Source organism: Tauraco erythrolophus, chromosome 24 (genome assembly GCF_009769465.1).
Source record: "Tauraco erythrolophus isolate bTauEry1 chromosome 24, bTauEry1.pri, whole genome shotgun sequence".
NCBI classification, from domain to species: Eukaryota; Metazoa; Chordata; class Aves; order Musophagiformes; family Musophagidae; genus Tauraco; species Tauraco erythrolophus.
The window spans coordinates 2,365,591-2,426,538 of record NC_141488.1 but is presented as its reverse complement, the minus strand read 5'-3'; the positions used below and the strand labels follow the sequence as shown (position 1 = coordinate 2,426,538).

Genomic DNA, 60,948 nt, shown 5'->3' with positions numbered 1-60,948 from the left:
GGTCCACAGCTGTAGGGTAAGATCTGGCAGAAGCTGAGGCAGGTCCCAGCAGTCAGCCACAGGTACGTGCAGTACGGATCTAACCTGCTCGAGGACCTGCCACCACCTCGGACCACGCTCCTGCCAGCGTTCAGGGAGAGGGGACACGCCGCCAGTCTGGTTCCTCTATGCTGAGCACTGAACACACTGTGCCTGTCACAGAAAACTCACTCCCTTCACATTTATTTATAGCAGGAGGTTGGATTTTACTCAAAACATGAAAATAGGATTCAGCAGTAACCCAATAATTATTTCAAGTGTGGTCATTTTTATTGCCATGAATAAAAAATAAAGCTGCTTTTCTGAAGCCAACATCTATGGTTTCCCCGGGTTATATATGAGTGAGGGCCTTGATTTAGCATTGTACGATAAAAAAGTAAAACAGAACAATAAATTCCATCCACACAGTTCTTGTAAAAAGCTATCTATTTCAGTTTTGACCGTATAAAAACAACAACAAGAGAAACTCGACAGGGAATATACAAGCCACATATGGAATTTAAACAAATGTTACCAATTTCAAGTGATCTGGGTAAGGGTTTAATAGTCGGTGGTACAGCCAAAATGAAAATCTTGTTCAATCCCAAATTTTCCTTCCTCCCCAAAGAAGAGGGAGTGGAAAAAAAAGCTGTACAGCGAGACCACGCAGACGTCACGGGCTGTGAGGGGGTGGCTTGTCTCAGCGAGCTGCTTCGACGTTTTTCCCACTGTCACAAGCGTGAGAGGGGCTGGCACCGGCGAGAAGGAAGCCAGTCCGACTCTGTAAACCAAGGAGCACGAGGGCACAAATCCCACCATTGCCTCGCTGGCTTCACTGGATCTCCCCCATATACAGTCTTTTGTCGCTGGACGCGGAGAGTACTGCGGGGCAGAGAGAGGAGGAGGAATATAAAAATCAACCACAACAGTTTGAGACTCGCACTAACGACACACCGTCTGAATCGAACTACTCGTTTCGCTTGCTGTAAGTGAGCTAAAAAGCCAAATTTCATTTGCTCCCCAAAAACACTTCATGGAATTACCACTCCGACACCTAATCGCCCGCTGTGCGCCGCGGCTGCCATTCCCCTGTCCCAAGGCAGCCGTGACGGCGTGCTGCCTGTAATTTCTAGGCATTAAAATGGTAAAGAGAGGGTATAAACACGCTGTGAACGCTCTGGAGCATCTTGACACGTTACTTTCATGGCAAGGAGCGTGCAGATTGCACTGCCATCAGGACTGCGTGCCACTAGAGGGCACAGGCTGGCCAGGAAAGCCTCGCCGAGGCTTGATTATTTTATCAGAACAGGCACAATGCAGCTGGCACCCAACTGCACCGTGTGCCACCAAACTGCCCGAACTCAGAAAAGGCTCTTCGGGGGATTCAAGACACAAGCGTCCAAAGAATGACCCAGCAGCACTGCTCTTGACGCTGACAAGAGTTTTCCTGGAGTTCAAGGGAGTTTTGGGGGATTTCTCCATGGACTCGCAGGCTGGTGTCTGTCATCTTGCCGTGCTCGGGGTCCCCGTGCCAACGAGTATCGCGGAGCGGGAGCAGCCATTCACAGGATTAACGCTCCCAGATGTGAACAGAAATCAATTGTGCTACTCACGTGCAACGCCCCGATTTTGATTTTGATTTTAAGCTGAGTGGCTGATTCACAAAGAGGAGCTCAGCAGAACACAACTGCCAACAACCCGCTCCAGATCAGGGAGGAGAGATCCTTCCGCTCTCCCAGCGCAGCCTCCCATCCGAAGGCAGGGCCATGAATAACCAGGGAACAAACCCATAACTCACTGCCCTGCTGCAGGGACTGCCATCCTCGGCACAACCCAGCTCTTGGCTTCACTTCGGGGTTGACTCTCGTCAGTTTTTGGCTGGAGCAACACGGTGACCTGGCCGATGGTGCCAGTGTTTCCATAGAAACAAAGAGCTCCCTGCTGTCCTGCCCAGGCCGCACGCTGTGCCAAGAAACTGACACGAAACTGGTCTCAGCCAATGCACGGTGGTTAAAATGGTTCTGCAAGAGCCACCAGGAGCATTGTCTCACCCAGCGCTGGTTTGTGGTGCCACGTGCTGGGCACCTCTAGAAAAGGGCCAAAACCCACTGCAGAAAGAGCCACCTTTGTGTCCTACAACTTTTGGGTGAGTGAAGAGACTCCAGGCTGGAGACACACTTTCAGGTGATCACTGTCCTCATGTGACCATCAAATGCGTGGTTAGATCCCTGATGTCCAAACTGAGGTACCCCAAAACCTTCTTGCACAGCCCTTGGGAAGTCTGGACAAGCCCTTGGCAGCAGCAGCCAAGCCACCACAGCTCATGGGCACCCACAGGTGACCACCAGCCCGGACCCCTAGCCACCCTGCTGCTGTATGGGTGCCCCCACCCAGGTGTCCACTTCAGCAGGACACAGAAGCAGAGTCTCCACGCGCAGCCCAGGACCCCTGGGCACACCCAGCTCACCTCCTATCTACAGGAGAGGAGCAAGGAGTAAGGTGCTACCCCTAAATCTCTCTGATACTTGGGACTCTGGGCCACGGGCAATTTTGAGGCTGTTTTCCAGATCAGCAGTTGGGCCAACCCTGAAACTATTTCCCCAGCTGACCTGAAGTGGGGAGGACTTACTTATGGGTTCCTCTGGATGGAAAGCCAGCTCGTTCACAGACCCGGCGTGGCCTGGCAGCTTGTACAAAATCCTCCTGGATGTGGTGTCCCACACGTAGACAAACCTACAAAAGAGTCATTATGAGCACTGGCATTTGAGAAGGGAAAGCAGCTGCCCCCCACCCCAACGGCTTCTTCCCGCAGCAGCTCCCCACCCGGCTGAAACAGATGCAGCTCTTAGTGAGGATCAACAAGGAGCTTCTCAGCAGCAAAACGCTGCGCTGCCAAATCCAGAAGGGCAGAGGCATGAGCAGGTAGGAGCTAACACGTCAGTTTGGTGCCAAAAGCCTCGCCGCTGTCACAGCACAGCAGCCCCGTTTCACCCCTCCTGGCACGGAGATGGATTTGAAAGGTGAGGCCGTGGAGACCCTCAGTACAGCGGCACCCCAGTGGGCTAAAGGAGCAAACCAGTGTTGGGAGTGGGGAGGAGGGTTCTCCCACTCGCAAATACCTGCCTGCAAGCCCGGCGGTCACCCTTGGACTGGGCTGGCTGGCAAGCAGTGAGGAGGAGCCCAAGTGCTCCCCCAGCCCCTGACAGTGTAACTCCCCCCAGCCAACATTGTACACGGATTTCTTCCTGCTGTGCCGCTAAAGTCATGATCCACTTCCCAGCATTTATCAGGGGGCCGATGGGATTGCGTCAAGCCCTTTGAGGAAGCTCCTGCAGGCCTTGCTGTGGGCTCCCACCATGGGCTGGGTCCTGCCTGAGCACCGAATCTTGGCTGAAGGGGCGTGCAGAAGCCGCCAGCATCCTTCAGGCAGGAGGTCAGAAAGAGACTGGTGGCACCAGGCACAGAGCAGCTTTCAGATTACTCTTATAAACGGCCTCAGAGTGGGGGAAACGGTGCCTTGCTGTAAGTCACACTGTACCCGAGGTCACTGCTTGTCGCCCGTGGGTGCCCGCTCCTGCCTGCACGGTGGGGTGGCCGCACACAGGCTCCACCAGGAAGCAGAGTGATGCTTTGGCTCTGGTTATGGCGACCACCCGGTGGGGTGAGTGAGGTTTTTTTAATCCATCAAAACAAGAAGAGCCCTGAGCAGCATCCTACAACCCGGGCAAGGCGCTGCTGCACTGCACCGGCACAGGAATGCTGCACCCCTCCTTCCCAAACACAACAGCCTCGCCACTTGAAATGGCATTTGTTACAAGGTTCACAGCTCGGAAAAAAAAAAATTGGTGGCTCAGGAAAGCTGCCAGTTCTGGATTACACTCGCCCTGCCTTCTTGTTTTCTCTCTAGGGAAGCGACTGGCAGCTCAAACGCAATCTGTCAGGGCAGGAAAGGGAAGTGGCAGGGCAGCAATGGGCCGGGTCTGGCATGAAGGGCAGCTCTGGGGCCCACCCGCCCCAGAGGCTTCACTGCGGTTATTTACGGGGCGCTGCAGAGGGTGAGGGCAGGGGGCACAGCCTGTAAAACACGTGTAGAAGCGATCTCCTGCGTTACGATCCTCCCAAGGAAGGTCGCTGCAAACGCCACTGCGCATCCCCATGTCGTGCTGCACAAATTCATAGAATCATGGAATCACCTGGTCAGAAGAGACCCTCGAGATCACCGAGTCCAACCGTTCACCCTGCACTGTCAGGGTCCCTAAATCATGCTCCTCAACACCAAATCCACACGGTTTTAAACACCTCCAGGGACGGGGACTCTACCACCTCCCTGGGCAGCCTGTTCCAACACTTCACAACCCTCTCCGTAAAGAAATTCTTCCTGATATCTGACCTAAATTCCCCCTGGTGTAACTTGAGGCCACTCCCTCTTGTCCTGTCATTCCTAACGTGGGAGAAGAGAGGGACCCCCATCTCGCTACAACTTCCTTTCAGCTAATTGTAGAGAGTGATAAAGTCCCCCCTGAGCCTCCTCTTCTCCAGACTGACCAGTCCCAGCTCCCTCAGCCACTCCTCATAGGACAAGTTCTCTAAACCCTTCACTAGTTTCGTTGTTCTTATTCAAATTCAATTTCGTTGCTCTTATTCTCAATTCCAAACGTGCTGGGCACCAACAGCCCTTCCATCAGCCCCACACGCAGCCCAAGCTCTGAACACCACGGCCAGACTCATGCAGTGCTACCAACAACAGGCTCCTCAGCTGCACTTGCTCCTTTCCATTTTTCAGGGCTTCGCAGACCGGATGAATAACAAGATTTGTTTTTACAACCAGCCTGCCTGTTAGTTGAATCAGAAGTGAACTTCTTTTCCCTCCAAAAAAGCACGGAATCATTTATAACATCCACTGGCGAGATAGAGAGGACACTGGATACCAATCCAGGGCAGACCTGCCTTGTTAGGAGCGTTCCTTTTCAGGCTGCTGCTATTCTTTGACTTACTTTCACTGAACACATAAAAGGGAAAAATTCAAGCCTGCAACTGAAGTCATGAATGTTACTTAAAGCAGTGTTTCTTCAAGCACAACTATTTTATCTAGCAGGCAAGAATTGTACTGAATGCTTTCTCAAAGCACTCTGCTGCTGTGGTTTTAATTTGGTTATTGCAAAGCAGGCAAGTACTTGGACTATTTGATTTTACTGTAACCCTTCTGAAGGGCTCAACGGCAAAAGAAATATTCAGGGAATTGTCCCTCCGACATACACGCACACATTCCCCATGATGCAGAAGGACAGAGTAATCATTGGGGAACCGTTTTGTACTCAAAAAAATTAAATGTTTGTTTAATCTTGCTTTGCTTTCCCAGCAGATACCCCTTCTCAAAAAAACCCCAAACATATTTAAAAGCTCAGAGATAGCAGAAAGATTTGAGCAGCTTTGCCTAACCTGCCCTGGCACCTGGCTGCTGCTCTTCCCCATGAGTATCCCAGCAAAGATGCTGTCAGACCAGAGCTTCCTCAGCACCTGCAGAACTAACCTAATGGCTCAAGACTCCCAACCCCCCTTTGGAGCAGCCCCAGCCACACACAGGCGTTCCTCCACCACGTGCAACCACCATTACTGCCCAGCAGGACTGGAGAGGAGAGTCACATCCCAGGCACTTGCTGTGACAGCTGGCCCTGCTATATCTGGGCAGTAAGAGCTAGCGTTCTCTCTATCCCCTATCAGAAACTCATTAATCTGCTGATTAGCACTGCTCCATGCCCTGGACTCTGGCCTGCAGCAATTCCTGTCTCCATGTCACTGAGAGTGTGTCTGGATTTGCTCCAGTGGAGGTTGGTATCCTTCACGGTGACCTTCAGTGTCTGGCGTGGACTCTCTGCTGGCTTCCTCCCTCTACCCATTTTACTCCTCAGTGGCCTTAGTTTATAGAATATCTCATTTAAAAGTCCAAATGGTGCTAATTCAGTCAGATTTTTATTTCTTCTTACTCATTAATTAAAGCAAGGATCAAGAATGATCCTTGAAACACCACTGGTGCCTCCTGGAAGCCACCACACAGCAATTTAACTGGTATTTGTGGTCCTCATCAGCATAACCCCTCACTACACATACCTCCCCAGGCTCCCTGCTTCTCAAAGACTCTCATAAGCACCTGCTGATATGACTGCACGGACTTAGTCCACCAACAACCATGGCCCTGTCATCTGCTGGTCCTAGTGTTGGATCCTGTGGTTGAACACCAGCACTGACGCAGACCTCTAGTCAGATTTGGCAATACTACTACTCTTTTACAACTACACGGTGCTTCTCCACTGACACAAACGCAATATAAAGACATGGCCATTGTAGTCAGGGCAGACAGTGCTCACAGAAGGGGGCTGTTCAGGTCTTCACACCTCCACGCACAACTTAGTCTTCAGATCCATTTCAGACACGATCCAGCTTGTTCCAGGAGGACTCGCAAAACTGTCTGGGAGCGACAGTAACAGGGAAAGGCAGTGGGAACTCACCTGTCAGCCGATCCTCCTGCGATTTTACTCCCATCCGGGGACCAAGAGCACCTCAGAAGATTCTAAAAAAAAAAAAAAACAAACTTGCACAGATCTACTTCTGAAGAAAGATTTAGCTTTCCCCTTCTACTTGAATTAAAATCACCATGAGACTTTAAATATCATGAGCACCACTTTAATGGTCTCCCTTTAGAAGACGAGATGGTAATTACAGATTTTATTTTATTGCTGGAAACATCCAGTGCCTTGTTATTTTACACAAAGTAGAGAGTAAATGTAGAAAATGCTTAATTTACAGCTAATTATAGCTGAACCGAGCAAAGAATCTTGTTACTGCGGCTTTAATTGGAATCCCACTTTGTGCATTCATCTTTCTTTGAGTTCTTATTACAGGCTTTCTGGTTTAAACTTGAATTTAAAAAACAATTTACAGAGAAGTTAATAGCAGCAGCATTTTACAAGCAATCACGTTTCGGTCTGCAGTACACCCACCTTTTCAAAATTATGCACATTCCCCTGGAAGATCTTCACACATCTCTCTTTAGGGGCAAATGGCCGCACGTCCCAGATGCGAACTGCAACAGAGAACTGGCAGTAAGGAGCTGAAGAGACAGGTTGCCCAGAGAAGTTGTGGCTGCCCCATCCCTGGAAGTGTTCAAGGCCAGGTTGGATGGGGCTTTGGGCGACCTGGTGTAGTGGAAGGTGTCCCTGCCCATGGCAGGGGGATTGGGACTGAATGAAGGTCCCTTCCAACCCAAACCATTCCATGATTCTATGATTCTAAGATGGCAGAGGCTCTTGGGCAAGGTCAGCTTCTGGAAACCTTCCTTCTCCTCAGACATGCTGCAAATAAGCAAGGACCTGGTCACACTCCTTGTTCTCTTCATGCCTAAGTTTCCTCAGATGGAAAAGGAAAGCAGCTTTCCCTTGCGGAAAGCTTTGACGTGAAAGGTCAAACGCAGAAATTTGTAATTACACCAAGACCGCTGCCAACAGGAGGGGAAAAACCCAAAACAACTCTTACACAACCGAGCCACCATTTCGTCACACAAGCATTTGCTTTACTCTAACACACTCCATGATCACGCTTCTCATCAGACCAGCTTCGCTGAGCACCCCCGCGCAGGAGACAGGCAGTTTGGGAGCTGGGCTGTCATTCCCTGCCGCAGGGACACAGCCAGAGCACCCTGGCGAGAGCCAGACTGTCTGTTCAACCAACGTGTGCCACAGCCCGTGCCCTCGCTGCCCCTCGGGAGATGTGACAAACCCTTCTGATGCAGCTGCTCCCTCCCTGCAAAGGACGCGACTGTCACTGGTGTAACAACGAGAATTCCAGCTTTATCTCTGGAGCCAAACCCCCGTCAGCCCATCCCCACATCTGGCTCTTGGGTTTCTGTTTCTTGTGTGCCGTGAGGCCACGCAAAGCTGGCGCTAAGAGAGCAGTGCCCACAGCCATGCCCTCCCATCAGGCAGGACGTACCTGTGTTGTCCATGGCGTTGGAGAGCAGGTAGGAGCCCTCGGAACTCAGGCTGAGGCCTGTCACCGAGTCTGCGTGTCCCCTCATGGTGTAAGTGAGCTTGTTCTGGCGAAGGTCCCACACCTGTCAGACACAACATTGTGGGTTAAGGAAAAAGACAGCCAAGACTGTTGGAACTGCTGCTTCCAAAGTGTTTCCCAGAGGTACTGATCAGTCAGCTGATGACATCGGCTTCCATTTCAGCTGATGTGGTCTGAATGGCTAAAATAAGATGTTAGAATTTTATGTGTGTTGTAGGAATCTGCCCCTTAGAAGACTTAGAATCATAGAATCACAGACTGGTTTGGGTTGGAAGGGAACTCAAAGATCATCCAGTTCCAACCCCCCTGCTATGGGCAGGGACACCCTCCACTACGCCAGGTTGCTCAAAGCCTCATCCAACCTGGCCTTGAACACTTCCAGGGATGGGGCAGCTACAGCTTCTCTGGGCAACCTGTTCCAGTGCCTCACCACCCTCATGGTGAAGAATTTCTTCCTTAGATCTCATCGAAATCTCCCCTCTTTCAGTTTAAAGCCATTGCCCCTTGTCCTGTCACTCCACGCCCTTGTGAAAAGTCTCTCTCCAGCTTTCCTGTAGGTCCCCTTCAAGTACTGGAAGGCTGCTACTTCTTACCCAACATGTTCATCCACGAAGGAGTCAAACATCAGCAGCCCCATGCATGCAGGAATCCCTCTCTATCTGGCTATAGCTCCCAAATTCCACCAACTAATAGCACAGAGCATCAATCGTCCGATCCCCAAAATTTCATGCTGCTCTTTTCCAAAGAGTTATTGCCTTTCACAGAACAGTGGGAACAGCGTTACCCACACCTAGGTAACGCTGGAGCCCGCGGCTAAAATGACAGTGGGACAGACTGAGCTGCAGAGGTGTCAGGAGAATCTGTTACCAGCTGAATGAAACATTGAGCTCCCTCTTAAAGAACTTTCCACATTAGCAGGTGACAAAGAAAGTCACAAACTAGAGCAGAGGGCAGAGAGCGCGGATGCGTCACCACATGTTCTTAGGTTTACCACATATAGAGCCCGTGGGACGGGCACAGGCTGCCAGAACAGCCAGCATGCCGTGTCGGCTCCAGCGGGTGACAGCAGTGCTGGGACACCTGGCCAGGAATGCCAGGGCTGCCCAGGCTGTCACATGGCAAACAGCCCCGGAGCAACTCCCTCCGAGTTACTGGCTCTATGTCAACAGTGAGGTCAGACACGGCAGCCCGCGTGGTTCTTGCAGCTGCAAAACCCACCAGCAGGCTCCCACACTTCTCTCTGGTCAACGGGAGGTGTGGCGGGATGGGAAAAGTGTGCGTGGTCGGAAATGCACGCGAGGATGCAGGCGTCCTACCTTAATATCGTTGTCGATGCCTCCGGAAATGATCTGATCGCTGGTGTCATTGAACGTCACCGCCAACACCTGGTACGTGTTCTGAAACGTCTGCACAGCAGCTTTCTTCCTGATATCCCACAGCTGAAAAGACAGGGAAGCTGTGAAAGTTGCACATAGATATTGAACGACTAAATTACAGGAAGTTGCACAGATACTTGGCAGAGACTCCTGAAATTCCCTCTCCGAGATCTCTCTAAAAAATACAGCAAATTCTGGTATGATCAGAGCGCAGGAATGCGGGCAGAGAAGGGACTCAGTGGGCGAGATTCGTTAACAGCTTGCCTTTCTCAGGCTTTGTTCATGCAGTTCAGTAGGAAAAGTACAACTGAGCAGATGAATCTTCTTAATCCCTCCCCCCTGCCAAAGAACTACAGGAAAAAAAGAGCAGTCAGATTTTATTTTGAATTTTGTATTTCTGAAATCAAAGTTATTCGATAATGAAATCGTTAAGAGTAACGAAAGGCTGACTTTAGCCTGCTTAAATGGGAAGACCCCCCACTATTCCTTCAAAGATCCAACCTTGCTTCCATCCCAGACTCTCCTTCCACAGCACACTGACCTTCACCGTCCCATCGTCGCTGCCCGTGCAGACGAGCTGGGGGCCTCGCCTCGCTGGGTAGCAGGAGTTCACAAACGATGTGTGGCCCTTCAGCCTCTTCACCCTCTCTCCAGTCTCACTGTCCCACACAGCCACGGTTTTGTCGGTGGACGCCGAGAAGAGCATGCTGCGGAGAGGGATCACTGTGAGGCTCTCCATTCCACAAACATTTCTCCCATCCCACCTTTTCTACTCCCAAGTCCTGCAATCAAAGCTTGAAATATTCAGTGGGAATGTGTCACGGAGCAGAATCTCCTCCGTATGGCAAGGCAAAGGTGGAACTTCAGAGGAGGCTGACTGACAGTGGGGCTGCACTGGAGGCATTCCTATTAAACCCCATTTCTAGATACATATAGATTGGTTTTCCACCTCCTCAAACACTATCTGGGAAGAACACAGGAGAAAAAACTCAGTGGCAATAGCTCGGAACAGCCTTTTAAATTAACAAATATCTCCTTTGCTTTCTTTCCTTTCCCAGTCTGTCCCAGATAGAATCACCGAATGGTTTGGGTTGGAAGGGACCTCAAAGATCATCCCGTTCCAACCCCCTGCCATGGGCAGGGACGCCTTCCACTACACCAGGTTGCTCAAAGCCTCATCCAACCTGGCCTTGAACACTTCCAGGGATGGGGCAGCCACAACTTCTCTGGGCAACCTGCTCCAGTGCCTCGCCACCCTCAGATGGAAGAATTTCTACCTCAGATCCCATCGAAATCTCCCCTCTTTCAGTTTAAAGCCATTGCCTCTTGTCCTGTCACTACACGCCCTTGTCCAAAACCCCTCTCCAGCTTTCCTGTAGGCCCCCTTTAAGTACTGGAAGGTCTCCCCGGAGCCTTCTCTTCTCCAGGCTCAACAACCCCAACTCCCTCAGCCTGTTTTCAGCCTGATTGCCCCGACCCACGTGCAGGACCTTGCACTGGTTGAACTTCATGATGACCGACACCAACTCTCCTCTGTTCCTCAAGACCGAAATCAAAGGCACTGGCGGGTCACAGGTGATTCCAGAAGCTTTGTTCAACCTCAAGAAGGCACCGCTCCTTACCTGGGAAAGCCACGCTACAAGTGATCGCTGTGTGGGGACTAAGCAGGGGCAACAAGAAGGCTCTCCGAGGGACTGTGGAAAACACCTTCCTTCAGGAAGAGCCGGGCCCATCCGCACATCACTCACCTGCCGTCTGTGTTGTAGTGCAGCTCCATGACCGCCCCGCTGTGCCCCTTCAGCGTGGCGTAGTTGTCACAGTCCCCGTAGACGTTCCACAGCACTGGGGGAAAGGACGAGAGGTAAGTGCAGGAAATACCTCCCTGCTGCACACGGAGCTGCTCTGCAGGAGCTCAGCAGAACGAACGAGGCGCCATCGCTGCTACCATTGCCAAGCCGGGATGATGTGCAGCAATGAAAGCATCGTGTGAGCCCCGGCAGGACAGACAGCCGATTGGAGCTGCTGTACGGTTTCAGATCAAGCTGAACTGATCAAGAAAAGTAAGGATCTTCACCTCAGGAAGTGAAAGAATTAAAAACTGTGTTTCTGCAGACTGCTGCAGTCAAAGACGGACCAACAGTAACCTGCATGAGGGACCTGGGAACACAGGGCTGTGACCAGCGAGGTGTGATACCAGCCCCATCTAAGGAAGGGCCTACACCAGCAGGACAGTGACCTGCCAGAGAACTGGCAAGAAGATTCTTGCTCCCCTCCTAGTGAAGCACTTCACGCTCAGGACACAGCAAGGTGAAGGCTGAGATGCTGGAGGGAAGGGATGCCATCCAGAGGGACCTGGACAGGCTAGAGAGGTGGGCCTGTGAGAACCTCATCAAGTTCAACAAGGCCAAGTGCAAGGTCCTGCATGTGGGTCAGGGCAATCCCAAGCACACGCACAGGCTGGGCAGAGAATGGATGGAGAGCAGCCCTGAGGAGAAGGACTTGGGGGTGTTGGGTGATGAGAAGCTCAACATGAGCCGGCACCGTGCGCTGGCAGCCCAGAAAGCCAACCATGTCCTGGGCTGCATCCAAAGCAGCGTGGGCAGCAGGCCGAGGGAGGGGATTCTGCCCCTCTGCTCTGCTCTCCTGAGACCCCCCCTGCAGTGCTGCGTTCAGCTCTGGAGTCCCCAACACAAGAAGGACATGGAGCTGTTGGAGCGGGTTCAGAGGAGGCCACGGAGATGATGCGAGGGCTGGAGCACCTCTGCTCTGGAGACAGGCTGAGAGAGTTGGGGCTGTTCAGCCTGGAGAAGAGAAGGTTCCAGGGAGACCTTCCAGCAGCCTTCCAGTATCTAAAGGGGCTACAGGAAAGCTGGAGAGGGGCTTTGGACAAGGGCATGGAGTGACAGGACACGGGGCAATGGCTTTAAACTGAAAGAGGGGAGATTTCGATGAGATCTAAGGAAGAAATTCTTCCCTCTGAGGGTGGTGAGGCACAGGACCAGGTTGCCCAGAGAGGCTGTGGCTGCCCCATCCCTGGAAGTGTTCCAGGCCAAGTTGGATGAGGCTTTGAGCAACCTGGTGTAGTGGAAGCTGTCCCTGCCCATGGCAGGGGGGTTGGAACTGGATGATCTCTGAGGTCCCTTCCAACCCAAACCAGTTTGTGATTCTATAAAACCCGTCACAACACAACGGCCTGAAATCCCGTGAACCCCAGCCCCGTGCAGCGCTGGCTGGGCCAGCAGTGCCCGGTACTCACGGATGAGCCTGTCGAAGCCGGCCGAGGCGAGGGTGTTGCCGTTGGGGTGGAATTTGCAGCAGTACACCTCTCCTTCGTGCCCCGAGAGCAGCATGATGGGGGCCTGCAGCGAGGAGCAGCGCGGCGGGCCCTGCGGGGGAGAAGCAGGGTGAGGGCTGAGGGGCCGCCATGGCGGGAACACGGCGCGCCCCGACCCGCACTCCTCCTCTCCTCACGGGCCGCCTTCTCCCTACCAACCCCCTCACGGGCCCCCCCCGGCCCCGCCACCCCCTCACGGCGCTCCGCTCCCCGCGTACCGCCTGCAGCAGCGCCCCGGGGGGCGGCTGCCCGCCCGCGCCCGCGCCCGCCGCGCCCGGCGCCTCATGGCGGGGCCGCTTGGCCGCCACGGGCACGAGCGGGAGATCGGGACCGGGCGCGGCGGCGCCGGGCGCGGCCGCGGGGCCGGTGCCGGGAGCGGGAGCGGGGCCGGGGCCGCCGCCGCCGCCACCCGGGACCTTCCGCTTCTGCTGCTCGATCATGGCCGCCAGCCGCGCGCGCGCGCGCGCGCCCCCCACCGCCCTCCTGCTCCCCCATTGGTCGGCCGAGCCGCGTCCTTCCGCGCCGATTGGCGGAGAGCGGCCGGATGACCCGCCCACGCCGCTCTACTTCCGGCGCGCGGAGGACGAAAGCGAGACGCCGCGTTCCGACAGGCGCTCTCCGCGCCGATTGGCTGCCGGGAGAGTGGGGGCCCAACACGGGTAACGCTGATTGGCTACCGGCTGGTACCCGCCATCATTGCGCGCGGCGATTGGCGGAGTGAAGCTGTGCTTCACGCTGAGTGAGGGAAGAGGAAACCGGCGGGGAGCTATGGCGGCGCTGGGGCGGTGCAGCGCCGGGCGCTGACGGGCCCCGGCTCCTCGCGGCCGCCGGGCGGGGCCCGTCCTGCCTCATCGCGCCGCTCCGGGCCGCGCCTGCCCCGCGGCGTCAGCCCGGCGGGCGCTGTGAGGGGTTAATGCCCGTTCGCTTCGAGGCGGCTGCCTGAACTCCGCGGAGCTCGGCCGGAGGCGGCCGCGCTGCTGGGGCGCCTTTCGCCGCGGGCCCGTGGGGATGGAGGCGCTGCCGGAGCTCTACGCCATCTTCCAGGGGGAGGTGTGAGCGCTGCGGCCCTGCCAGGCGCTGTGGCCTAAAACATAAGCTTTGCTTGTTTTTTGTTTTTTTTATTTTGTTTGTTTTAGGCACTGCTTAGTTCAGTGGCGGTTTGAGTAACTGGCGGTTCTGCTCTGCAATGTGCACCTCTGTGTGTCTGTGCGTTTATGCGCGGGCATAATGGTGTGTGCCCCATCCCTGGGAGTGTTCAAGGCCAGGCTGGATGAGGCTTTGGGCAACCTGGTGTAGTGGAGGGTGTCCCTGCCCATGGCAGGGGGGTTGGAACTGGATGATCTTTGAGGTCCCTTCCAACCCAAACCATTCCATGATTCCATATAAAACGTTTCCATGAAGGGTGCAGGGTGGCTACCTGCCCACACCTGCTCCAGGTATCTGGCATTGCAGTGTCTAACCTGCCCCAGAACGTAAAGGTGAAGGAAAGCAGGAGAACCATGTGGGCTTTTTTTTTGGTGCATGTTCTACCCTGTGGCTTGAAAACAATTTATGGTTGGTGAAGGATTTTCCTTCAGGTGTTGTGTTGGTTTTCTTCGCAGGTTGCTACCGTGACAGAATATGGGGCGTTTATAAAAATCCCAGGCTGCAGGAAACAAGGTTTGTTGCTCTCTTTCTGTTCAGACGTGGTTTCACAGTGGTGTGCTCGAGCCAAGCAGTCATCTTCAGAATTAAAGCCTTGCTAGCTTTTCAACAAAGCTCAGAAAAGATTTTTTTTTTTTTCAAATTCAAGAAGAAATTGGGGTTCTCAGGAATTATTTAGATTATGATGGTGTGTTTGCACAAATTACAAAACGGCTCAGAGGGCTCTTTGGTAACTTGAGGATATTTTGGTGTGGCTTTTTGGTACCTTCAGGATGGTTTAGCGAATCATTTGAAGGTATTGCCCAAACTATAGAAGCTTTCTGCAATTAGAGAGTTTGCCCAACTTATTTCTTTTACAGCCAGTATAAATCAGTTAAATAAAAGACAGAAACGAAGCTCAAATAAAAAATAAATTGCAAAAGCTGACTTAAAGCTCCAGCAGCAAGGTGTGTTTCCCTCTTTATCCTTCCTTGGACAAGCCTGTAGCCCACATGGCATTCCTGCAAATTGAACCTACAGTTCTGGGGCTGTGACCTGGCAGGGACAGGAGGTCAGGGCAGCCCTGGTGCTTCATGCTTTTGACTTGCCAGCACAGTGTTGTGTTGCTGGTGTGTGAAATGGGCTCTCTGGTGCTCGGGGTGGCCTCAGAGAAGAGGCAGGAAGGGAGAGGTGTCAGTGCCTGCCACAGTTTTCTGTGTGGACACCTGGTCTCTTGAACACAAAGCCATTGCTTTGGCTGCCTGCTTCTTGGAGTTGGTTTGGGGCAGATCTCCATGAGCTGTTAGGTGTCCGATTGATGCAGCTGGTTGATTCTCACCTGCACAACGCACTGGAGGAAATAAATGGTTAGTTTTTCTTAGGGGAGCTGCTGAATATGTGCCCTGTCTCCCAGAGCAGTGGTCTCCAAATGGCTTTGATGGTGCAGCCTCAGAGTAAAATCAGTTAAATTCAGTTAAACTCAGGAGCATGCACCTCCAATATGTGTGTGTGTTTGTAAATTGTGTACATGTACTACTGTCCTGATGTTATAAATCATACTGAAAGGTAAAAAGGATGAGCTAAAAATGAAATAAGCACTATTGTTTAAAAAAAATAATTATTTGTTAGTGGTACAAAAATATTTTCTTCCCATACCCCAAAGGATTGTCTTGCATACGCCAGGCTTTGGAGACCACTGTCCCAGAGGACAAAACTGTAATTAACTTTTCTTTGTTTTTTCCCTTTTTCTCCTCCAAAACCCTGATCAGGTCTCGTTCATAAGACTCACATGTCCTCCTGCCGCGTGGATAAGCCCTCCGAGTTGGTGGATGTTGGAGATAAAGTGTGGGTGAAGCTGATTGGAAAGGAGGTAATGTGAATTGTTGTTTCTTCAGTGCTGTTTAGAGAAAACGTGCTGCAAAACCAGTGAGCTGGGGACACCTGTGCACGGGGGCTGTGTGTTCCTGATGGGCTCTGTTGTGTAAACTGGTGAATTCTCTTCACCTCCATGGGTGGCTTTGGGCACTAACCTTGTGGGACTCGCCATGGCACAGCTCAGAAAAAAAGCATTTGAGAAAAGCCTGTGGCTTAAAGGCAGCTTCCCTTGCCCTGTGTGCGCCTTCACAGCCTGCCGTGTCCGGGATGGGCACTTTGGTGGCTCAGTGGGCAATTTGGGAGCATCCCAGGTAAGAGCTGGTATAAACACAGTTCAGGAAATGTTTTCAGACAGGCACGTTCTCAGAAGCAGCTGAGATTTTTTGTTTGTTCATTTTCCAGGAAGATGGCAGTGGCACTGAGTTATATTCAAGATAAAACATGGGGGCTTTTTGTTTGCCTGTTTTTTTTTCCTACAGTCTACGTTGTTTTTTTTCCGCAGAAGGTACGACAACAGTGTATCTTATAGAATCACAGAATGGTTTGGATTGGAAGAGACCTTCAAGATCACCCACTTCCAACCCCCCTGCCATGAGCAGGGACACCCTCCACTACACCAGGTTGCTCAAAACCTCATCCAACCTGGCCTTGAACACTTCCAGGGATGGGGCAGCCACAACTTCTCTGGGCAACCTGGTCCAGTGCCTCACCACCCTCAGAGGGAAAATTTTTTTTCTTAGATCCAATCTAAATCTCCCCTCTTTCAGTTCAAAGCCATTGCCCCATGTCCTGTCACTCCACGCCCTTGTCCAAAGTTCCTCTTCAGCTTTCTTGTAGCCCCTTTAGGTACTGGGAGGTGCTGGAAGGTCTCCCCGGAGCCTTCTCTTCTCCAGGCTGAACAGCCCCAACTCTCTCAGCCTGTCTCCTGTATTTAAAGATTAGTTGGAAGAAAACCGAAAGACTCTTGCTTTAGGGAGCCATGGAACAAAGCAAGCTGACTGTATTTTGTCGAGATCAAGGTGGAAACTTCCAGTGCAAAGTTGCACAGGGTTTGGCCTTAAACGCTTTTTTTTTTTAAAGAAGGGTAATCGGGTTGATGTACAAAACAAAGACCTGGTTTTGTGTGAGATAAGGGAGATGGGTTGAGAAACTTGGTCTTACATGGTGTAGGAAATCTATGTGAAAGACTCTACAGGTTCTTTTTAGCCATCTGTGATGTGTGTGGGTTTTTTTTAAATTATACTAACAAAATTTGAATTAAGCCACTGTTTTCTTTATCTGGAGCACAGTTGGGTTTCTGGGCTCTTTACTGTAGAGGAAAGGGGCAGAAGCGTGTCGGAGAGTGGACAGCAGAGGAGTTCATTGTCAGATTGCCTTCAGATAACTGCAGGGATGTCAGAAACAGGCAAACCAGGAACACTTTCAACAGCAGCATTGGGGAAAATGCACAAGGTTGCAAGAAAGGCTCAAAAAACCCCCAGACATAGAACTCTTGCTTCTGAAGTGGTGATGTGGCAGTCATGGACTTACTAGGATTCAGAGAAGAGTACACCCCTGACAGATACTGACAACGTTTTCAGTCCCATCAGAAGGCTGAAATGGGAAAAAGGAGATCAAGTTTGATTTTTCAGAAAGCAAGTCGGCCAAAGTGCTGGACTAGGGGAACTGCCTTGCAGGTGGATAATTTGGGAATTACAGCAAAGCTTCCAAACGTGCCCTTGGGTTTGGTCATGGCAAAAGCAGAACATTGACCTGAGCAGACCTGTGGTTTGATCTTGTCGTTATCTGAGGTAGCTCTTAACAGAAGCTGGTTTGTGAGCTGGAGTACTCTAAATTTAGTGTAAACGCAGTTGTGAAACAATCCAGCAAAAGCACTGTCATGTAGTGGTGCTGCCCTTTGCCATCTGACAGTTTCCTGCTTTCTCTGCAGGCCTCCAGACCCAGTGCAGTGATTAACATCATTTATCATTCCATGTCTTCCTCTTTCAGATGAAGGATGACAAACTGAAACTCTCCCTCTCCATGAAGGTCGTTAACCAAGGCACGGGAAAAGACCTCGACCCGAACAATGTTTCCCTTGAGTAGGTAAATCTGCTGAGCAGAACGTAACAAATTAGGTTGCTGCCTACCTTTCCCTGCCTTGCATTCCTGGCTTTCCTGCCATCCTTATTCTCTAGGTCTGCCTCCTTTTGGAGGGTGGGGGGCTCTTCCTGGGACCCCGGCGACGTGCTGGCTGCAGGGCTGACTGCAGGCACCCCTGGGGTGTTGCCTGGAGGGCTGCAGGGAGTCCCAGCCCTTCACACCGCAGCAGGATTTCCATTCCTGCCTTGTGATGGCTGAGTGCTGGAAGTTCTGCTCATTCCAACTGGGCGTTTTTCTCACTTTCACACCCTAGAAAATCAAATCTTAACTGCTTGGATGTTTCAGAGCTTCTTTGTCTACATCTTTTTTTTTTTGTGTGTGTGACATCTCTTGCAGGTGAAATAAAATTGCTTTAGTTTTATACTGGGCAGGTACATCTGTGTGTGTTTATTCACACACAAAACACAGATGCTGGTATAAAGGATGTAGCTGCAGCTCCTCGTGGCTGTCTGCTCCGTGTCGAGATGGCTGAGGTGATCTCAAACATGGGTGGTGACCTGTAACGTGCTGTTAAATGTGGTTTATTCCAACGAGCAGTCAGTCAGCTCCCTCCTCTGGTTTATCTGATCAAGTGATGTTTTCAGAGCAACACTTGGAAACACTTGTGTATAGATGGTGTCCACAGAAACATACAGGTTTGAAAATGAGAGTGGATTGTAAGTGGAACTGTGCTTCCCGTTCCAGTCAGGATGAGAGGAAGAAACGCACGTTCAGAGACTACACGAGTCAGAAGATCACGCTGGAAGCTGTCCTGAACACCGTGTGCAAGAAGTGTGGTTGCAAAGGTACGTCCGTGCAGGGCTGTCTTGTTCTTTTGCTGAACACTTGGTCTAAAGTGACCTGTAGACAGGATTGTATCCATGGCTGTCTCATGGGGTGTGTATAGGGACTGAATTTTGCTTCCACATGTCTCTCTTAGAGGAGAACGACGTTTTCTATCGTGTGTTGCATAAAGAAAAGACTTAGCTGAACTCCTTTTGTAAAGGTTTGTTTCTTAAATCGTATCCCTTTGAGCTTCCCATAAAGAATCTTCCTACTCCATACAGGACCAGTACAGATTCTTCTTGCAGCATTTGTGTTACTGTATCTTGTAGTTGAGGTCTCATTCCAGTTCCATGTTCTAAGGAATAAACATCTGCCTTCACCAGGTCATTACACCTCTGCTCTGGAGACAGGCTGAGAGAGTTGGGACTGTTCAGCCTGGAGAAGAGAAGGCTCCAGGGAGACCTTCCAGCAGCCTGCCAGTACCTAAAGGGGCTACAGGAAAGCTGGAGAGGGACTTTGTCCAAGGGTGTGGAGAGACAGGACACAGGGCAATGGCTTTGAACTGAAAGAGGGGAGATTTTGATGAGATCTAAGGAAGAAATTCTTCCTTCTGAGGGTGGTGAGGCATTGGAGCAGGTTGCCCAGAGAAGTTGTGGCTGCCTCGTTCCTGGAAGTGTTCAAGGCCAGGTTGGATGAGGCTTTGGGCAACCTGGTGTAGTGGAAGGTGTCCCTGCCCATGGCAGGGGGGTTGGAACTGGGTGATCTTTAATTATGAAGAATGATCAGCAGAAATTACTGATCAGTTTTTGGGAACACAGTGTTGGCTTGTGAGAGCAGTCTCTGAGCTGAAAACAAATGTTTGGTTTTTTAATCTGGTGAAATTTTTACCTTTTGCCTAGTTCAGCAATAGGAAGTTGGCTTATGTGATGCCTTTTCAGTAGCTTTTGGCAGGTTGCTGAGGTGTAAAGTGGTTGTTTGTACGCGGAGTTTTTGCTGTGCCCTGCTTGGCTTGCATTGTTCAGCCGTAGGAGAAATAGCTCAGCGGAGTCAGTGCTGTTCTGGAGAAGGTTAGTAACAGCTATGGTTCTCTGCAGTGGTAGATAACTGTCTTTAAAGAACCCCCCAAACCTGAAACTGGGTTCTGTGTATTCTCAGTCTGGTTTTAATGGTGATGTCTGCACAGGCAAGCAGGTGCTGCCTATCTGCAGCTTCCAGTACAACTGTTAGTAGGGCAGCTTTTTTCTCCAGGGCAGGAAGGGTAGAACCAGAATGAGCTGATGTCCTCTGTGTTTGTGGCTTTGATCTCATTTACCAAGTGCCTGTGGCACCGGTTCTCCCTTTCACTTACCCTTTTTCATGCTGTTTAAGCCCTTGCACAGACACGTTTGTGCCAGTTGCCCTGTTCAGACAAGAGTCTCTTAGTTAGTTTTTGCTTGACTGATCTTTCCAGGATGACCTGGGTTGTGTTTGCTCCCCGGCTTATTCAATCAGGACATGCTGAACTAGCTGAAATGCCAGGACAAAAAGTGTACAGTGTAGATTCTTTTATTGTGACTAATAATAAAAAGACCATTGGTGGCACTTCAGGTATCTGAAAAAAGGGGATAAGTTACTACTTCAAACACTATTTTGTAGGTCATTTTGCCAAGGAGTGTTTCATGCAGCCTGGAGGTACCAAATACAGCCTCATTCCAGAAGAGGAGGAAGAAGAGGTGGCAGCAGCAGGATGTGAAAGAGATAAAAAGAGCAACGTGGCTGATGATTCTTCAAAAAAAAGGAAAAAGGTACGAGGTGCCCTACTGCTGGCCTGGAGAAGTGGGCCAGATAACCTGTGCCGTGTAGGCACAGCTGTGTCTTACTACGGCACCTTGGTTACGATTAGCTGGTTCTGGCCTGAGAAGGTGGCTGGGTTTTGGGCAGGTTCTGTAGCAAAGCAGGAATCTGCTCTGCAGACTTGTTAGGAATTTCTTATACTTTCTGCCTTTATTCCTGCTAAACTTTCTTTAAGATGGTTTTGTGCTGTAACACACAGTCCTCAAAAGTCCTTGCATACAGGGCTGAAAGGGTAGTTATTTTTTCTCCTGGTCTTTGTGAGGCTCTCTAGAAATTGTTTCAGTTTCCTGAATTTCTGTGATTCCTGTTTCCCCTCCCTTCTCGCTCCTCTTGGCTTAACACCTTTAACCCGAATGAAACACCCCTGCCTTGCTTCAGCACCTGTCCTGCCCCCACCAGTACCATGTGGACTCATCTGCCCATGCCAGGGGAAAATCGCTGGTGGCATTTGCACAGGGAGCGTGCTCTGTTTCCGGGCACTAAAGTAACTCTTGTCTGTGTGAGAAGGTCAAGAGGTGAGAGACCTTTTATGTCCCGTGTTTGAACTCTGGCTTCGGAGCGTGCTGGAACTAAACGTAGGGGAGACCTGAATCCAAACCAGGAGTGGCTGGTGGTCACTTGGTTTAGACAGCAATGAACGTTCCAGTTCTAGACTTCAACTGGAATCCAACTTTTAGTTGTGCTTCCAAAGCCCTTTGTTTTTTTTCCTTTCTGTTTTTTCTTTTCTCTTTCCAACCCCGTGGCCTGTCCTTACCCCTGGAGAGGGGCAACAGGCAGGAACGGTGGTGGGTTCCTTTTCACAGGAGAGGGACAAGGATGGTGTTAGTAGTTGCATGATGAGAGCTAACTTCTGAGGGCTTAGTTCTCTCAAGCTCACTGTGGAGTTACACAGTAGTAGTGCCAGTAGGAGGGACTGCAGATGGTGGCAACAGGGAAAGGAGGAGTCTGTTTCAATGGCAGCACTTGGACCAGTCTAGGGCCACCCTGGTGGCTGAATTCTCGCTTCCAGTCACATTTTTCATTGGAAATGTGGCTTCTGACACTTTGGTACACTCTTGTTTGAGAGAGGAGTAGCTGGGGCTGTTCGTGGGATTGCAGGTGGTGACTGCACTGGGGTGAAAGAGCCAAGTGTGTTGTGACTTGCCGTGTGCCAGCCCCTGCCCTGTGTGTGCCTGACTGTGCCCTACACTCAGCATAAAACGAAGTTGGTGTTAATTTGATGCCTGATTTGCAGTTCTTGCTTGCCTGGCAGCACTCTGGGTAGCTGATCAGTAATGGGAACGAGATCTCTCTTGACTGTAGATCCTGTTGCCCGGTTCCATCCGAGATGTGCTTTACTTCCCGCTACATCGGCTCTTATTCCAGAATGTCTTGTCTGCAGAGTGTCGTTACGTTGTGCCAGAAAATACACATGCTCTTCCTTCTGTTCCGATCGCAGTGCCGTGTGATTGAGCTGAGTCTCCCAACAGCTCACTGGGACTCTGACCTTTCCAGACTCCAGACGTTGGGATTCTCTTGCCGTGGAGTGGTGTGAGAGCAGGCACCTCAGCTTCTCCTGCCTTGGGTTCCCTTCCCTCTAGCAGTGCCGGGGATTTGTCTGGTAAAGGCTCTGTAACTGTTATTTAAATGCTGGGGGGAAAATTACATCAAGGTGCACAAATAGCTCGTTATCCCATCAGTACCCGTCCACTGGGATGGGGAGTCCCTGTGGAGTCTTGCCCTGCTGAGACTACAAGACTGTCTTGAGTTTGTTACTAATTTTTTGGGAGTCTGTGGATGAAGAGCCTTCCTTTAAATCTCGCTTGTTCCTTTGATCTTCCTTCTCAAGGACATCAAAAGTTTTCAGCTGTTTTCCAGTGCTGGAAAATAAAACTTGGAGCTTTTTGGAGGCAGGATGTGGGCTCCTCGACATGAATAGCTCTCATGTTGCCTCGAGTGCCTGCTGTGATCTTGTCTGGGAGCCACCACGAGCTTCCTTGCTTGCCCAGAGCCCCAGGGGGATTTACACAAAGTAGAAACAGCTCAGTTTACCTCGTAACAATCGCCTTGCTGACCCCGTCCCATCTGATGTTTGTCACATAAACACAGAGGTTACATTTTTAAGAAGTAGATAGGATGGATGTCTACCAAGCATCCATTTTGTGTCATAGTAATAGAGTCATAGAATCATGGAATGGTTTGGGTTGGAAGGGAACTCAAAGATCATCCAGTTCCAACCCCCCTGCCATGGGCAGAGACAGCTTCCATTACACCAGGTTGCTCAAAGCCTCATCCAGCCTGGCCTTGAACACTTCCAGGGATGGGGCAGCCACAACTTCTCTGGGCAACCTGGTCCTGTGCCTCACCACCCTCAGAGGGAAGAATTTCTTCTTAGATCTCGTCAAAATCTCCCCTTTCAGTTTAAATCCATTGCCCCGTGTCCTGTGACTGCATGCCCTTGTCCAAAGCCTCTCTCCAGCTTTCTTGTAGCCCCTTTAGGTACTGGAAGGTCTCCCTGGAGCCTTCTCTTCTCCAGGCTGAACAGCCCCAACTCTCTCAGCCTGTCTCCATAGCAGAGGTGCTCCAGCCCTCACATCACCTCCGTGGCCTCCTCTGGCCCCGCTCCAGCAGCTCCATGTCCTTCTGATGTTGGGGACCCCAGAGCTGAACGCAGCACTGCAGGGGGGGTCTCAGGAGAGCAGAGCAAAGGGGCAGAATCCCCTCCCTCGACCTGCTGCCCACGCTGCTTTGGATGCAGCCCAGGACACGGTTGGCTTTCTGGTGCCAGTGCACGGTTCCGGCTCATGTTGAGCTTCTCATCACCCAACACCCCCAAGTCCTTCTCCTCAGGGCTGCTCTCCATCCATTCTCCACCCAGCCTGTACTTGTGCTTGGAATTGCCCCGATCCACGTGCATTAACATTTTTGTTTTTTCATGATCAACACTTTGTTTCCTTGATCTGATGCTTCCTTGCAGCCTCTGGCTCTCCTTAGAGAGATACTCTGGGGTCCTCACTCCTTTTCTTGGCTTGCCTTCCCAATATTTCCTCAGTTCCTCACTCTTGTGCCTGAGCCCCACAGCATTTATGGAATTAGGAGGCCACTGGACGCTTCAGGTCTCCGCAGTGGCCCAGGCTTCAGTGTGACTGATGGCACAAGTCTCTGTGGTGCCAGTACTCTGCCTGTGAGAGCCCCATCCTGCCTCCCACCATCCCTGAGGATATCAGTGACTTGAGAGAGGGAAGCAGAAACGATGACGACGCGGTGCCGTGCGGAAGTGCCGGAGATGATCCGAGGAGTCGGCGGCAGCTGGGGGGCACGTGGCTGTGTCCCTTTGGCTTCTCCTCCCAGGGTCACGGGGTGGAGGAGCTCCTCTGGGAACGCGGCAGTGTGGGAGGCAGGCGTGCTGGGAACAAAGGGACCCTTCCCATTCTTTCCTGCCTGGCTTTGAAGAAGAGGTCCGCTCTTTGGACACTGGGAGTAACCCTTGAATTTGAATTCTACAAAAGCATCCTGTCTCTGCTTGGATACATTGATTGACTTACCTGTCCCTAGGGGTGGCTTTGCAACAGTCGATGGAATTGCAGAGCAAATGTGACCTGGGATGGCTTCTTGGCAGACTCTGCTGCTTTTTCTCCCACTGGGGAAAAGATTCCCAGGCAATCTGCTTGCAGATGTTGTCTCTTCATGTAAAAACCACACCTTAATTGTTCGTTCGGTGCCCTGTCGTTCTTCAAGCCTTAGTCCATCCTCACTTGTAGCTGGTACTTGTTTTACTGGTTCTTAAATGGCATCAGCTTATGACACAGCTCTTCACACGCTGAGCTGTTCTCACTGATTCACTGTTCACACTCACTGCTCACACCGATTGTCCTGGTCTGTGCTCTCGTGAACATTGCTGTATTTATTTCGTGACCATAGACAGGGTTCTTCTCATCAGATTAATTCTGACTGGTCCTCAAACAAGGGATGCAATAATACCTTTAGATTTACATAAAAAAATCTTGTTTGGAATTAAATTGGGTGATAGAATTTCACTTTTTTTTCCTCCCCCTTTTAAATAATTAAAAAAAAAAACTAGAAGGAATACTGGCATGGCTCTGGAGATGCAGACAGATATCTGGAAATCCGTTCTAATTTTTCACAAGGACAGCAGTAAAGTCTCCAAATGAAACTGTGACACCAGAAAAGAGCCTGGTGAAAATTATTTAAACTTCTTGGAGAGTTCGGGACACTCCCCTCTTATCTCAAAATCAAATACCTTCAGAAGAAATGAACTGTTGTAACATTCCTAAAGCACAGCCCTGAGCAACTTTTCTTGCAAAGGACAGGAGAGAGCCTGGGGAGCTAATGTGGTGCCCCCCGAGTGCCAGCTTTTTAAAAATAACTGGAGCAGGAGCAGAACCAGCACTGTCAGGCTGTAGCCCAGCCTGTTGCTCTTCTGCGTGCCAGCTCCCAACGTGGGTTTTGTAGATGAGAGATTTCGAGGCAAGTTTGTTCTGTTTTGGTACACTTGTTAAATAAATTGGGCAGGATGTGGCAGGAACTGGAACGTGCGGATCTTCACACTTGTCTGCCCTCTGCCTCTTTCCACTGGGAGCCTGCTTGGGCAAAATCCACTTCAAATGTTTACGCAAACACGGTGTTTGCAGTGCTGGGGGAGTGCCTGGGTGTGCCTGAGAGCTGAGCTGAGCTTCAGCTGGGGGTTCTGGAGCCCAGTTTGAAGCTGTGGGTGCGGCAGGGCTTTGCTGGTGTCACCCGAGGCAGAAATCCAGCCCTTGCTTTGGCACTGCCCTCACCAAACGCAAACTGGGAAAACGCTCCCGCTTGCACAACACTGAGTCAACGGGTTGCCAGCGAGCACTTGTCTCCCAGTACCAGGATGCTGGAGTTGAAGGAAAGCTGTGGTTTAATAGAAGACTGCTGTTGTGCAGAACGATTTTGCAGCAGCGCTGCCTCCTGCTACAGAAAACATGGAGCTCTTCTGCCGCCGGCTTGCTCCCTGCAGCATTTGCACTCCGGCCTGTGCTTATGCTGGGGTGCTTGCAGTACTGCACTGGGAACACTTTCTGTGTGTCAGTGGGAGCAGTTGGGCTGTTGGAAACCCCCAAAAAGGGGAGACTGAGGAGTGTGTGGGTTTGTTTTGTTGTTTTTTTTTTCCCAGCCAGCACAATGTCCACGTGTGTGCTTTTATTTCCCCTGCAGTCCTGAAGGGACTGGTGTGACATCCTGTCCTGTCTTCAGCCTTCACGTGCTGAGAAAGTTTCCCAAGCTCTGGAATGGAACTCTGGTAGTTGTTAAGGTCTTGTCAAACTTTCTCACCATGTGCACAGGCTGGAAAAGCTTGAGAAAATTCTCCTTGCTGCATCCCTTTCTCTAGAAGATTTAACTCTTTACCATCCTCTTCTAAAGACTGTTAGGATTTGCCTTCTGGCCTTTGTCGGTGGGTAGGGGACTCTGTAAGGAGTCTGGTATTGTCACACAGAAAAATTTCAACTGTCAAATTTTAGGTGACATCAATGATCATAGTGCTATTACGGAGCTACCAAAAACTGCTACCTGCCAAGGATCTGCTAGGTGTGAACTCAGTCCTCTGCTCGCTTCCCTGGAGTCCCAGAGGGCTCTCTGCTTGATGTTCAGCTCCAAGCCACGCGTCATCTTTGCTCTTCCACCTCCCGAAAAGAGTTGTTCTGCTTCCCATTAAATAAGCTGCTAGCTCCCTTCCTTTGTTGTCCCTAATGGATAGCCTGGATCCGGTGCTGTGACACACAATCCATGCTAAATTGATGTCTTTAGCTGGGCCTGTTGTGTCTCCGTAATGCTTACGGGAGAATATGTTGGGAAGGAAACTTAGGCGGCCTTGGCTTGTCTTCCCGTAAGCCAGGACATTAATCTTCATCTGGAAACTGCACTCGTCTGGAAGCGGCTGGAGCTAATGGAGGAAATGTCTTGTGGGGAGCAGGGGGGAGCCCAGCCTGCTCTGCGCTCTTCGCACTGGGATGTTTCTTTTTCCCCAAGCAATTTTAAGACAATTTGCCCTTCAGGGGGAAGCTGTGGGTGACACTGGAGGGCCACCAGCAACCCTGTGCCCTGGCCGTGACCACGTACCTGAATGTAGCACAGGCTTGGCTTGGTGAGCCCCCCAAGCACCTCCGAGCCTGCAGCAGGCGATGCAGAGTTGGGGCGTAAAAGTTACTGCAGGAGTAACTCGGGCTGAACCCACAAAAGTGGTGGCAGCGCTGGGTTCAGACCTTCAGTTCTCATATCCAGCCCCAGCAGCCTCTGGCTGGGTTGGAGCAGGTGGGAATACTTCCCCACACCAGGGATCTCGTGTCTGTGACTGACTGCCGCCGTTTCTTTCATCTAGTCGTGTTCATTTTCTCTCCCTTGGCTTAGCTTCTCGGGTGGCTGTGGAATTCCGCAGCAGCCGGCCAAGGAGGGCGGGCTCCCCGAGGTCTCGTCCTGCCTGTAGTCGTGTGACTGGCACAACCGTGCCCGTGGGCTTGCTCCTTCCTTCTGCTTCCTTGTGAAATGAGTGCATGGCACTGAGAGCCCTGCCAAGGCAGGAGTGACATACAGCAAACCTCTCCCAGTAAAACTGCCTGCAAGCCCAGGGATGGCCTTGAGGTCATTTGGGATGCTCTTGGCGAGGAAAATGAGTGGATCTATTGACTTGGGGGCTCCAGGCTTCTCCCATTACACTCCCTTCCATGGTGGAATGTAAAACACATTTATGTGTTATGTTTCATAGAATCACAGACTGGTTTGGGTTGGAAGGGACCTCAAAGGTCATTCAGTTCCAACCCCCCTGCCATGGGCAGGGACACCCTCCACTACACCAGGTTACTCAAAGCCTCATCCAGCCTGGCCTTGAACACTTCCAGGGATGGGGCAGCCACAACTTCTCTTTGACCCCAGCTGCGACGCTGCTGTGCCATCTCAGCTGCAAAACATGTTCCTACAAACCCAAGGTGACACCAGTCTGCAGGAGATGCATCCAGTAAAGATAAAGTGTGCGCAGGGGAAAGGAGTTGGGCTGTGATGAGGAGATAAAAGCTCATCTGGTGCAGCACTGGTGCGTGTATCACTGGTACCTGGCTGCACAGTTAAATAATGGAAGAGAACAGGCTGCTGGTTTGCAGCAAGTTTAAGTGTAAGCCCATTGCAGCAGCCGCTCGGGCTCGGGGCGCCTCACTGGCCAGTCTCTGCTTCGTGAAACCCTCGTTTGCTTCTTTCCTTGTGCCCTCGACTAGAGTGGAAGTTCCCGACAGCCATTTCCACAGAAAGGCCTCCCTTTGGTGCGGGGGTGACCGTGGGTGAGACCAGTGGATGCTCCCCGGGGACCGCTGTCACTGGGCTTCCACGGGAACCTGGAGCCCGTACTGGTCTGAGCAATCTCGAAGTGCTTTCTACTCAGCATGTGCAAAATAGTAAAATGAGTTTTTTTTCATGGGCCCACTCACCTGCTTGCTGCTTTCCTTTACTTGCAAGAACCAAGGGCCATTAGGAAAAATCCCTCATTTTTGCAGTACAATAATTTCTTTTTCAAAACATCTTCCTGAAATATACCTGAAAACCTGTATCTTCCTCCTTGTTCTGAGAGCTGATCTACACTGGTTTTGCAGGTATTCAGGGAATTAGAAAGGTGAGTCGTGCTGGGATCGGACTGGGATGTTTCTTTGTGCACCGAAGCTCACCGTGCCAGCTGATGCCTTCTGAGCCATTTGTGTTCCTGGCATCAGCACCGCTTGGCTTGGCGCTGGCTGCCCACCCTGCTGCAGGGCAGCGGTTCGCCGAGGTGCTCGGAGGGCACGGCCAGCTCCCGAGAGCTGCGGTCAGCACTTCTCCTCCCGCTGCGTGCTGGAAGGGGGGTGAAGCAACGGGCAGAGCAGGGCCAGCAGCTGGGCAGTGCAGGCTGCCAGCACGGGCAGGTCAGATCCTCTCCCTCAGTACCGCTTCCTAATTAATTATATGCAAATTGCTGTACTGCAGCATTAGAATCATGGAACAGTTTGGGTTGGAAGGGACCTCAAAGATCGTTCAGTTCCAAACCCCCTGCCATGGGCAGGGACACCCTCCACTACACCAGTTTGCTCCAAGTCTCATCCAGCCTGGCCTTGAACACTTCCAGGGGCGGGGCAGCCACAGCTTCTCTGGGCAACCTGGTCCAGTGCCTCACCACCCTCAGAGGGAAGAATTTCTTCCTTATATCCCATCGAAATCTCCCCTCTTTCAGTTCAAAGCCATTGCCCCTTGTCCTGTCACTCCACACCCTTGTCCAAAGCCCCTCTCCAGCTTTCCTGTAGCCCCTTTAGGTACTGGAAGGTGCTGGAAGGTCTCCCCAGAGCCTTCTCTTCTCCAGGCTGAACAGCCCCAACTCTCTCAGCCTGGTTCCATAGCAGAAGTGCTCCAGCCCTCGCAGCACCTCTGTGGCCTCCTCTGGACCTACCCCAACAGCTCCATGTCCTTCTTGTGTTGGGGACTCCAGAGTCCAGAGCTGAATGCAGTATTCCAGGGGGCGTCTCACGAGAGCAGAGCAGAGGGGTTAAATAGTCTTTATCTGCTTTGGGATGCTCTGCCCGATTCGATTCCAGGGGAAGGTGTGCTGCGGTACTGATCTCAGAGTAATCTCTGATTGGCACCTGTCAGATGCCTTGAAATTGAGGGTTTAGATCCCTTTTAGAGTTCCTCACGGGCTTTATTCCAGCACCAGCTGTTCTAATTCTGCAGCTAAACGTCAGGTCTTGAGCTCTGCATAGCTGTTGCTTCAGGGCTTGGCAGAAACGCAGCCCTGGGGGGCCAAGTGCTGCCCCTGGGCTCTGCCTGGGTGCCAGGGGAGAGGAGGGGACGCTGAGAGAGCAAGAGGGGTGCAGTCGTGTGCTCGGAGGTGGGAGCGGTGCAGTCCCTGCTGGGAGGTGGGAGCAGGGGGGTGCAGTCCCTGCTGGGAGGTGGGAGCAGAAGGGGTGCAGTCTGTGTGCTTGGAGGTGGGAGCAGGAGGGGTGCAGTCCCTGCTGGGAGGTGGGAGCAGGAGGGTGCAGTCCCTGCTGGGAGGTGGGAGCAGGAGGGTGCAGTCCCTGCTGGGAGGTGGGAGCAGGAGGGTGCAGTCCCTGCTGGGAGGTGGGAGCAGGAGGGATGCAGTCCGTGTGCTCGGAGGCAGGAGCAGGAGGGGTGCAGTCTCTCCTGGGAGGTTGCGCAAAGCGCCGGGGCTTGCAAAAGGGCACTTGCCTCATCCTGGCCAAACCCATGGGCATTTCTTGGGCACGCAGAAGGGTGTGTTGTCATCAGTGCTCCAGTGCATCCGTGCTCATTTCCTGGCAGTCTGTGGCTGTGGGTGGTGTGGGGAGGTGGGGATGGCGCTCGCATCCAGCTGGACTATTCTGGCAGCTCGCTTCCTTGGCAAAAAAGCTCCACCCTGCCAACCTTTATTAATAAAGAACAGCCTTAAATAACGGAGTGGGCTCTGACCGGGCAGGGTGGCAAAGACTCTTTTGTGGGTTGGACTGAGCAGTTTTCAGGCCTGGATTTCCATTTTGATCCCTGCCTCGATGGCAGCGGTACCCTGCCCGGCGCAGCAGTGGACTGACAGCGGGGTTAAATCCTGACTCACTGGATGCTGCATGCACCTTCCGTGTGGGAAAAGCCTTGCCCCTGGCACAGCTTGTGAGGCACTCACTACAGAAAGTGCCTTACTGCCCTGGTGAGCACCAGTGACAATTTCCCCACGTGCAAGGGTGTGTGTTTGTTTTCCTTCATCCACTAGGAGAAGAAGAAGAAAAAGAAGCACAGGAATAAGCAATCCTCCGAGTCGGACTCGGACAGCTCCGACTCGGACAGCAACGGGGCTCAGCCAGCCAGCAAGAGGACCAAGCGTTCGGGGAAGCCCAGCAAAGCTAAGAAGAAGAAGAAGAAGAAGCATAAGAAGCAGCCCCGGGATTGAGCTGGCAGGTGGGCAGGGGCACCGGCACTGCGAACCGCGGTGACGTGGAGCTTCCTTCTCCCGCCAGTGATGCCCGGTGTGTGGGGCTACGGGTGTTGATTTTGGTACGAGTTGTCCTTTGTCACTTCAGGTTTCTCCCACCGTTGGGCACTCGTGCCAAAACTGTCGAATTCCACCCCTCGTCAGCACCTCGCCCATCCCGTGGCCCCATGTTTGCCCGGGTGAGCTGCCAGCACGCGGGGGCTCCCCTGGGCAGCACCTGCATGGCATCACCCCCTGTCCAGCTGCCTGCAGAAGGTGGAGCTGCGCAGCCGTGCTCTCCCTGCCCGTCCCCGCAGGTGGGGTGGTTCTTACTGGGCCCTGCCATGGGGCTGCGTCCTCCCAGTTGGGAACGGTGCGGAGCTGCTGGGCTTTGGTCCAAACCCTCCCCCAGCCTCACTCCCTTTGTCTGCAAACGTTGGGAGCGGAAGGATAAGAAGCAAATTGGGGGAGCGGAGATATTTTAAGCAAACATTAACTGTGGTGTGTTTGCCGCCTTGGGAAGTGATGGAAAATAAATCTCTCCCAGCTCCAGTTGTACTTTGTACTGGGTCTTTCCTTTGACACGCTCCCCACTTCATCTTGGGCACTGAAAGAACAGGGCTGGCTGCATGGGAGGGGATGTCACTGGCATTAAAGGGGTTTTTTTGGAAAGTCCTGGCTGCCTTCAGAGGTTCCCTGGGGTGGGAAGGGGGTGTGTGGTGACGTGATCCCTACGAGAAGCCTGATGCCTTCTGGTAACGAGCAACTGGGGCATAAATCTTGTAACTGGAGCTGAAGGTCAGGGGGGAAGGGGTGGCACAGGGCCGGGCTGTGCCACGCGGGGTCTGTGACCACGGAGGAAGTGCTGGCAGCAGCTGGTCCCTGCAGGGCGGATGTGCCGGGCCGGGGGAGCCGAATCGCTCCCGGTGCCTCTGGCTCTGCGGGAAGCGAGAGCGGGGCTGGCGCTTGCCCATTGGCATAGCAGGAGGAGGGCTCAGGGGTTGCTGGAGGCAGCCTGCCCCTTTGCCCTGGGCTTTGCCCTTCCCAGTGCTTCTTGCCCCAGTTCCCCACGTCCGAGTTCCGCCCTTTGGGGCTGGTTCCCCTCCCAAACCCAGTTGCAACGTGCTCGTGACCTTGATTCCCGGCTCGGCCGCGCACCATCAGCTGATGCTTTGGCAGAGAGCACCCGCTGGCACTGGTGGTGGGACAGTGGCTCTCGCTGGCATGCAGCGTGCCTGGACCCCGGATGGTTGATGGTGGAGCTGCAGTGGGAATAAACTCATATTCTCCTGGAAAAGCCCATTTCCAACCATAACGATCTCTCTTATTTCCACAGCTTGGAGAACCGGCTGAGAGGGGCTACTGGGATCGCTGGTGGTTTGACCCCCTCACTGCTGGGGTCTCTGGGCTGGTACCCCCCGTGCTCCTCCCCACAGGCTGGCTGAGACCAGCGTGGCTCAACGCCACGGGTGAGCACGTGCCAAAAAAGCCTTTTTCCGAGTAAACCGATGATCACCGAGCTGTAACAACATGGCTTTTATTATTTTTCCATGTGGGTTTTCCCATTATTAATAAAAAAAAATAAAAACCACAGAACCACCCCCCGAGCCCCGAGCCGCCCCACGAGGCGATGGGGACAGGGGCAGCGGGTGGCCCCAGCGGGCACGGTGGGCTCCGAGGCCCCGGCGAGCCGTGCCCGGCGCGGGGCAAGGACGGAGGCGATGCGGGGGGCGAAGGTGGCACCAAGTGACGCGCAGAGGAGCTGGGGACGGTGTCTATGTCGCCTTCTCGTAGGTGCGGGTGGAGACGACGCTGCCCATGGTGAGAGTCTGGTGGCAGGGAGGGTGGCGGGGAGGTCAGTCGGGCTGAGCCTTGCCCGGTCCCAGGCTGAACCTCCCTGATTTAAAACCGGTGCTATTTCCTTACCAGAATTAATTTCCCGTCCTTCAGCTCCCGGACCAGCGATGTCTCCTTCCCTTCCCACTTCTGCACGTGGATAAGTTTGCCGCCATCCAGCTTGACCACAGACTGCGGGGAGAGAGCAAGACCCACTGTCACCCTCTTCCCTGGAATTTCTCGGCTCCAGGGCTTTGTCCCTCGGAGGGGACGATGTTGGGCATCCTCATGCTCGCCCCGGAGCCCCGCGGGGCTCAGGGCCAGGCTGCTGGTGCCACCGTCGGCCGGCCCGTCTGGCAGCATCCCACCTGACTTTGCCAGCCTGGTTCAGCACAGGTCGGATCCTGCTCTGGCTGCCAGGTGGGTCACGGCCTCGGCTGCCCCCCGATAACCTGCCGTGGGCACTGTCGTGGTGACCCTGCCCTCCCTGACCCAGGGAGCCCTGCCCAGGGCCACATCCTGCTCCAGGGTCACCAGGACCCCATCCCGGCCACTTCCAAGCATGGCTCACTGGCTCTGGTGCCAGGGGGGGATCAAAGAGGTGGTGCACCACCTCTTTGGCATTGGGGGAAGTGTCGGTGCTTTGGACCAAAGCCTTCTCTTTGCCGGCGGGCCCGGCAAGGGCTTCCGGAGAGGCTGATCCGGCAAACGTGCCTCTGCTTGCTGGGGCCACTGTTTGCTCAGCTGCCGCGGTTGACTCGGCCCCGAAAGCCCGGCTGGTGCCAAGGTTAGTGTGACAGTTGCTGGGCACAGCCGCTGGGCACAGCTGCAGGGCTGCGTGGTGTGGGGGTGTGCTGGTACAGGCAGTGGCACCGGCCGCCCGGCTCCATTCTGCCCTGTGCCCCCCCCCCAGCTCAAGAGCCTGGTGCTGCCCCTCGAGTGCCCCTGCAGCTCAGGGGTCCCATGGGTTGCGACCCTGAAGCCCATGGCTTGGGGCCTCATGGATTGGGTCTCCCCACAGCTTAGGTGCTCCCACGGGATGGACGCCCCATGTCTTGGGGGCCCCCATGGGTTGAGACCCTGAAGCCCATGGCTTGGATGCCCCTGTGGCTCAACTCTCCCCATAGCCTGGGACCCCACAAGGCTTAGGTGCCCCCCATGGCTTGGGGTCCCCCCTAGAGCTCAGGTCTCCCCATAGCTGAGTTGTTCCCCACTGCTCAGGTGCCCCAATAGTTTGGGTGCCCCACAGCCAGGCTCTCTGCACACCTTGGGTCTCCCCACGGCTCGACTCCCTTGCACAACTCAGGTGCCCCACAGCCCTGGACCCCATGTGTCCTGGATGTCCCATGGATTGGGTGCCCCACAGATTGGGTGCCCCACAACTCGGCGTACCCCACAGCAGGACAGACCCCACCTGCCCCATCTCGTGCAGCCCCGTGGCTCGGGCAGCCGTCCTGACCCCCACTGCCCCACCACAGTCACCATCCATGGGGCATCTGAAGGGCATGTCCCGGGCTGTGGGCAGGAGCTGGCAGCAGGGCACGTGTCTCCGCTGCTTTGAACGCGGTTCCCACCAGCTCCGGCGGGTCCGAGCGGTGGCAGCGCTGCAGGTGGGAACCTGCTGCCCCGTATCTTCCCACTGCTACCGCCTGGCTCATGCTTGGCCCATTTCAGCCCATCCTCGCGTTGTGCCCAGCCCCTGCGCGTGCTCCTTTGGGGCCAGGAAAGGGATTTTTGTATCCGAAGAGCCCCAAGGCCCTCCCTGGGCTGGGGGGGGGGGCACCACATGGCTGCTCCGTACACGGCACATTTAACGGTGCGTGGGAAAGTAGGAAAACGCAGAGGCTGGATCAGTCCTGCGAGGGGAAGTGTCTCTGCGGGGTGGGGGAGGCCATGAAAAAAGCTCTGACCGCTCTCCAGGTGGTTTTTTTCCTTGCTTTTACGGGGAGAAACACCCAAACTGGGGAGGCATCGGCCTCCCCAGGGACCCCGGGGGAGGCATCAGCCCCTCGGCATCAGCCAAGCAGGATTGCCCGGCCGCTCCGTCCCTGCCTGTGGAGCTGCCTGCTTTGTAGGGTGAGCAATGGGGGGCTCCAAAGTGGGTCTCATGTCCCTTTCCCCCCCCCGAGTGGAGACAACACTTGCCACCACCCCTCCACGTCCCCTCGCCTCCGCTTGAGCAAGTGCCCAGGCTGGGCAGCGTTTGCCAACCCGGCTCTTGCACAACCTTCCCGGCAGCTCCGGGGCTGCAAAATGGGGTGAGGATGAGGGGGAGAGGGGGGGCAGGGGGGTGTTGGCTGGGTGGGACCGGGCTTGAGCACCAGCCCCGGCCAGCAAAGCGGTTACACCCTTCTGACGGCAAAACCGTTGGAGCCCCAGAGCCAAGAGCGGATGGTTGGATCTGGCAAAGCCCAAGAACCCTTTTTGGGGGGGGGGATCTGAGGTGGGGTGGGGGGGCAGGGCTGGGGGCTCACCTTGACGTGCCTGTCATCCGCCGTGGTCTCGTCGAACTCCTCGCCCAGCTTGAAGCTGATCTCGGTGTTCTTGAAGGTGCTTTGGGTCTTCACCGTCACCTTGTCGCCCTCCACCTCGATGATGGTGGTGGGCTTGGTGAGCCCGGCCACCTGCCGTGTGGCGAAGCCCACACCTGGGGGGTGCGAGGGCAGGAGGGGGGGCTGAGGGTGCGTGGAGGGGCAGGATGAGGCCATCAGCCTCCAGTCCCTCCCAGGATCACCCCAGGGCTCTTCCTCCTCATGATGGTGGGGGGTGAACCCCAAAACTGCTCCTCAGCCATGGTCCTGGGGGACCCCGTGTGTGCCCATGTGCTTAGGGGGGGTCCGGGGTGGGAGCGGGGATGGGGGGTGGTGCTGGCACCGCTGTCGTTGCTTGGGGATGGATCCTGTGCCAGCTCCGGGGCTGGGCAGGGTGGAGGGACATCGGTGTCACCCCCCCCACCCGACCACTCTGGGGTGGGGGCCCCCACCCCCGCCAAGGACCTGCACAGGGACCAGGGCTGGGTGATGAGGGCTTTAGGGGGGTGATGAAGGCTGGAGGAGTCCCGGGCGGTTCCCTGCACCCCGGGGGGGAAAATACCCTCTGCCAGGGGCTGCTCCCGGCGGGGGGGCACAGGGGGAGGACGAGACCCCCTTACCCAGCCCAAGCCCCCGGGACACACAGCCCCAGACCCCCCATTAACCCCCCCAGGAAGCAGCGACGCCCCCTCAGGCAGAGCCCCGGGGTGGGCTCAGCCAAGCAAATTGGGGAGGGGGAAAAAAAAACCCGGGGGGTGATGTCCTGACTCCAGCCCCCCCCCCGGGCAGACCCCCCCAGACTCACCCAGCGCCTTCATGTACTCATCGAAATTGGCCGAATCCACCAGCTTCCAGGTGCCCGCGAAGGCGTCGACCATGGCGAGGGGGTGCGGGGGGGGGGACACACGGACACAGACAGACAGAGCCGCACGCGGGTCCGGGGGGGCCCGGGGGTCCGTCCGCCTCTGACCGTGACACTGCAGCGCCTCGCTGCCCGCAGCCTCCTTAAATAATGTCCTCATCACATGATTGGAAAGAGCACAACCACGCTCCAGAAATACTCCTCGGCAGCGCTGCCAGCGGCCACCTTGGCCTGGCCACCCCGGCACCCGCCACCGGCCACCCCGGCACCCGCCACTGGCCACCCCGGCACCCGACCTCTGCCCAGACCCCCCGGTCACGGAGGGTCGAGTTGGAGCCAGTCAAAGATGGGAATTGCTGAGTGGGTCAATTGTGTTGTGAGTTGTGTACGGTCTCTGTGCCAGCCACAGGGGGTGGCGAAGGGGTGTAGGATTTGGGGAAACTGAGGCAGAGAAGAGCTGGGTGCGGCAGGTGTGTGTTCGCCCCATGGAAGACCCAAAGAGGGTGGGGGGTGCTGGGTGCTGCCCGTGGTCTGTGGGTGGTGGGGCACGGTCAGGGCATGGGGACACCAGCAACGTCCTTCAGGATAATGTGTCCTGGGGACAGGGAAGCTGAGCTGGGGAAACTGAGGCACGGGGAGCAGCAAGCACCAGGGTGGGGGGGTCAGGTAATCAGGGGACTGTGGGGACATGCGTGACCCCATCCCTGCTCTGTGTGTGTTTGGGGACACATGTGACCCTGTCCTCGCTCCATGTGTGTGTTCACGGGGACACGTATGACCCTGTCCCTGCCCTGCGTGTGTGTGGAGACACACGAGTGTGGCCCCAGTGATTCTCTGGCTGTTGGGGGGGACGCTGGGGACCGGGACAGCCATGCGGTGGTGGGACCCACAACTTGTCCCCCCCATCTCCCCTGGCTCCAGTGGCAGCGGGGTCAGTGCCAGCGCGTCCCTGGTCCTTTCCCAGTGTGCCAGGGGTCACCTGTGGCCTTGGGATTTGATGTCCCCTGCCCCCCTGGCTCCCTGGGGACCCGAAGCCTCCTGCCCCCGGCCCAGGGCAGCGGAGGGTCCCAGCCAGGGGGCTCGGGTGTCCTTGAGCCCCGTGATCACACCACGTCCCCACGTCTTGGGGACATCGGGGTCAAAGTGACCAGGTCCGGGAGGTACATGGGGACACTTTCTCCCTCTCCCCAGCCCCAAGGTGACATTGCAGACACCCAAAAATAGCCGGGAGCTCGTGTTCAGCCTCCTCCTGCCGGCACTGCCTCTGACTGGGACCCCTCGCCTCGCATCCCCGGGGGGGACCCGCACCCTGTGGGTGCACGACTCCCCAGTGAAAGACGGATGATTTATTCCCTGGGGAGGCAGAGCCCCACTCCCCCCGTCCCCATGGGCTGGGGGACACGAAGGGGGCAGAGGCTGACCCCTGTCCCCTCTCCCTCCTGGGTGTCCATGTCCCAAAACTGCATGGCCCAGGGCCCCTCACGTGCTCCCAGCCTCCCCCCGAGACAGCGGGACCACAAGACGTGGATGGTCACACGTACGACTGCCCACGCATGTGGACACCCACCCGCAGGAGCACCCATGCAGAGGAGAACTCACACGCATGGGCACCCACCTGCACATGGGTGCCCATGCACGTCAGCATCCCTGTACACAAACACCTGCGCACGTGAACACACACGAACATGGGTGCTCATGCACACAGACACTCATCGACATGGGCACCCATTGACATGGGCACCCACGCACACAGACACCCATCCTCAGGAGCAGCCACGCACACAGACACCCACAGGAGCATCCGTGTGCGTGGACACTCATGCTAACAGAGACCCGTCATGCACATGGGTGCCCCATGCACATGAGCACCCATGCACACAGACACCCACACACATGAACAGGCACGCACATGGCTGCCCACGCACATGGACACTCACCCATGGAAGCACCCACGCGCACAGCCACCCCTGCTGACAGTGACTCACCACGCACACGGGTGCCCACGCACACAAGCACCCACACACATGAACACGCACGCAGACGCCTGCCCATGTACATAGACATCCACGCACATAGACACCCACGGGAGCACCCATGCATGTGGACACCCACCTGCACATGGGTGCCCATGCACGTCAGCATCCCTGTACACAAACACCTGTGCATGTGAACACGCACGAACATGGGTGCTCATGCACATAGACACCCATCAACATGGACACCCATTGACATGGACACCCACGCACACAGACACCCACCCTCATGGACACCCATCCACAGAAGCACCCATGCACACAGACACCCACAGGAGCACCCACACACCCCCTGCTGACAGAGACCCACCCCGCACACAGCACCCGTGCACATGCACACAACTGCCTGCTCACAGGAGCACACGCACACAGACACCCACCCACAGGATCACCCGTGCACGCACACACACGTGCATGCTGTCACAGGCACCCACGCACACAGATTCACAAAGGTGCCCACACACGTGGGTGCTCCACGCACAGAGGCACCCACGCACGCAGACACTGTGCACGTGTGCTCGGTGGATGCCCACACACATGGATGCCCACACATGTGGACGCCCACGCACACGGATGCCCACACATGTGGATGCCCACGCACACGGATGCCCATGCACACACATGGATGCCCACACTCGTAGATGCCCACGCACATGGATGCCCATGCACACACAATGTCACCTCCTGGCCAGGGCTGGCCCCACACCAAGGGACAGGAGCAGCCGATGTCCTTGCTCAAGAGCCCAGAAGTGGCCAGGGCCACCCTGGGGTGCTGGGGACGGGTGCTGCTGGCCACGGTGGCCCTGCGTGTGGCCCTGCTCAGCTCTCCCGGCCTCGGTCACCACCGTGGAGGTGGCCAGAGTGGACCTGGGCTTCAGCATTTCTTTGCTGGTCCCATCGCCACAGCTACAGGTGACCATCTGTGGTGGAGATGGGTCCACCACAACGTTCAACCACTCTGCCCAGATCCAGCCTCCGGCCAGCAAAGCCTAGCCTGGGCAACCAGCCCCTGGCCTGGGCAGGATCCAGACACCTCAAATCCTTCCCAGCCCCTCGGTGGCCAGGCAGGAGGGTCCCTGTCCCACCCGCCAGCGGAGGTGGAGGTTTTGAGGAGCACGACCAGAGCCTGGAAAAGCCCAACCCCACTTCGTGCACATCCCCCAGGTGCTGCAGGACCCAGTTGGCCCCTTTTGCTGCTGCTTCCCCCCTCTCGGGGCTCTCCCCAGGGGACATGGTGGGGCAGGGGTGGGGGATCCCAGGCTATGTGGTGCGGGGAGCAAGTGTGGGCATCCATGGGTGGCCCTGGCACAGGGGGCTGGGGATGCCCAAACCAGCATCACTCTCCTCACCCCTCTGAAATTAGGGGCAGAGCCACCTCCCTTTCACAGGGAACCCCATGCCAGCCAGGAGGGTGACACTGGACAAAAGCTGAGACCCTCCCACCCACGGGGCAGGGACCACCCTGGGGTGCCCCAATCCTCGGCAGGACCCCTCAGCAAGGTGCTGGCTGCTGGGGGTGCTTGAGGGCCGAGGGGGCTGTTGGGGTTGTGCAGTGTTCCCCCCTCCACCCCCTCATTCTTGAAAAAGGCTCCTGGGTGCCCCAGGAAGGAAGACCAGGAGACGAGGTGGTACCCAAACCATCACAGTGACACCACACTCAGCCAGAGACACCCGCGGGCCCCCGCTGCGCCCAGATCCCCCCCACCCCACGGCCACCCCCCTGCACTCGGCTCTGCCAAATGCCCCAGAAGAAAAACATTCCTCCCCCCCGGGGAGGCGAAATAAAAATAAATCAGGTCCCCCCCCCCAACCCACCCCCCACCTTGGGGTGCTCGCCCAGGGCGCGGGTGGGAATCGCCCCCTCGTCGCGGCGGGTGCCCACCACGCGCTGCTCCCCCCGTGGCGCCGGGGGGGGACGCCCGACGGTCTCGCCGCCGGAGCACCGAGGCAAACCCAGCGGGCTCCGGCTGTGCCGGGGAAGCCGGGCTGATGCTCCACAGCCGCCTCGTTCCTCCGCTGGTCAGCAATGTCCCCCCTGGGAGCGGGGTTAGGACGTGTCCTTCAGCTCGGGGCTGGGGGGCTGCGGAGGGGGCACCTCCGCCGAGGGCGACTGCATCTCCTGGGCGCTGCCTGCAAGGAGAGATGAGTTATGAGCAACCGTGGTTCCTGCCCACCCCGCGTTGTGCTCCGTCTTCTCCGTCGCCTACCTGCGCTCAGGGACATCTCGGCCAGCTTGAGGGGCAGGTCGGAGGGGCTGACGCCGGCTGGAGAGCCCAGGATGTCGGGCAGGGCATTGCGTCGGCCCGTTCTCCCAGAGGATGCAAAGTCCAGCACGGGTTCCACCTCGGTCATGTTAACCCTGGAGAGACATGGTTCCTTCTCTGTCAACCCCTCTGAGCACAGAGGGCAAAGGGGACTCAGCCCTAGTCCAGGCAGGATGCTCTGTCCCAAGCACAAGAACAGGCTGGGTGAAGAATGGATCAAGAGCAGCCCTGAGGAGAAGGACTTGGAGCTGTTGGGTGATGAGAAGCTGAACATGAGCCGGCACCGTGCGCTGGCAGCCCAGAGAGCCAACCGTGTCCTGGGCTGCATCCAAAGCAGCGTGGGCAGCAGGTTGAGGGAGGGGATTCTGCCCCTCTGCTCTGCTCTCCTGAGACCCTCCTGCAGTGCTGCGTTCAGCTCTGGGGTCCCCAACAGCAGAAGGACATGGAGCTGTTGGAGCGGGTTCAGAGGAGGCCACGGAGATGATGCGAGGGCTGGAGCACCTCTGCTATGGAGACAGGCTGAGAGAGTTGGGGCTGTTCAGCCTGGAGAAGAGAAGGCTCCGGGGAGACCTTCCAGCACCTTCCAGTACCTAAAGGGCTACAGGAAAGCTGGAGAGGGGCTTTGGACATGGGTGTGGAGTGACAGGACACGGGGCAATGGCTTTGAACTGAAAGAGGGGAGATTTCGATGAGATCTAAGGAAGAAATTTTTTGCACTGAGGGTGGTGAGGCACTGGACCAGGTTGCCCAGCGAAGCTGTGGCTGCCCCATCCCTGGAAGTGTTCAAGGCCAGGTTGGATGGGGCTTTGAGCAACCTGGTGTAGTGGAAGGTGTCCCTGCCCATGGCAGGGGGGTTGGAACTGAATGACCTTTGAGGTCCCTTCCAACCCAAACCATTCCATGATTCCAGCTCAGGACAGGCAGCATCCCCTGCCTGGGGAGCTGGGCTAAGCCCTCTACAATCCCCTCTGCCCACCCTCATTGCAGACTCTCCAGGAGTGACAGCAGGGGCCACCCTGCCCATGGGACCTCCTCGTCTCGAGGGTTGGCACCTTTGGGTGCTGTGATCTCTGCCGGTCACAGTGTCGTGGAGGAAGGGGAGTCCTCAGGAGTCCCACCAGCACCCCCTGCACCGAGCAGCCTTACCGGGCACCCTCCAGCCTGGCCTGGCGCTGGGTCTCCCCCGTGCCCAGGGTCCTGTTCCACTCCCTGGCCTGGTGGTTCCCCCTCCCGAAGTCTCCCAGCCAGCGAGGGACCCCACGGGAGATGGGGGCTCTGGCCTGGGTCCCCTCCGGCTCCGACCTGGAGAGAGGAGGCAGAGCAGGGGGTCAGCGATGGCTCCTGGGGCTGGTGCCAATGGGTGGGAATGAGGGAGTGGGGAGGAAGCCTGGGGGTGGGAGAGGCTGTGTCCCCACGTGGAGCACCCAGAGCACCCACCACCCTTCTTCCAGGGTGGCTCCACCAAGCCTGGCTGCAAAGGGCAGGTTGGAGGGGGGGATGTCTGATGTCTGGTGACACCCAGCTGGGAGGTGGGACAGCAAGGGTTGTGGCCAGGGGACCAGGGTGCTGCGGTCCCAACCTGGGGACCCCACCGTGCCCCTTGGCGAGCGGCTCTCACTGAGCCAGGCCAGGCAGCGGTGACACTGGGGTTGGGCGGGGGGCTCTCCCGGGAAGCCCCCGGCACTGTGCTGGTCCCACTGGTGTGGAGCTGCTCCCAGCACATGCCACTGCTGGGACTTTCCCAGGGTGTTTGCTCGGTGCTGGTAAATATTCTGGACTTTAGCAGAAGGGTTTTGCAGCTGCAGGTGGGGTGGGGGGGTGGCACGGGACCTCGCAGGGACAAGGGGTGGCCTCCACCCTCCCCAAACCCCCTCCAGCCGCTTATGGGGCGTGGGGACCCCCACGTCATCACCCAAACGGCCCCAGCCCCTCCAGACCCGACACTGGTGACGGTGCTGGGACTGGTGTCCCCAAGCTGGTGGCGGTGGGAGCTTGTCCTGCTGTTGGGGGGGCGGGCCATGAACTCACCAGTGTCCCCCTGGGAATCGCTCTCCAGCACAGGACGAGCCAAGGTCCCCGTGTCCTTGGGCGCAGGCACTGAGCCGAGCAGGACGAGTGACCCCGGCTGCGTGCGAGGAGGAGAAATGAATGATTAACCCGGGAGGTGATTAGGCAGGGGGAGGCTGCTCCGCGCGGGGCAGGAGCCAGGCCCTTTTCAGGTGGGGAAACTGAGGCACGGTGCGGGGCTCGGGTGCGCGATGAGGAGCTGTGGCTGCGCTGCTGCAGAGACGTGGCAGGGGCTTGATGGTCCCTGCACAGGCGTGCGTGCAGCAGCCGTGGCACGCTGGGAACACATGTGCTTGCGTGTGTGAGAGCACACGTGTGTGCACGTGTTACCTCAGGCTGGGCTGCTGTGTGGGGGTGTATGTACACATGTAGCTAGAGCTGAGCCCCAGGGCGTGCAGGTATGGTGCCCTCCAGTACATGTGTGTGCATGTATGGTGCCCTCTGGCACATGTGTGTGCAGGTATGGTGCCCTCCAGTATACATGTGTGCATATATGACATCCTCCAGCACATGTGTGTGCATGCACGGTGCACTGTGGCACATGCATGTTTATGCATGGCACCCCCTGGTACATGAGTGCCCACGCATGCTGCAAGGTGGCATTTCCTGGCACACGTGTGTGCATGTGTGGTGTCCCATGGCACATTTATGTGTGTTCACAGCATCCTCTGGCACATGTGTGTGCATGCATGGCACCCCCTGTCACATGTATGTGCATGCTGTGTGCCCTGTATGCACACCAGCATACGTGTGCACCCCTACATCTAGGCGAGGGCTGCTGCCAGCTCCCATTAGTGCCAGAGCCGTGTCACCTCCTGGTCACAGAGTTTCTCATCCCACACCACAAGTTCAAGTTCACGTCCCCCATCTGGCACTGAGCACCCCCAGCCCGGCGGGTGCCCTCACCCTGCATCCCCTGCTCTGGGCACCGGGACACGGGCAGGCGTGTGGCATCTGTGTGGGTGCCGGAGCACCCAGCGTGTCACCCCGGCAGCCGTTTGGGAAGAGGGGCTGGGGTGAGCCGGGACGTGCGTGACGGCGTGAGCACGTGAGCGTGCACAAGCACACGCGCGTGTGCACTCATGTTCACGCACACACGAGGTCACACATGCCACCACGCACGTGTGACGTGAACGCACCCGCGCGCTCCCACGCTGCGCACACAGACGGACGGACGGACTCTGCACATCCCAGCGAGACGGGAGCCGAGCAGGGCAGGATCAAAGCTGCCTTCCCAGCAGCTCCGGCTGGCTCAGGCGCTGGAGATCCGGGCCATGAACAGCCCTCGGGACTGGGCCGGATCCTGCCCATCTCCTTCCCGCAGCTCAACCCCTCCAGGGATGGCGGGGATGGAGTGCCCGGGCTGCGGGCAGGGGGGTACACCCCACACACCCAACCAGCGTGCCGAAAAGCCATGTAGGGAGATCAGGACCTTCACGCTGGCACGGGGAGCCCATCGACCTGTCCCCCGTCCCCATGCATCTCTGGGTTCCCCTGGGGACACGGTCCAAGGTGCCAACCCCCACCCCGTGTCAAGCATTGCCGCATCCTCCTGATCCCACCGGCAGCAAATCTCACCCAGCGCCGGGCGAGTAACGTTGCATAAAGCCCCGGCCCCTGCCCTGCGGGCGAGGATTTTGCCCTCTGAGCGCAGACCTTTGCTGGGACCTTAATGTGGTCTCCACTTAAAAAACCTCCTGGAGTCCCACGGAAGGTCCTCGGGGCCGCTGGCTCCTGCTGCAATGCCCCTGATGGGATACAGGAGGGTAGGCAGAAATAAACCTTAATCGGTCCTGGAGATGGGCTGCGGTGGAAGATACTGGGAAGACGTGGAGGGAGGACACGGCGCTGGGATGTGGCGTGTCCCCTTGGTCAAGTCCCTTGGGAACTGAGCCCTTCCCACCATGGCAAAAGCTGCCTCTTGCAGAGAGGCCACCAGGAGACCAGAAAAATGTCCTACGAGGCCATATCCAGGCTGGGATAGCCTCAATCCTTGGGCATGTTCATGCAACGCAATGTCCTCACTGCCCACATCTCCATCCCCACAGTGCTGCTGAGCCCTGACACCCTCGTGCCACGTGGGTGAGAACCGTGGGCACAGGCTGAGCTGCTCGGCTTGGGCTGGGGATGCTCAGTGACGTGGTTTGGCTGTGGCGATGAGCAGCTAAAGCACAAAGAGGGGGAAGCTGATGGTCTGGCTGAAGGCCAGCGAGTGAGATGCAGAGTGATCACGAGATGATGCCGGGATGTGCCACTCTCCATCACGTGCTGCTGGAGATGCCCACCCCATGCTCAGTGTCCAGGCAGCCTGTGCAGGATTAGACCTTGCCTTCAGCATCCGAGCTCCTTGCAGGATGATCTGCTGCAGGAAACAACTCTCGAGCTCTGTTTTGGGAGCTGCCCCACTGCATCTCTTTGGTGTTTGAGTCCTGGAGCAGCCTGAGGAGCTCCTGTACCTGTGGGCAGCAGGAGGAAGGGCTCCTGCCCCAACACCTGCTCCTTGCTTGCCTGGTCTTTGCTGCAAACCTTCTCATCCAAGCCCAAAAAAGGCAAAATCATAAATCACAGAATAGCTTGGGTTTGAAGGGACCTTCAAGACCATCTAGTTCCAACCTCCCTGCCATGGGCAGGGACACCTTCCACTACACCAGGTTGCTCAAAGCCTCATCCAACCTGGCCTTGAACACTGCCAGGGATGGGGCAGCCACAACTTCTCTGGGCAACCTGTTCCACTGCCTCACCACTCAGAGTGAAAAATTTCTTTCTTATATCTAACCACACTCATGAGATCACCTGAAACAGCATCCGTGGCTGCTCCGGAGCCAGCACCCGGAGCATGGGGACCACAGGACATCTCGTGGTCCCCAGCATGGTCACGTCACGCTGGCCAGCTTTGCCAAACACATTCCTCCTCCGAGGGCAGGTGAACCAGAAATGCTCCGGGGTGTTTAGGACCAGGGAGATGTTACAGCGATGGCTGGAAAGGTTTGATAAGGATTCATTTAACCAGAGGCATAAGGATTTGCTTTTTCAGCTTCAAAGTGGTTGATGGCTCATGTGGAAGTGTGGGTTTGGGCCATTTAATGTTCCTGGCTTGCTTTATAAAGAGGTTTCTTCATGGTTGTTGAATTCAATGTGTTGTGGGGTCTGTGCCATGCCCCGCTGATGACAGGCTGGGAAATGCTGCAGACCAGCACGAGCCCTCTGAAAATCCATCGGCAACCCCACGATGTCGATGTCGTTAAGAGATGATGAACACGATGAGAAATGGGGAGGATTTACCCAGGCGCAACAGGAGCGTTGAATTAAACGAGCGATGCAAACTGGTAAGGAAAGGGCTGCCCCGGCTCAGGAGGGGACGAGAGCATCATCCAGGAAAATCACCGATGAGGCCACATGGGAGAAAAATCCAATGGGACTGATTTATCCAGAGACCGACAATTACCAGACAGACCAAGCAGCCCCTGGAGCCTGGAACAGCAGATGGCAATAATTAAACACGGGATAAAAATCTGGAGAGCTGAGAGAGCTCCCGCGGAGGCGGCAGGTTTGGTCCCGGCGGTTTCGTCCCGAGGGATGTGACTGCGGGCAGCAGCGTTCCTGCCCCATGGAATGATGCCAGTGTTGGAGCCCAGGAGATGCTGAGCAGGCACCCGCTGCCACGAAGAGATGGGCTTCATCAGCTGTCAGCAGCCCATAAACCTCTCCCAGGATCCAGGCGAGAGGGAAGGATGGGAATAAATGTTGTCCCAAACTCACTGTCTCCAGGGCAGGAGGAGAAAATGAAAAGGAAAAAAGCTCCAGGGATGTTGGCTGGTGCAGGAATAATTAACGTGGAGATGCAGAGTGACAGAGAACAGGTTTTGCCTCAAGCCCAGAACATGGGAAAGTCTCTACCCAAGTGCCTGGAGACGACGATCCCTCCTGGATGAGGTGCTGGGAGGAAGCAGCTGGCAGCGCCTGCCCGCGGGGCAATGCCAGCACCAGCCGCCCGCCCTCGGCAGCGGAACCGCTCCCACCACGGACCAGCACTTTTGTCCGTAAATCCCCAGGTTTCCAGGCAGAGCAGAAAGGTGCCTGGGCCAGCTCGGATCCTGCCTGGTGCCTTGCGAGTGCTGGTGACACCACACGGAGCGAAGCAGCGCAGGGACCCGAGTGAACTGCTCCTGGATGCTCGGACCATTGTCAAGGTCTCACACTATTTCTTCTCCCATTTCTCCCTGGCTTCTCCTCACTGCCCAGCCTCAGCTCCTCCCCAGAGCTTTGAGGAATCATTCCAGCAGGTTTCCAGAGAGAAGGTTCCGCTGGCAGCTCCTCAAGTCTCTGGTCCAGCCTGAGATGGTCCAGCGTGTCCCAGTATCCGTGGGGTTGGCCTCTCCACGCGATGTGCTTCCCAGCAAACACCACTGCCCGAAAGGCGTCCAACACGTGGGTTCCACCACCTCCCTCGCTGTGAGCAGATCTTGCTCATTAGACTAATGTACTTAGAGCAGTAATTCTCGTTTCCCTCTAAGCTCCTTCCTGTTGTGTCCTGCTTTGTGCTTTGACCTTCCTCCCTGCTCTTGCTCTTGCACACCCCTCCTCACAGCCTGACCTGCTTTCCATCTTCTCCACGGCTCCTGCTTGTGCTTGGATTGCCTCATCCATTGGTCTGGGGCATGTTGAAGTGTCTCTTCTTCCCCTCTCATCATCCTCACATCCCTCTCATCATCCTTACATCCCTCTCATCATCCTCACATCCCTCTTCTCCCTTTCCCCTGCCCCGTCCCTGGTGCCCATCACCACTCCACAGGTGGACAGGACCAGCTCTAGACTCAGTCCCACCCCTGCTCATACCTTACTCCTAAATTATTCCACCCAAACCTCCTCCTGCCTCACAAAGATGCTTTTAAAGACCATCCCTCACCTGCCTTTATTCACCCTGTTTCCTTTTCGCCTGCTTTGGGGCTGACTATTTTTTAAGGACTTTCTTTCCAGCTGCCGGACTTCTCAGAAATTTCTTTTTCAAGCTAAAACCTGAGACATTTCCTAGATAACACCAGCCTGGACCGAACATAAACGCTTCTCTTTGCTGGCTCTGCAGTGGGGCTCGTCCAGGCTTGTTGGATATTGGTACTTACAATCCTGTTCAAGGCAAGGAGTGAGAATGAAGGACTCTGAAACAGGGCACTGATGATCCTCATTCCCCGTAATTCCTGGATGCCAATGGGGAGAGGAGCACAAGCGGTGGGTTTTGCTGCTGACGTCCATAGGATGGAGTCACTGGCAGAAAGGAAGGGACGCGTTATGGACCAGGCTCCATCCATCCTGGTCTCGTCACGCTCGGGGATGACAGCGGAGTTCAGCTCTGTTTAATATCCTCATGAAAGCCAGGGAAAAAACCCATAAAATCCAACCTGAGTCTCTCCAGACAGGATTTCAGGCTATTTGTATAAACTGTCACTTCAGCTTATAATGCAGCGAACACAAATCAGAGCGAGTCCTGCTCGAGGGTAAGAGCGGAACCAGCTCATGCGCTCGCTGACATCCCAACCCAAAGTTTCCTTGAGCATCCGCAGGGCAAATCCAAGTGCTGCCAGCCCAAATCTGGGTCCCTCCAGATCTCAGGGTGCTCATCACCATGCCCCACACCATGGCTTGGCTTCTCCAAAGGGTAGTGGCTGCGGAGAGCATCTCCTTTGGATCCTGCAGATCTGGATTGGGTCGGGAAAAAGTGTTCTGTGGGATTCAGCAGTTTAATCCCAACACAGCCTCACTGAGCACAGCATCTCCTGCAAGTTGATAAAATTGAGGCATCCTTTCCCATGGGAGTTGCACACGGGGCACCCTGGGCAGATGCTGAAAGCACTGACAAAACCTGAACGTATGATGGCCTCTGGATCATCCTAATTTCATTCCTGGATGAGCCCGAGTTGCTCTTATTAAAGAGCAAAGTGCCAGAAGCTCAGCGGGCGGAGGCAGGAGGATGTGGGCTGACAGTGCAGCATCGCTGCCGGGCTTTGCCAGGGACTTTCCCTGCACCCAAATGCTCCCAAAACCCTGGTGGAGCAGGGAGGGGGATGGATAACCTCAGCTACAACCTTAGATAACCTCTAAACCAGCCGTGGGGTGGGCACTGGGCTTCGGTCACCCGGAGAAGGAATAACCATGTCCCAAGTCCTCTTCTCCATCCTCCTGGAACCCCAGGCTCCCAGCTCAGCGCATGTCACTGCTTCTCATCCCACCCAATCTCTCCTGGGTTCCCAATTCTTCCCTGGGAAATTTAGAGAGGACAATTTTCCCTTCACTTTGTGCTAATAACAAAAAACTTATAATTTTACAACTTATAACTAATAACTTTGTGCTAATAACAACACAAATATTCTGGGTGGAGAATGGATGGAGAGCAGCCCTGAGGAGAAGGACTTTGGGGTGTTGGGTGATGAGAAGCTCAACACGAGCTGGAACCGTGCGCTGGCAGCCCAGAAAGCCACCCGTGTCCTGGGCTGCATCCAAAGCAGCGTGGGCAGCAGGGCGAGGGAGGGGATTCTGCCCCTCTGCTCTGCTCTCGTGAGACCCCCCCTGCAGTGCTGCCTTCAGCTCTGGGGTCCCCAACAGCAGAAGGACATGGAGCTGTTGGAGCGGGTCCAGAGGAGGCCACAGAGATGATGTGAGGGCTGGAGCACCTCTGCTCTGGAGACAGGCTGGGAGAGTTGGGGCTGTTCAGCCTGGAGAAGAGAAGGCTCCGGGGAGACCTTCCAGCACCTTCCAGTACCTAACGGGGCTACAAGAAAGCTGGAGAGGGGCTTTGGACACGGGCGTGGAGTGACAGGACACAGAGCAATGGCTTTAAACTGAAAGAAGGGAGATTTCGATGAGATCTAAGGAAGAAATTCTTCCCTCTGAGGGTGGCGAGGCAGTGGAACAGGTTGCCCAGAGAAGTTGTGGCTGCCCCATCCCTGGAAGTTTCAAGGCCAGGTTGGATGAGGCTTTGAGCAACCTGGTGTAGTGGAAGGTGTCCCTGCCCATAGCAGGGGGGTTGGAACTGGATGATCTTTGAGGTCCCTTCCAATCTAAACCATTCTATCATTCTATGACCTCCACCTTCTACCGTCATATAGTGCTGGGTTACTGTTCCCCAACAGCTGGGAGGTGCGAGGTCCCTGTGCGAAGATGCAGGCAGGACGCGGGGAAAGCCGCTGCTGGCAGGGATGGAGCTGCTTTGCAATATGGCACCCCCAAGGAAGGAGCTGGCAGCTCCCTCGCCGGGATCTGGCACACGGCTTGGGCAAAGCATGGGAGCAGGAGCAGCTCTGGGACAGCAAAACAATCCCATCCCTGTGCCACAGCCAGCACCTGCCCCACCAGCCCACCAGCTCATTGGCATTAGGAAAATGAAAAACGCTCAAAAAATCACCGGTGATATTCCGATTGTGGCTATTCACTGTGGGAACATGGTAAATCCTCAGGGCCGGCAGCGCTGGCAGCTCCTGGCTTCCCAGTGACAGTGGGGAGGTGACAGCTATGTGACCCAGCTCGGCAGAAGGATGCATCCAACATGAGCACAGCAACGAGCGAGACCCTCACTCGCACGTCAGTTTGGGTGTGGATTGGGATCATCCATCCCTTGGCATCCATCCGAGTTGTGTTCCCCTGCCCAGACCTCCCAGATGGGGAGATGCTGTCCTGCAGCCCAGGGAGGGGTCCCACCACATCCCAGGGACGGATCCCACCACATCCCAGGGAGGGATGGGGGCTGCTCCAGCTGCTCCCAGGCCAGCCAAGTGTTTGCCAGCCTGTGGGCTGTGACCTCTCCCAGGGCTCGTGAGCATGCCTGCCTACACCCCCATCAGTTAATTACCTTTGATTGCTGGTGTGGTGGGAGGAGAAGAGGAATTTTCCCTGGAAGGTTCAGGTGCCCATCAGGAACCCTCTCTGAAGGGTGCTGGGTGCTGTGTGGGAGGGCTGAGCCCATCTCCCCCGTGCTCCTCACCCCATGGCTCTGCTCTCAGTCCCATTACTACTTTCGGGTCCTTTTTGAGTCCAAGGGGGAAAATGCAACAGCCCCTTTGGCTGAAACCCACCCGCAGCCCCCACGGAGAGGGACCTGACACCTCGGGGACATCGGCACTCGCTCCTGTAGCCGAGGGAGGTAAAGAGGAGCTTCCCCTGCCACTGGCAAAGCAGATGATCCAACGGGAGGTAATTACGCTGATTGAGCCCTGGGTAATCCAGCTCCCACCGTAACCTTTACTCAGCTGCTCCGACGACGGCACAAACTATAATTTTGCATAATAAACGTGTCACCCGCAGCTAAATCGGTTTCATTCTATAGTAGTTTCAGGCTCCCTCCTCCTCAAATGGCTCTTCGTCAGCCTGAGCATCCCGGGTGAGAGCCGACGGGCCCGATCCGAGGTGGTGGGGACAGGGACGTCCTCGATTCTCCCGGCTGTGGAGCGCGTGGGTGAGCACCGCGGCGCAGGGGTTTGTGCCACGGGAAACTCAAGGAGCCACGAGGATGCTGCGACACGGGGCATGGGCTGCTTGGGGCAGGGGCTGGCAGATCTGCTGGGGCACAGGGTGCCAGCTGGGTGCCACCAAGCACATGCCAACCATGGGTGACACGAGGCACCAGCCGTCTCTGAAAGGCAGCCGGATGGCCCTGGGCTCGGCCATGCACTGTGGGAGCCTCTTCCCCAGCTTCTCCCAGTGTGAGGTCCCTTATCTCCATCTGCCACCCGCTGGCACTGGGAGAGGACCAGTTGGGGGGTGTTCATCTGCTCCCCGCAGCCCCATCCTGCTGCAGGAGGGTCGGAGGGGACCGATGCTCCGTGTCCACCAGCCCACAGCACCGCGTTAGTGCTTGCACCACGTCCGGGGCCACGCAGGGACCCCCCCACTTGCCGCCTCCGGGGTTTCTTGCCTCCACATCCCCTTCCTTCAGGTCCCCACTTGCCTGGTGAACCCACATGCTGGGGGATACTGGTCCCACCACAAAGGCTGGACCGGGCACACCAAGAGAGCCCAGCTCAGCCCGCGGGTGGTCCTGCATCCAGCTGGGTACGGCGCAGTGGCCAGCATCATGCCCCAGGAAAGCAGCCACACTTCCTCCTCAATCCGAAGGAGGACCCTTGGCTCTGCCAAAGCAGCAGGACACGTGCAGGCACCCGGATAATTAATTTTGGGAAGCAGAACCAGCTGATGGCTTCCCAGGCCACGTGCTGCAGCTGGTACCTCCGGCTCCCCGGGGAGCTCCCGGCATGTGCTTCCCCCCAGGTCCCTGGCAGCCAGCAGATTTTTCTCCTTCCTGCTGCAACTCATCCAAGAAGGGATGTGGAAATCTTCCCCGGGTGTCCTGCTCCCCAGGCAGGATCCTCTCAGGAGAGACCCATGGGTGTCCGCCGTGTCGAGGCCTCACATGGAGCCCATCCGGATGTTTTCCCCTGTCCCTGCACAGATGCTGGGGGCACCATCAGGATTCCCCAACGCGGTGGCTATGGCAGCACCTTCCCTGCCACCCAGTGACACTCGCCTGGCCCTGGGGAGCTGGCGGGGAAGGGGTTGAAAGCTGGGAAGGAAGAAATCCAGGCAGACACACCGGGATCAGAGGCACGGCTTGAAACCCCCAGCCCTGACGGAGCGGAGCCGGCTCCATCGCCCCGCGACTGAGCCAGGCCCTCGAACCGCCCGCTGAGGAGTGAAGGTCAGAGCTGGGCTGTGCCCTCTGTCCCCATCCTTCGTGGTGCCATGTCCCTACGGGGGTCTGGAGCACTCCGTCCTGCCAGGGCCAGGTCAGGAACGGGTGTCAGGGCTTCACTGGCTGAACCAGGAGCTGAAGCCCAAGGGTGGCTGCGACCGCAGCCACCAACAGCCTCCCATCGAGCACCCCCTGGCTCCTGGCCACCTCCTCTGCCTCCCCCTCTGCCCTCCAGCCCACAACTCACCATCTGCCTCCCAGGACACCCGGCACAGTCCTCAGGAGGGGTTGGCACAGCCCTCCACCAGCCACTAAAGACTCCAGCAGCCCCTGGCGTGGCTGGCAGGGGCAGGGCAGGGAACCGCAGTGCTTTTAGGGCTGTAAAAATCCCAACGTCCAGTTCAGACCCTTCTGAGGTCTCTCGCTCCAGCCTGGCACAGTCCCCTGGGGCAGGGGGACACAGCTCGGGCACAGCCTGCTGCCAGCCCAGCTTGGGAAGAAACGCTGTGGCTCTCCCAGTTTAAAAAAGTGAGGAGAACCTGACTCTGCCACCACCTTCCTCTTTCAAAACCTCCCACATTTTAAGGGAGGATGCTGAGATAATAAAGGATGGAGACAGTGGCATGGCCATTCCCCTCTCCCAGATATACCTCCCACCTCTCCTGTCTCGCTGTGATGAGGGGGGACATCCCGGGAGGGGTCCAGGCAGCCCCCCATGACAGTGAGGGTTGAGATGTCCCTTGGTGGACACCCCCAAGGTCACGGGCAGTGAGTATTCGGGGTGAGCACACGATATCCTGCCTCCGCCACCTCCTCGGTGGCACTGCCACCCAGCCAGGGGACAGGAGCCAGCTCCGGGGACCAAAGGGACCCGATCCAAGCATCTGCGGGGGCAACCTGCCAAAATAACGCCCTGAAGGCAGCAAGGAGGGGCTGTCCCTGGGGAAGCCCTTTCCTCCCGAGAGGATGCCGCTCCAGGAGGCGGCACAAGACGAGCACAGAGTGTCCCCTGCACGGAGCGGTGTTCAGCCCCACACCGGTTCTCCCTGGGCTCTCACTGCCAGAGACCCCCGCAGCACCCGAGGCCTGAAATCATCTGGGAAGCTCTAATCTGGGAAGCTGAGGGCTGGAGCTGGGGGGGTTGGCGGAGGGGTGTCAGGGTAGCTGAGGTGGGGACAGGGCAGGGTGGAAGGTGGAGGTGGCAGTGGTGACCCCAGGACCTGCCAGGGAGGACGGGACAGGGGGTGAGGGGCCAGGATGGGACAGATGCCACCATGGGGGTTGACCTGAGGTGCCCACCATGAGATGGACAAGCCTTGCTTGGTGCCTGGCCACTGCTCACCCCGATGCTCCCTGGAGCCACCAGCCCCCAGTGGGATGTGCACAGACCCCGCCAAGCCCTCAAGAGACACCCCACTGCCCCACTCAGCACCGCAGCTGGCCGCAAAGTTTCACCCCCCCAAAACCCATCGGCCCCCTGAGGACACTGCCATGTTCTGAGCCTCCTGCCTCTCCACTCTCCGTTTGCTCCGATGCGCTGCTGGGGAGGTGCCCAGGGTGGGTACCGGATCGCCAGCACCCGTGGGCACTGGGCATCATCCACTGCCACAGCCCAGGGCCTGCATGCAACCGTGTCACCTGCACCCGCCACCCATCAGCTGCTCACCTGGGCTCTGCTGGAGCCGGTGCCAACGCCGAGACCGATGGTGATACTGGTGCCGGTGCCGATGGTGACAGCGGTGCTGCTGATGCTGCCGGTGCCGGTGTCGGTGCCGATGCTGATGCCGGTGCCGGTGTTGATGCTGATATCGCTGTGAGTGTTGATGCTGGTGCCGGTGTCGATGCCGGTGCCGGTGCCGGTCCCAGCCGGAGGAAGGACGCTCCGCGCTCGGCAGCAGCCCCGGGGAAGCCTCCGGCTCTCAGGCAGCCCTTGGGGCACCCGGGGCCGAGCCGCCGCCGCCGCCGCCGCCGCCGCCGCCCGCCGCCTCCCCCCGCCCGGCCCACGCTCCGCGCGGGGGGGACCCACCCGCCCGCTCCCCCCCCGCCGCCGCCGCCGCCGCCGCCCCGCCCGCCGCCTCCCCCCGCCGCCGGGCCCTGCCCCCATCCCCGCTCTCTGCCCGCCGGGCACCGGCCCCCCCCCGCTACCGGTGCCGCCCCGCAGCCACCCCCCACCCCGGGCTGGTCCACCCAGCTGCTTCCCCCCACTCCCCCGCTCCGGTGTGCCCGGGGGCTTTGTCCCCTCCGTCCCCCCACTCTGCACTGGGGCATTTGGGGGGGCTGTGACATCCACCCCCCCCCCCCCCCATAAGGCTCCATATGACATTGCCCTGCGATGCGCTGGGAGGACCCACCAGCCCGGGCAGGGGCTCGAAGCGCAGCGTGGTGAGCAGCCCGGCAGCCTGCTCGGGAAAAAAAGTGCCAAAATCCCAAATTTCTTCTGAATTAGGGTCCCTGGAAGGAGACCCATGGCCTGAGGACGGCCCCACTCGCCCGCCGGGACAGCTTGGCCCCGGCCCACACCCCTCCCTCTGCGTTTGTTTCAGCCCAAATTGTCAGGCTCAAAACCTCTGGAATCAAAAAAACAACTAAAAAATATGTGGCTGCACATCGGTGGCGTGTGGTGCCCGGGGAGGGGGTGTGGGTGGGCTGGGAGACCCTGGATCCGGCCGGTAAATCCACCTGCTCGTGTCACAGCCTGGTGTTTTGCCCAACACAAGGATGGTCCTCCCTGCAGGACGCTGAGCAGAGCCTGGGCATGGAGCAGATGCCGCCATCTCGACAGCCCGGGCTGCTCCCGGCCTGGCACCAGCACCACCTTGATGGGGGATGCGGGCGACACCGAGTGTGAGCGATGGGGGTTCCCCACCCACAACCCTGAGCTGGGTCAGGAGAGGGAGGGAGGGGAGAGGCAGCGATGAGCCGAGCTGCCCCAAGCGTGCGTTAAAAGCACCCGAATTTGCAGGCGGGAATGATGTCCCACCTCCCCAGGCTGCTGCCGGAGCTCTCGCACGTGTGCAACAGGGAAAGAGCACAATTTTGGTGACAGGCTCTGAAATGTCCTCACCTGACTCTCGAGGTGCTCAGATGATGGCCTCAGAGCTGGGAAGCGAGGGGCACCCGGGTGATGGAGCACCCAGGCGATGGAGCACCCTGCTTCCCTGGTCCTGCTCCAAGATGCCGTTCCAGGCAGGAGTGGGGCTGGGGGCACATTCCCAAATTCCCAGCTCTGGCCAATCTCCTCTCCATACTGATGGCGAGGGGTGATGCTCAGCACCTGGAGCAAGGTGCCCATCCCGGCCCTTCCCTGGGGAAGCTCAGCACCGCCCGGGGCTGGTGGGTGCTGGGGAGCAGCAGTTGCTGACCTGGGAAGGGCGACGCTTTCCTGACCTCCGCAAGGTGAATTCGGACGGGCCTCGCCACGCCAAGGTCGTAGAGGGATGAGAACCACCAAAAGGGCCGGGAAAATATCGCTGCCCAACCCTTGGCTGGTCCCAGCCCAGTGCTTGCCTCCCGTACCCCCATACCCCAACAGCTCGGGGGATGCTGGAGCCTCCCAGTCTCGGCAGCCAGCGGGAGGGAGATTTATCCCGCCTGCTCGCTCACGCGTGCTGACGGGCGACTGGCAGCTCCCGCACGGCCGGCGGGGAGGGGAGCCTTCGCCAGCCGCTATTTTTAGCTCCTCACACTCTTGTTTTCTCCTTGACTGTCTCCCCTCTCCGGAGCAGTCTCAGGCCGAGCATCGGCGATGTTTATCCTGCCTGGCACCTGATCGGATGTGACACGGGCTGTCGCGGGCGAAGGGGACAGCTGCCATCCCTCTGCTCCGGGAGATGTGTGGGGGCCAGGAAGGAGATGTTGGGGGGACAGGGAGGGAGAGGAGGGAAGGCCATGCTGGTTGGAGAGGATCCTGCTGCACACCCTGGGCTGGGTCTCCCTTCCTCCAGCTCCTGGGTGCCCCTAAGGGATGCTCTGCCCTGCGAGAGCTGGGGGAGAAACAGCGCAGTCCCTGTTTCCACCCAGGCTGAATGCTTCCTTCTGCTGGAGTGATCCTTTGGGGATGGCTGGGCTCAGGAGCTGGGTAAACTGAGGCACACAAGCAGTGTGTCAGTCACTCCGTGTTCGGCTGGTACGTTGGTGGCACCGACTAAGCTCTCCAAACCTGCTAACATCCAGGTCGTGGTGAGCATCGAGAGCTCAAACCCCCAGCTAAAGCCCACGAAACTCTTGGGTGCGATCCCCAGCAACGCAAAAACACGTGGGCATGGCAGCTGGGAAAGGGAAACGGATTCCGGCAGCAGCCAGGTGGTGTTGGCTCGGTGCGGTACTGGCACGGGAGCGAAGGTTGCTCCACTCTTCTTCTGCCCTTCCAGCACCCGCTCTGGGGCTTTGCAGATGTTGGGATCCCCTTCCCAGAGTGCTGCCAGCAGGGTGAGCATCCCTGCAGCTGGGGAACCTCAAATATACTGTCCGTGCCCTCGCGAGCATCGGGACAGCCCTTGCTTCATCCATCAGGGAGGTGAAGCCAGTGAGGTTGGGGTCTGACCGCTCCCTGCTCTGCCACCTGCTTTAAATCCCATTTTCTCCTTAAAAAACAGACGACTCCAGAACGGGGCAGAAAAGGGCTCGGGACAGTCTATTCTCCATCCGCTGCTGCTGCCAAGGTGCTTTATCCCACTTGTGCAGGAAGGTCATTGCAAGGCACCGACCCTGAAGCTGCGGGAGGACTGGGGCAGCCCCCCAGGAATGGGGGCAGCACCCCCGCGCCCAGCGGGGCAGGCAGGGCAGGAGCAGGGCTGTTTTCCACTCGCCTTCTCCAGCGCTCCGGGCTCCGATCTGGGCTAAAACTCACCTCCGAGGGAGAGCAGCACTTTGCTGTTCCTCTTTTAGATGTATCTTCCTAATTTCCAGTCCAGTTTAGGCCCTGGTTTCTCGCTGGGTACGTAAGTGATGTGGAGGAAAGGTTATTCCAGAGCTGAGTTCGCCCCTGGGCTGCGTCAGTCCCTCCGTTAAGGTGCTATTTCGGGCACAGGTCACAAGGTTTGGGGACCTGCAGGTTGTTCCTTGGCTGGGGACAGGGACTTTCCATGAACCTGGGCAGGACACGGCCTTGGGGATGTCCCTGCATGGGGGATACCAGCCCCAGAGCGATGAAAGTAGCTCCTGCGGGATGGATCTGCAGAGAACGTGCTCAACCCTTGGGAAAAAACATCCTGCTCGGGAGAGGCCAGAGGCCAAAGGCAGCGAGAGCATCTCATTGCCCGGAGGATTGCAAAGGAGAGGGAAAATGCCAGCGAACACCTCCCAGGGAGGCGATTTGTCACCAGGCAGGGGGGACCGTCACGCCGAGAGGAAAGTCTGGACATTTCTGCCTCGACACAGGACACGTTAAGGCCACGGCAGACAGCAATGCCCTTCCCGAGCGTCCTCTTTGCTCTGGGTTCTCAGCCATCTGGAGCTGAGCTTACTGCACCGTCCTCCGCAGGGCACATCAATTACTCAGCACCATCTTCCCACCTGGGCACGACATGACGGAGGTGGTGAGCATCTTCTCGCCGCCGTGCCGTGCCATTGAGCAGCCCCTCGGTGGGTGCACGCACCCCCCGGTGCCTCCCTGCCATGATGGGAGACAGCACATGAGCTGCGTTCCGTCGTGCTGCAGGTCAAGGCAGCTTGAATTCCTGCAACGAGTTGCACCGGTCTTTGCCACTCTGCTGCAACTTTGCCATCCCCAGCAGAACAGGAAAATTCAACCAAAATAATGATTTTTTGGTTTGTTTGTTTGTTTGTTTTGCTGCAGAAGCTCTTTCCTGACCCAAAGATGTGGTGGATCACGCAGCCAGATGCAGCCACAGCTTAGGACTCATCCTGGGAGCTGTGGTCCTGCCAGGGAAATGAGGTCCCCGTGGAATGACTGTGAATGCTGCTCTCGGGGTCCAGCCATCAAAATATTCATCGCTTGCCCTGATGGACAAGCAGAATGTGCAAATTATTTCTGGGACAAAATCACGACAGTTTGGGAAACCACCTTTCCTGTGTTCTGAGCCCAGGAGCTCAGAGCAGCACAGGAGGGTTTGGGAGGAGGTGGGATGTGGTGGGATCCGTCTGGTTTCTGCTTTAAGGGACCAGTTTGGGGTGGCGAGGCAAGCCTTCAGAGGAAAGGTGTGTTTGGGTGTGTGTGAGCATAAATAAAGTGTCCCCAAAAGATGTCTTCATGGGCAAAAAAATAAAAACATTAAATCAGTTGTTCATGCTCCAGTAACTTCCAGATGCTTGGATGAGGCTGTGGGAGCCTCACAAACACCTCCCGGCTTGGGGGAGCAGCTGTCCCTCCTGCTTGCCACTGTCCCCTGCCCACCGAGGGGGCTGCTGGCCCCCAAGCCCCTGGATTTTAACCAAAACCATCAGATTTCAGGGCCCGTTTTCCCCCGCAGACCCTCACTCTCTGGCTGAGCACAGAGATGCTGCAGACCAGCCAAACTGGGGCCAGCACAGTAGCCATCCCTGGGTGCCACCGCCCCGGGGGATGCGGGCGCTGCCTGCAGCCCTGCCTGCTTCCCTGCCTTCACCTCCAGCAGCCGGGGGATTTGTGCAAAGCTCCCAAGCGCCCGGCTTGGGCTTTTTTATCCCTGGCTGCTCTTCCCTTGACATTCTTAGCTGTGCCACTGGCTCCGGCGCTGCTCGCTAACCCCTTTTACAGGCAGCTAAATATAGCCCAGGCAGCTAAGCAAAATCTGCTCGGCAGGGCCACGTGGGGCTCGGCAACGCTGCCGCAGCCTCGGCCGGGCTGTGGGGTCTGGGGACGATGACAAGGTCCTCGCTGGTGGCATCTTTCCCCCCATGGTTTCTCATCCCTGTCCAGGTGAGCATCACGGTTGCTTTGATGCTCCTGACAGCATCTCGTCGCTTCTTGGTGGCTCCGTTCCGCCCCCACTCTGGGATTTCACGGGATCCCTCTGCCCAAGTTGGGGTATTTTATGCTGGGGAGCATCTGGGCTTTATTAGCATCCCTGATCCTACAGAAACATGATGTAAAACCCCAGCTCATTCTCGTGCTTAATAAAAAACAGCCGGTTGGCTCCGGTGCACCCACGTGGGTGTTGTGTGAAGCACCCAGTGCAGGGAGCAAACCCAAAACCCGGCAAGGCACCCTGAGGGCTCACCTGCACCCCACAAAGGGCTCTGCACAGCTCCAGCCCCACGGAACGCTCACCCATGGGTGCAGCTCGGATTTTGCCTCTCCTGTCAAAGACAGATATTTCCACCAGAGCCATGAACTCATTAAGGAGACACTGATCCAATTGTCTCCACGCCAGCGCTTGTGGGGTTATTTTTCCTTTTTTTTTTTTTTTTTGGTTTTAAATGGCAAGGACTGAGGCGAAAGGCTGACGGGAGATGTCTAATTGGATCCCCACGGCTCATTAGCCATTTCTCCGAAAGGAAGAATCATTAAGGCTGAAAATGAACAGGCTTGCAAAAAATGCCTGTGCCACACGCAGCTTTCCCCGGGCACACCGAATTGCAATCCCTCCGGCGTCGCCCTGGCTGGGATGCCTGGGTGGCACTGGGGATGCCCCGTCACCCGGGGGATGTGGGAAACCCAGGTAAGGGACTCGGAGAGGCTCATGCTGGAGTTTGGAGGACAGCTGGAGCTTTTGGGTGCCAGGAGAGCAAATTGAGGGGCTCCAGTTCAGCACTGGGGCCAGTGGCAAAGCAGAATCATAGAATCATGGAATGGTTTGGGTTGGAAGGGACTACAAAGATCATCCACTTCCAACCCCCTGCCATGGGCAGGGACACCCTCCACTACAACAGGTTGCTCAAAGCCTCATCCAACCTGGCCTTGAAACTTCCAGGGATGGGGCAGCCACAGCTTCTCTGGGCAACCTGCTCCAGTGCCTCACCACCCTCAGAAGGAAGAATTTCTTCCATAGATCTAATTGAAATCTCCCCTCTTTCAGTTCAAAGCCATTGCCCCTTGTCCTATCACTCCACACCCTTGTCCAAAGCCCCTCTCCAGCTTTCCTGTAGGCCCTTTAGATACTGGGAGGCTGCTGGAAGGTCTCCCCGGAGCCTTCTCTTCTCCAGGCTGAACTTCAGAAACATCCAACGGTGCAGAGGCTGCAGGCCGGGAATGATAGAAGAACCAGGTCCTCCTGCAAAGTGGACCAAGGACATCTTCAGATCAAGATCTCCCCCTGCTTTTTGCTTCCCCAACCTCCCTACTCCACCACCTCTGTTGATGCGGATCCTGGTACCTTGTGAAGGACATTTAGCTCTCAGTGGAGTCACCTCCTCCCGAAATTTTCCACCTCATGAGAGACCCAGCGGTTGTGACAGCGCAGAAACTCCTGCATGACACTGCCATCCATCACTGGCCAGGCATCTGGCCACCGCCATGAGAAAGACAAACAGCGTCTGTCCAGACTCAGCAGGGAAATGCCGAAGCTTTCCCAGCCAGTCGCTGTGTCACCGGGCCCAGGCTAAATCGAGCTTCAAGCGCAGAAGGTAGCCAGCGTTTCTTGGTCTTGTTCTTCTGGAAGAAGCTTTGGGGAGAAGACCCCAGCCTGTTTGGTGACAATGGATAGGTTTGGTGATGACCCATTATGGAAATCACCAGCCATGTCACCCCACTGGCAAAAGGTCCTCGAAGAGGGTCCCAAATGCAAATCCTGATGCTTGCTGGGTTTCCCAGAAGCAATGCCTGCAGGTGGGGTGCCCATCACTACGTTCAGAGGGCTTTCTCGGTCTCCATCAGGCTCCTCTGTTGGGCTGGTCTCAAGGGCTGATGTGTTTGAGACGGATTCGGCTGCAAAGCCTGCGGTGCTGCAGGATGGAGGATCTTGGTAAACAAAAGGGACAACGCACGAGTTTGAACACAGAAGGTCCTGCAGGTGCCTGCAGTGACCCACTCAAAATCCATTTCTTTTATCTCCACTGGCTTTGAATCCCTGGTCCCGCGACCCTGAACACCCTGCCGCTGTCCGCAATGAAAGGCCGTGCAATCTCCCATGGCCAGTCCTCCCGTGCCTGTTTATTACACAAGAGCTTAGTGGAAAAGTAATTCCGCAACTCAAAGGCATCCTTAGACAAGGGGGGAGGGAGATGCTTCGATCTCAGGACTTCAGCATTCCTCCTTCCCATCCCAGCCTGGCTTTGTGCCTGTCCCACTTCTCGTCTGGGGGCTGGAAACCCCAAAAGAGGCAACACAGCCGG

The 60,948-nt window shown here is 56.4% G+C and overlaps 4 protein-coding genes across 11 annotated transcripts; 1 reads left to right on the top strand and 3 right to left on the bottom strand.

The window, feature by feature from the left end:
- Positions 1-310: 310 nt before the first annotated feature.
- SNRNP40 (small nuclear ribonucleoprotein U5 subunit 40) lies at positions 311-13,232 on the bottom strand. 2 transcript variants are annotated; one of them, XM_086625948.1, is made up of 11 exons: positions 13,209-13,232; positions 13,011-13,124; positions 12,715-12,844; positions 11,207-11,300; positions 10,000-10,165; positions 9,399-9,521; positions 8,005-8,125; positions 7,017-7,099; positions 6,525-6,586; positions 2,648-2,751; positions 311-900 (listed from the first exon to the last, which is right to left on the bottom strand). In XM_086625948.1, exons 1-11 carry the CDS (start codon positions 13,230-13,232, stop codon positions 851-853), a joined length of 1,071 nt encoding a protein of 356 aa, XP_086482074.1. In that variant the 3' UTR covers positions 311-850. The 2 variants fall into 2 exon arrangements, with proteins under 2 accessions (XP_086482074.1, XP_086482073.1); XM_086625947.1 differs by having other exon boundaries at positions 13,011-13,232.
- Positions 13,233-13,781: 549 nt separating this feature from the next.
- Positions 13,782-31,980, top strand: ZCCHC17 (zinc finger CCHC-type containing 17). 6 transcript variants are annotated; one of them, XR_015222839.1, is made up of 8 exons: positions 13,782-13,842; positions 14,394-14,451; positions 15,684-15,784; positions 17,779-17,870; positions 18,616-18,716; positions 20,332-20,480; positions 30,269-30,549; positions 31,803-31,980. XR_015222839.1 is itself a non-coding variant. In XM_086625998.1 (8 exons), exons 1-7 carry the CDS (start codon positions 13,801-13,803, stop codon positions 30,443-30,445), a joined length of 720 nt encoding a protein of 239 aa, XP_086482124.1. In that variant the 5' UTR covers positions 13,782-13,800; the 3' UTR covers positions 30,446-30,453; positions 31,803-31,980. The 6 variants fall into 6 exon arrangements, 5 of the variants coding, with proteins under 5 accessions (XP_086482124.1, XP_086482125.1, XP_086482127.1 ...); XM_086625998.1 differs by having other exon boundaries at positions 30,269-30,453; XM_086625999.1 differs by lacking the exon at positions 31,803-31,980 and adding an exon at positions 30,576-31,001 and having other exon boundaries at positions 30,269-30,453.
- Positions 31,981-32,179: 199 nt separating this feature from the next.
- FABP3 (fatty acid binding protein 3) lies at positions 32,180-35,714 on the bottom strand. 2 transcript variants are annotated; one of them, XM_086625932.1, is made up of 4 exons: positions 35,635-35,714; positions 34,777-35,014; positions 32,393-32,494; positions 32,180-32,295 (listed from the first exon to the last, which is right to left on the bottom strand). In XM_086625932.1, exons 1-4 carry the CDS (start codon positions 35,709-35,711, stop codon positions 32,242-32,244), a joined length of 471 nt encoding a protein of 156 aa, XP_086482058.1. In that variant the 5' UTR covers positions 35,712-35,714; the 3' UTR covers positions 32,180-32,241. The 2 variants fall into 2 exon arrangements, with proteins under 2 accessions (XP_086482058.1, XP_086482060.1); XM_086625934.1 differs by having other exon boundaries at positions 34,777-34,949; positions 35,639-35,714.
- Positions 35,715-39,775: 4,061 nt separating this feature from the next.
- On the bottom strand, positions 39,776-40,080 carry LOC147527073 (cAMP-dependent protein kinase inhibitor beta-like). Its single transcript, XM_086626217.1, has 2 exons — positions 39,936-40,080; positions 39,776-39,858 (listed from the first exon to the last, which is right to left on the bottom strand). The coding sequence occupies exons 1-2, from the start codon at positions 40,078-40,080 to the stop codon at positions 39,776-39,778; spliced, it is 228 nt and encodes a 75-aa protein (XP_086482343.1).
- Positions 40,081-60,948: the final 20,868 nt, after the last annotated feature.

Bases quoted from the DNA above. Each gene is read 5' to 3' on its own strand.
- SNRNP40 (XM_086625947.1), bottom strand. From the start codon at position 13,232: ATGATCGAGCAGCAGAAGCGGAAGGTCCCGGGTGGCGGCGGCGGCGGC. The intron at 12,845-13,010 runs GTACGCGGGGAG...TCTCCCCCGCAG, and splicing joins CCGGGGCGCTGCTGCAGGCG to GGCCCGCCGCGCTGCTCCTC. The intron at 8,126-9,398 runs GTAGGACGCCTG...TGTGTCTGACAG, and splicing joins GCATCGACAACGATATTAAG to GTGTGGGACCTTCGCCAGAA.
- ZCCHC17 (XM_086625998.1), top strand. From the start codon at position 13,801: ATGGAGGCGCTGCCGGAGCTCTACGCCATCTTCCAGGGGGAG. The intron at 14,452-15,683 runs GTTTGTTGCTCT...AACCCTGATCAG, and splicing joins CCCAGGCTGCAGGAAACAAG to GTCTCGTTCATAAGACTCAC. The intron at 18,717-20,331 runs GTACGTCCGTGC...ACTATTTTGTAG, and splicing joins CAAGAAGTGTGGTTGCAAAG to GTCATTTTGCCAAGGAGTGT.
- FABP3 (XM_086625932.1), bottom strand. From the start codon at position 35,711: ATGGTCGACGCCTTCGCGGGCACCTGGAAGCTGGTGGATTCGGCCAAT. The intron at 32,495-34,776 runs GTGAGCCCCCAG...CTCTCCCCGCAG, and splicing joins CGGATGACAGGCACGTCAAG to TCTGTGGTCAAGCTGGATGG. The intron at 32,296-32,392 runs GTAAGGAAATAG...CCCTGCCACCAG, and splicing joins AGGACGGGAAATTAATTCTG to ACTCTCACCATGGGCAGCGT.
- LOC147527073 (XM_086626217.1), bottom strand. From the start codon at position 40,080: ATGACCGAGGTGGAACCCGTGCTGGACTTTGCATCCTCTGGGAGAACG. The intron at 39,859-39,935 runs GTAGGCGACGGA...CTCTCCTTGCAG, and splicing joins CGAGATGTCCCTGAGCGCAG to GCAGCGCCCAGGAGATGCAG.